The sequence below is a fragment of the Bombus vosnesenskii genome, unplaced genomic scaffold (genome assembly GCF_011952255.1).
Source record: "Bombus vosnesenskii isolate JDL3184/JDL3185 unplaced genomic scaffold, Bvos_JDL3184-5_v1.1 scf7180000013410, whole genome shotgun sequence".
NCBI lineage: Eukaryota > Metazoa > Arthropoda > Insecta > Hymenoptera > Apidae > Bombus > Bombus vosnesenskii.
The window spans coordinates 108,293-180,381 of NW_022883032.1; the positions used below are offsets into that span (position 1 = coordinate 108,293).

The 72,089-nt window shown below is 36.7% G+C and overlaps 1 long non-coding RNA gene across 1 annotated transcript; it reads right to left on the minus strand.

Moving 5' to 3' along the window:
* Positions 1 to 1,792: 1,792 nt before the first annotated feature.
* On the minus strand, positions 1,793 to 58,527 carry LOC117237926. Its single transcript, XR_004494082.1, has 3 exons — positions 58,403 to 58,527; positions 34,039 to 34,041; positions 1,793 to 2,009 (listed from the first exon to the last, which is right to left on the minus strand). It is a non-coding gene; the product is annotated as an uncharacterized LOC117237926 (long non-coding RNA).
* Between the last annotated feature and the right edge of the window lie 13,562 nt (positions 58,528 to 72,089).

Genomic DNA, 72,089 nt, shown 5'->3' on the forward strand with positions numbered 1-72,089 from the left:
CTTGTTATATTTATAAAAACATGAATTTGAACAAATATCTAATAATTATAGATTAGTCCGAAATCGGAAATTAATTTTATTACATTGGATATATCACAAGTTGCAAACCTTAGGATTACCATTCTTGAAAAGTCTGAAAAAAAATAAAGGTATTTCTTAATCTTATCAATAAAAAATTTGCTTACACTTATAGCTTGAAAGAACCATGATTTATTATTGAAATATCGGGATTAGGTAAAATATCCAACATATATGTAATCTTTCATCCATTCCGTCACATTAGAATTGGAAGAAGTGAACAATCATTGAACAAAGACGCTGATTAATACACTTCCCAAAATGAATTAATTAATTCCAATAGTAAAAGATGAAAATTTCCAAGAATTCCCAAAATCCAAGATCGAGCAAATTTCACGTGTGAGTGCCAGCTGCATCCGGTTATGCGAGCGAGTATCTGGCTCGATGGTCGGCGCGCATCGCGGCGAAGAATCACGAGCGTTGATCACGTAATAGCGTTGTCGACGAGCGTCGTTTCTCAAAAGCGGCGTAGGAACCGTTTCCTTCCCCCTGTTGTTTTTTTCGTCACGGTGGAAAGAATCGCCGACTCCAAAAATTTTCGACTGTGAACTGGTCGCTCGAGTGACTCCTTTGTTCGACGTGGTTATGCAAAGGAGCTAGCAAAGCAGCACGAAATAAGAAAGAGACGAAAGAAGCGTAATGCCCTGCCGATTTTCGAACCAGTCAACGTGCTTTCGTTCTTCGTTGAAACGAACGAAAAAAAAAGAAAGGAAGACAGGAAAGAAGCGTGGAAGAACGAAGAGGGAGGAGAAGAGGGAGAAAAGGGGGAGGAAAGGTGGAGGTAACGAGCGAGGCCTGAATGCATCGGGCGTTTGGAGGGCATAGCCGGAGCGCGTCACCGTGACACTTAAGCGGAACGCGAAACTGCGGCGAATAATTGCAGCACGTTCGAGGCAGTCGCGAGTGCAACAACACCGGGCACAACAGGCTACGTTAGCGGCATGCTTGTGTGGGCATAACCACGGCTGCACCCACTCGGGCTCAACCACTGCCGGCCAATTAACCCGAATGGTAACGAGCCGCGTCGAGGGCGTCGCCTCGCGCCTCTCTCGCTACGAAATCCGTTTCCTTGCCGAAATCGTGGCCAGACTTTTAACACTTTCTTACCGTGAAGAGGTGTTTTTGGCTACAAAAACGTGTGCTTCGTTATTGACGGACAAATTTTTTATATAAAAGTTTCTTATTCTTTCTGCGGAATTTTGACGCATTTTTCTGTACATTTGTGTTTGTTTAAAAATCGTGAAGCATTTCTATATTTTCTCAATATCCTTAATGTTCCTAGGAATTTTAGAATAGGAAAAAGATTGCATCGTGAATGATTGGAGGGTGATGATTAAGATTATTTTAGAAGTAAAACAAACTAACAATTTTCTTGACATTTACCTGAACAAATGAAATTTTATATCACAAAAATGATCGTTCTATTATCAGAAAGTTTCATTACTAGAAAATTTTTATCTTCCTATTAATTAATATCTATTAGGTCGTCCGAAAAGTTTCTTTTGTTTTATAAGGAAATAATGGATGCATAACATTTTCCGTTTTATATTATTTTATCGAATTACGTATGATCCATTTTGTTCTACCAAGATAAAGATTACAACGTTCGACTGATTAGGTTTCATGTTTGTATAAAGATGCGTTGTTGTAAAAGAGATGTCTATAAAAGAAAGACACTTTCCGGACAACCTAATATATGGAAGATACTGTACTTAGTGTACTCTATCTACTGTATTTTCGTGAGCCTCTGTATAGAATAAATAGTATTGTGTCTGCAGGTGCGTACAACTGGAAGAGAATGCAACTATCAACTCGTACGTTGACTTGTGTAACGTCGATTGTGATCTGGTTCCTTGCGTGTTGTCGACTGATTATTTAACGACTTAACGGGTTAACAGCGAGCCAGAAACGGGGCTCGATTCGCCTTCTGCCTCGTAAGTGACATATTAATTCGTGGGTCAATTGAAATATGATGGATCGATGCGATTACGGTCCCGTTAGGATAAACGGGAAAAAATTAATTGATCCTTTGGTTGATCATCGGAGTAATTGTATCGGAACCTCTTTTTCCTTTCGCGACAGTTTTGCAAGTTGCATGTACTTTGTTTTTTTAGTAACTCCGAAGCCTTGAATTGTGCGCATACAATTTAAATCGACTGGTAGAAGTTGTGATACGATAAATTGCAAGTTACATTAATACCTACCGTATTTGTTGGTTCGTATAAGAGGCGTGTTGTTTATACTTTAGTGTACCTCGAAAATACGTAAACGATTTCTTCCTAATAACAACTATATTTAATATCTATATATTTCATTATGCAACATATCTTTAACAAAAAATAGGTTGCTCTCTTTGTTTCTTAAATTCGATTCGGTCCTCTTCTCTGTGTGTTCTAATAACATCTGCTGCAATTAGTAATAATAATTGCGTAATTTTTATTTACGTTAACTTTTATTACATCACTTTTATATCATATATCGGTGTTAATTTCTTCCGACGTTAAGTATGCAAAATAAATTTACTTCGCTGATGGAATTGTTTTTAAAAATTACTATATCGTAGAGCATAAACAACTGTCCAAATATTAATGCGACGTGGAAATGAAAGTTTTATGACAATTCTTTGATAAAAATCTATTGTATAATTAAATGTTATTATCAAGAAGAGATTGTTTATTCATAATAAATGGTTCATATTTTCGCAGAGTAGCAACACCATATTTAAATCATCCCTTCTTATTTAAATTATCTTCCCTAGCAACAACTACAGAGATAATATCCTGTTCGAATATTATTGCGAGTAACTGTATTTCACAATTATTCTGATAACCGCTAAAGTAGTTATTTTGAAATGTCTAGAATTCGCACGATCGGTCGATAATCCTGCTTGAACAGTCATCAGTCGACGACGAGAATCGAAGTGACGGAACGATAACTAGCAGCGTGGTTCCTCGAAATCAGGGTACCGTGAATGGTTTCAGTTCCTAGCAAACATCTGCGATGCCGATTAGTATGAACATCGGAATCAGCAGGTCTCAAGTGTAATTGGCTTGTTGAGTTTCGCATATACATGTCAAAATAGACGAAACGTGTCAAAATTCTAGTTAATGACAAACCACACGGTGAGCTCGAAAGCGCGTCGTTGCGATAAATAATTTATTTAAGGATGTATTTCTGTTCGGAGGCCGCATACGCTAAGATATTAAAATAATAGTACACGTAGATTATGAAAGAAAAAGTAGTTTATTTCTGGCCAGATTTTACATTTATTGATTTACACCGATACTTTACCGATGGTATGAATCATGAGTAGATTTGAATATATAAAGCAATAAATGTTAGGCAGGCACATTACCGCAGGTAATAATTATTCGAACGACTTCCAAAGTCGAACATTTGCTTGAATAATTTAGATTTAAGGCACAATAATGCAATGGAAGCTGTGTTTATTATTCCACTAAACGATCATACTTGTGACTTAACAATAGCAACAAATTTCATTTCTGGAGTAGAAGTGAAGTAAAGCATTCAAAACAAAATGTACAACGTTTAAATGACTATGAGCTATGGATACTATACAATACTATTCATTTCGCCTGTTTGATACGTGTCCCTAAGTATGACAACAATATGACGAAAATAAATAAATATATGTAATCATATCCCTGTCGCGATAAAAGTAAACATTAATGTATACGTGCATGAATAAATAGATGTTTGTAGTCGTGTTTAAATTGCCAAGGTAAAACATCTGGTACCAGTCATCTCGAATGGGTTAGCAATTTTAGTGTTAGAGATTAATAAAGAATTCTTTTCTCCTTTTTTCAATTTCATTTCCAATTTCCAATTTTCATATTTCAAATAACCTTTTGCCCCGAATGTTCATCTTAAAAATGGCGCTTCCGCGCATGGAAATACCCTGCTTTAATAATGATATTTAGTCGATAAATATAATATTGCTCACATAATTCTCGCGTGGACTATGCCACGCGTATATCTATCACAACCACGATGCATCTCACGGATGACTGATTATTCGTCCTGACTTCTAGCTACCCATTAGCAACGCGTTTCACGCCTTTCGCATGGAAAAAACGACAGCCAGGCAACGCGATTCTGTAGTTAAGGTATCTCTTAATGACTACCGCTAATTGTCCAATGGACGACGCCCATAAACGCTATTTAATGGGAATTCGTTGCAGATATCCGCGACACTGATTAGTAGGTTTGATTTATCGTTGCTTCAAAGCGAAGGTGCGCTGCGATTACAGGTAAATCGTTGTGCAATCGCGGCGGCGGACTTATTCGCTGATAATTTATCGCGTGAAATATGATGTCGTGTTATATCAATGATATTTCGAGGAGATTTGTCGAAGGTAATTTGTGTTATTTGTTTTATAAGAAAAGATTGGAATATTCTTATTGGTTTTTTTGTAAAAGTTGGAATATTGTAATTGATTGAGTAAAAATGAAAACCAGAGAAGAGTAACTTTAAAATTCAATAAAATTAGAAATTTGTATAGGAGTACGTCATTTAAAAATTCTATAATCTGCTAACTAATACTGTATTATTTTGGTTTGAAGTTAAATATGTATGTAGGTATTTTTGCTAGTCTCTCGAATATTTCGAAAATATTGGTGTTGTCATCCCCCGTGGAATAATAATAAGACATCTTTTATTTATTTATGTATTTGTTTAAGATCATATCTACCTTGCCGTTATTAGTGTTAGTACCACAATGACCATATACATAATACACAATATGTATTAGATAATAGACATTACACTTACCTTAATACATAATAACTTAACAATATATAATACATACATTATGCATAATAACTTAACAATACTTATAACAATACAGCAACGTATTATGAGAAAACCCGATTTTTACGTAGTTTTTGATTATTAAGAGCTAAATGAATCTCACGTGGGGAATAAAATTTGTATAACACGTAATAATTAAGGATCAAAGGCGGGAATGAATGGATAGCCAATCATACCTTTGCTTTTTTACAGAACAGCCATATTTTATACAAGACCAGTGAAAAATTAAATTTAGTAATATAAATTACTAATTTCTGTATAAGCATTACTTTTCAACATGTTTGTTTCTTTTTCAGTATCACCGCAGAACCCACAGATACCCAAATGTCTGTTCACGAATCGCGGAACATTGTACAATCTTGGCAAAAACGTCCCATTTGAAGCAACATCGAGATTCGTTCCACTGGTTCACGCGTTCACGATCGAACGACTCGTAAACGTCTCAAATCGTCGATTTCACATTTGAGGAAGCATGAAGTTTCTTCGGTTGTCGGCGAAGGCGGAGGACGATGGCGGGTAACGGAGGAGTAAGAAATGAAATAGCGGAGAAAGAAAGGGGTCGTTCGCGGTTTTACGATCGAACGAGCTCGACTCCAGAAAATCTCTGATATAGAACTGTTTGCGAATGATGGGTAGAGCAAGAGTACCAAACCGCAATCTCCGGTTCCCACCGGTGGAGCCGGCGTTATTAATTACGAAATATTTAGCGTTAAATTTTGTGGAACGACCGCGGTGCCTTCTTTTTAACTCGTTGTCGTGACCTTAAGAATTTCAGGGTGAAATCAGTGACCACAAACGCTCGCTACAGACACGATTCTTCAGTGTTCTTTCTTTTTCAAGGTTTTTTCAACGATAGAGCTACGTAGTGCAATATGTACGTACATATGTATAAAGTATCAAATTATTGGGAAAATTCGTAGAAATTCAAGACAAATTTTAAGCTCTATTAAATTGTTTTTCGAGAAAGTTTGTATTTTTTCGGCAATGAATACCTTCAAGTAAATTTCCCTTGAATTTCTTCAAATCCTTAAAATATTCAATTTAATATTATATTAAATTCTTTTTTTAGGAACTTTTTACTCCCTTTAGCAATGAATATCAAGTAGATTTTGTTTGAATTTCTTCAAATCGTTAAGGTGTCTATTAGATTTCTCATAATTAAAAGAATTTTATGAAAATAAGCGATAGTGTGACTATGTTGCATCCAATGAATAGAGCTAACCCCAATCCAGTCGTGTCTTTTTCTTTCTTCTCGGAAGGCACTTGATGACGATTAGCGTGGGTGTTGCATGAAGTTATATTAATGACCACTAAAACGTGATAACCACGTGTATGCACACGTGACTCACGATATCGAGTTCATACTCGCATCAATTACAGTGTTCGAGACTTAGGGCTATGTTCTCGATTCTATAACAGCGATAAGAACGTATCATAGAGCCTGGACTACCTCTAATGAGAATTCGTTTCGAATTGCTTCGTTTCGTTTGTGAGTTTCCACAAAAACCGGGTACCCCCTTCCATTAAAAGTTGCAAACGATCCCGGTTTAATGAGATACCGAGACGTTAATAGCTGCTTTAATTGGGTTGTTAATTTTTGGAGATGAATTCATAGGGGAAAAATGCAAAAGGCTAATAGCGCCGAGTAGGAGGAGCCCCATGGATTAAATGGGCTATTTTCGGACCCTTTGGTCTTAACCTGCAGAGGAAAAAAGGAGAGAGAGAGAGAGAGGAAGAGAGACGTGGACCACTTTTTTTATCCAACCGAGCGATCGAATATCCCGCTGCGTCTGAACTAGGAAACCTCCTTTCTTTTCTTTCGTAGATCCTTAGGCTTCATTTTTGATTATTCGATATTTTAATGAGGTTGATAATGTTCCATAATGGTGATAGATTTTTTATCCTGGATTAGGAAATCTCCCTTCTCATTGTTTCGTATCAATATCTTCCTTATTATTCTCACTCCATTTTCGATTATTGGGAATTTTAATAAGTTCGATAATGTTCCTATAACGGTGATGAATTTTTTATCCCGATCTGGGAAACCTGCCTTTTCTCTTTTCGTAACTATATCCTCTTTATTTTTCATTTTCTGTTATTCAGTTATTTTAATAAATTGATAATATTCTGTAATTGTGATGAATTTTTTATTTTGAATAAATGAAAAATTCTTGTAGTATCTTAATGCGTAATGCGTAAAGGCTGGGAACTTTAAGAGACTCGAAGAGTGGAGACTTGATGCTTGACACACTCGTAATCGTCTCAAAACCAAATTTTTCTTCCCACATTTAAGACTCTCGTCATTTTTAACTACTATTAACGCCGCACCACATCCTTTTCAATCATTCCCACAAATTCACATAATATCGATCACTTTATCTATCTTACACGCGTGACAGATGCAATGATGGAGGGTCAATTTCGGCTCTAATCGCGCGGCAACGCCTCCCTCTTTACACAATTCTTCAAAAGCGTTTCTAGAAACGAGGAACCTGGTCATCCATTCATCATGGACCGCCCGTTTTCGGGCACCTCCATTGTCTTAGATTCTCGTAGTTTCCATTGTCTCGGCGTTCCGGTTACGCACGATCGGCTTTGGTTAAGATCGGCCTCGTTAAATAGCGTTTCAGCGCCGATTACCCGAGTCTTGTAACTTCTGTTCCGCCACCCCGACGAATCGTAAAAGGAGAAAGGGAAAAAAAGAAGCGTTAGTTTCACAGACGAAAGCGACCGACACACGGCTGCTTTTTCTCTCTATTGTCTTATTTTCACGCTTGATTACGCGGCCCACCTCGACTTACGAACGTTCTTTGTTTCGCGCGGATCGTGGAACAATGAGGCTTAATTAGAAAACGTCTTGACTCGTGAGATTTCTCGACCAACGGAGATCGGGATACGTGGCCGTTAATTGGGACAAGGTTCTTGGAAGTGTGATATTTCGCCAGATTTTCGTCCTGTGGTCTGTAGGTACTGTGGGTGGTATGGTATCAAGTGCATGGATTGCTAATCGTAAGTAGACTGCGGATGTTTATGCACTTTTGAGAGATTTAAGGGTGCGAAGATTTGACATCGTTCAACTCCAAATTAGTAGAAGCGACTGTCATTTATTTTACTAAAACATACGCAAGATATTAAATATCAAAGTCGAGAATCAAATATGTTAACATCAGACTTTCTTTTCTCTTACATAACTACTTTATTTTTGTTTATCTTTTTTTTGTTTTTCTCTTTTTTTCTATCCTCGTGACCTCCAATCTAATTATAGATAGAGCAACCGCTAATGCTACTCACCTGATAATTGTGCTTCGATCTCGTTTATTATTAATCATAGCAATGGGTTTTCACCTGTTATCTTAATAATTGATCATAAATTAAATTGATACTTCGAGCTCCTTTTTCAAACGACTACAATTTGAAAAATTACTATGTCCAGATTTTTATCGTCGCACAAACTTTTAAATGAATTTAGAACAGAATTATTTCTAGGAAATTGTCTCTTTAACCTCTCATATAGATACATCACCTCTTCTCCGTCTCTTCAACGATTTAATTCTCGTCACACATAACAATTCAATCAAAAGTGAATTAAATCCCGTCCGAGATAAAAACGAGAGCTCTCTGAAGGAGCTTAGCACACAGAGAAAGCGACGCGCCAGTGCGAATAAAGAAGCCTGCAGGCCATCGGAACCGAAGCTGGACGCATCGATCATTCCTTTCGCATCGAAGGAAAGAAAAAACAGCCTAGAGAGAACAGGCGAATAATTAAATTTCGTCGAGAAGTTTGGGCGAGAAGGGGATGATGGAGGGGGAGGGATAAATTTATGCGACCTCCCCCAGGACGTGCCACCCTCATTAACGATATTCATTGGCGGTTCCGTGCCGATAATTCAGCCATTCATCAAGCCGATCTAACGACCCGTTCGGTTCTTGCGCCAGGCGAAATCGATTAAAGTGATCGACTGCGGGCGTCTCCTCTGTATAGAAAATGAAAGAGAAGAGAGATCCGCAGGGGTGACCGCGTTCGATTTCGTGAGCGTGCGCCTACCAACTAATTCTCGAGACAATGCATCACCATGTTCGGACAGAACACCTCATCAGAGAGCTTCGTGTTAATGAGCGCCATGGAGAAATATAATCTTACTTTTTTTGTCGGATCGCGAGCGACTCCTCGAGAACGGATTTTTAAGTTCCGCTTTATCGAACCTGTCCAAGGGATGCAGGAGAAAGATTCTTTTTCTTTTGGAATTTGTTCCTTCCTTTTCCATTTTTTCCAAATGTTCGTTCAAGATTTCGAAAAGAGCGAGAGAAACGATTGATTTATATTTTAGTATTTTTGTCCTATTAGGATATGATTGGGATAGTCATTCCGTTAGTTCGGTATCGATAAAAACCGATGTGACGTTTTTCTCGTGAAAATATCCACGTATTGGTTAAGAGTTTGAAAAAATAACTAAGAGGGTACGAAAAGTGTGATAGAACTGTTCGAAAGAAATACAGTGGCTACAAAAAGTATGTGCATGTGCCATTATTTTTCAATGATGTATTCTTTCATCGTCTTCTATATTTCACTACGAAAGTACTATTAATGATACGAAATTTAATAGATTTACCTGGGTCTAGTTGGTATTAAATGAAATAATAAATACAATGGCGTGCAAATAATTTTTGCGGCCACTGTATTTTGAGTTCACATGGTTAAGTCTCCTTTTTAATTTTTTCGGAAAGATATGCTTTCGGAGATGCACATAAGACTATCCACTGTTCGATCGAGATCAACTAGTTGATACTTGATCGTCACGCTATGTACGTCGTATATTCTATTCTTCCATGTTCTCTAACATTTTATATTATAAATACACTTTTATATTCGAATAGTGGATGTGTATGAATAAAACCAAGCTATAAAAAGAAACAACTCAGCAAGAATTTCAAAACGTAAGACAATACACAATTATTTATTATAGCGTTGTAAGTACATGGTTGAATGTGTTCAACCTTCATGCATGGATTTAGATGCAAGTGACCAAAGAAATCCTTGAAATTTCCATTTACAACCATAATGTTCGCATCTAAAAAGTCTTGTTATTTTAACCACTGTAATAAGTCCACTATTAAAGTTGATCCACTCAAAAAGTTGATGGATCCAAAAAATTCCATCAACTGTTGGTATCACCAAAATGCCAAACAGCATCGTCCGAAAAACTTGATGCACAACCGCTTCCCTATCAACATTTACGGTTCAAAGCTTAGCTTAACGACCGTCCAAAAGAACGAGCTCCCTTTTCTCTCTCCCCAGGGGCAGATAAGGATGTTGGTCAAGGCACCAGGCGATCGATCAAACCGACGCGACAGGACGCGCGGAGATTATACTCGTTAGATTCGTCAGTTTCGGTGGCATTTTTCTCGCCGGTTTCACGAAGAATCGACGGTTCGTCTCTATCGACCCTATACATCCGGTTTTCGAACAGGCAGGTGAATCGCAGTTAGTGGTGGTTGCACACGTTCTTCAAAAAGAAAAGGGGGTTTATGGTGCTCAGCACGGGTTTTCGAGTTGCACGAGTGGCCAGAGCTATCTCAACGGGGGGGCGGCTGGCACCCCGTCGCGTTGGTCCCTTCCTAAATCGCTTTGATTATACCCCGAGATCCTCTGTTTTAAAAGTCTCGGATAATTAGCAGCCTCTGGCCGGGCCTGGCTATTTAATTGCTCTATTTAATTTGACCGTTGATCCTGGGGCAACGATTGGCGCCTCTATCCTAACTATACACCTTATAAAAGCAACCTTGGCTCGCTGTAATTTAATTAAGGCCCGGATGCAAATGAATATTATAATTGGACGATATTTTACGAGCGATAGCCCACCCGGTCCGTAATTATCGAACGGGACTCGATCTTCGTTTCGCGCGATACCCGTTTCCTTCGACCCGTTGGTCGATTTCTCCCCACGATTTGTAATAATATTTGGCCGCGCGCTCATGATTAATGCGATATGTACCGCAGCTTGAAATTAATGCCAGCGTCGCGAGGAACGTCGATGATCGCGGCGACGGTAACGAATTGAAATTCGTCACGCGAAGTCCCGTGACTTCTCGCAGCGGGGTGGTCGAAAGGGGAACACTGTGAGCTCTCCACGCGCCTTCAGGAGTCCTGTGCAAGAATTTATATCCCAAACGCGACGACCCGAGAGACACACCCTCGAATTTCCATTTCTAGGACCACGAGCCTCGTTTTCGTAAAGCTGCAGGATGTTCGTTCTTAGCTTGTCCCAGAGAAAAATTGAACCGACCACAGGATTGATCATGAATTTTGTTTCGTGAATTGAAAAAATGAATTTGTGGGGCCAGCGTGTACCTTCTTTTTGACAAATGACGAAGAGCTCGATCATTTTTCTCGGAGCCCGAAGGTATCGGTATTTTGACGTAGATGTGAGGTGGATTTGGAGAATCTCGAGGGAGGACTTATCCGTTGCATAAGTAATTAAGTAGGATTTGATTATTCCTTCGAATTAGATGTTATTCTGTAAACTTTCGTGTTTCGTGTTCGATCGAAGTTGAATATTTCTTGCAATAGTATGTAGGAATTTTGTTTTTCATTTTTAGAGACTGACAACGCTCCTGACAGAAGATAAAGAAAAATAATTCAAATAACTTACAGGATTATGAAGAACGTGTTTCTTATTTCGAGGCAAAACTGTATATGATCACAATTATACAATCTCCAATTATATCATTCTGCGAACATATTTGCAATCTTGTAAAAATACCTGTGAATATCATAAGCTTCTAAATTTTAATTGAAAAATATCTTATTCTTATTTAATTTTATGTAAGTATTCCTCTGAATTTCTTTCGGACTACCATCGGTGTTTAAAGAAAAGATTCCGCTGTCACGTAAAATGGAATGTTGTTGAATTCTAACATAGGCCCATACATCCTTCCTCGTTATGCGATTCTAACGTAGCGGTTGTGTGCCTAAAAAGGCGTGCCTAAACAATGAAGTTTATGGGCTAAGGCCTGCGGGAGCGGTCATTAAAACAATCGACAGTCGCGCTTACAAGGGATGCAAATGTTGGCGCGAGCACAATGGCGTTTCGGGAGAGGCTGTGGCAGTAAATACCAGTATAATTGCCAGTCTCAAAAGTTAAGGCAGTTTTAAGAGGCCCCGCGGCCCTGTTTTCGCGTTCCCTTATATGCGTGCTGCAACGCAGACACGTGTGCAGCCTTAGAATTTTTGAACGAAGGCGCAGTCGGAGTCCTTTCATTTTGTTACAACTAAAACATTTATAGTGCTATACCTTCTCTTTTAATACTAATATCATCGTTAAGAGTGCGATTAATAGATCTTTTAGAAAATAAATTAATACTTGTTATTAGTCTTTCTATGGATTCCTCTGCTTCTTGAAGTTTCTACACGTTTTAGATCTTTTAAATGTTTCAGGATTTCTAAAGATCGTCGGATTTTTCAAAATTGTTTCACATTTTTTAAGTTTCTTAAATTATTTAGAATTTTAGATTTTTTAGATTGTTGGGTTCCTTAGATTTTTTTTAGATCTTAGTTGTTTCAGATTTTACTAGATTATTTTTTATAAACTCATTTTTTGATTGTTTCTCAATGTTTTCAAGATGTTCCAAGAAGAACTATTTTTTCAAGCTTTATTTTAAGTTTCTAAGAGTTGTACGTATTTAACGAGATCGTTGTTTTTCTCAATATAGCGTCTTATCATAGCTATGCTTCTTTAAAAATCAATTTGCCGCCAATAATTTGCCAAAACCAATATATCAAATTATACCAGCGGATCTTACCAAGCTAAGAAAGTCACCTCCCTTAAGAATATTTATTTCTTTTCTCATTCTTGTCTGGCTGAAACGTACCGATCGCTATGGTAAGTTTGCATTTGTAAGAAAACGATGACGGCATGTGTTGCACGGAGTCGTGCCGACGATGGGTTGGTAGAGAAACGAGAAAAAAAGTGCAGTCACGAATCCAAAGCAAATTATGCGACGCTCATGCGCAACGCCACGCCCGCCAAATGGCCAATTCGTGTTTGCAGATTGCCTCTATCTCGGCACCCTGTCGTGGTCCAAGATTGCAGTTTCCTCTTTCCTTTAAAACGGCCGAACAGAAACGAGAGCGGGTCGCCATTGTGACGCGTGCACGCTCGATAAGCATTCCACTTGCAAAAATTATACCGAATTTCGATGAATTCATTGCTTTTATATCGTTTTTATAAATATCGTTTGTCAGAGAAAACAGTGCAGCACTTTTAGCTCGATCGATAATTAACACGCGATTCTTTTCAAATATCGAAGAGTCACGTCTGTTCGAATAATAAATGAATATTCGATGAGATACTTTCATATTTTAAATCAGATAACTAAAAATCGCTGTCACGAATGTATTATTACTTTATTCTTAATTTAATTGAGAAGCTTTTAGAATTTTAGCATTTTATTTTAGCTGTATTCAAGTCCCATGTCGAATTTTTTGTTCTTTGATAGGTTTGAAAAGATATTTATGGTTTATTATACCTTTCTTGTTTTCAGTGAAGAGATAATGTTTCTAAAGATAGATTCTTCAATGTTGAATTTCTTAGAGAAGATCATCCGATTGTAAGAAAAGACGAAGGTTTACGAGGATCTATCATCGATGCATGCGAAAGCAAGTGCATCGAGCACGTTTTAAGTCGTCAATCATTTAGTGCTCATTAAAGTGAATTATCTTACGACACAAGACTCGATATTTTCTATAGTTTATGGATTTCAACATCGTACCATCTCAAAACTTCGGATCCATTATTCTCTAGAAATATCTATTCTCCAAAAATAACCGTTATAATGCGTAAAATGGGATCAAGACAATATAATAGAGAAATCAAGATTTTTAGTCTCTTTCTATCATAACAAACCGAAGAACAATTCAGAACAAACAATCTTGAAAATAATCATTATTTTATCGGTATATAAGAATAGTTTTACAAAATAATTTAAATACGCTATATGAACATTGTTTCTTTTACGTATGCCGGACTTAAAAGAAGGGTATTACGATAGAGGGTGATTTTTCTGAATGTTGAACTCCAAACTCTCGTTTGAAAAAGTTTTCGACAAGTTTGATTTAGTAATCGCTTGCGAGACGTAGAAATCTATTATAAAATAAAGTGAATTAGTATGTATGTGTATATATATGAAGTACCTGCGATTGTTTACATATTTCGCGGCGTTAATTATTCAGGAACGCGGAGCATTCGTCCGTGAGACGTCCGTATGGTTGCTCCACGAATCATAACACGCAATAAATTTTAGCGTCGTTTCGTTCGTATTTGCCACTTTTTCACGTTTGTTGCGTCCAGTGACCGTCATATTGGACTGGCGAGTGTAAATTTTCGAACATGCTAATGCTCGTGACTTCTACTGTCTTTTCTCTCACAAATCAGTCGTTTTTTTTTTCTTTTTCTATCGTAAAATTTGTACTATAAGATACGTTTACACGTTATTTTTTGATGGTTCGGTTTCTCGACGGGAGACCACGTATCGAGAGTTTCATCGGGATGGACGCGATCGTATTCGAAGAAGACATGGCGCCGATTTAACGTCAGTTAAGATTAAGTCGAGTAGGTACCACTGAAGGTGCGCCGCATTAAGTATTCTCCGGTTGAAGTGGTTCGCCTTCTCCGCTGTGCCTCTGTAATCTGCATCGACGCGACGCGCGACGCCTCAATGTACAGCACGAGCCAAATGTGGAGCGAACGATGCAAGTAGGTACTTACATCCTCGATATTCCATTTCAGATTGTTCCGCGGTATTGATATCATTCGTGATTGTAACAATTCTTTATACTTCGTAGTTTTGTAACATGTGCTACAATTTTCTACAGAGCAAGCCTTTTTATTATTATTATTTTATTTAATTGGATGAACCAAACACTATAATAGCTATATTTGATAACTATTTATATACATAAATAAAATTACAAAGAATCCTTAATGGACTTTTTAAATTGGGAATAATCTTTACTATGGTATGATTTTAATGCTGGAATTATTAAATTTCTCAAGATTATGACTTACTTAATCCTTACATAATCCTTACTTTTACAATCATTAGAAATTATATTAATATTTACTTTACATTATATTAATATTTCACACGATTATACACAAGCTAGAAAAAATATTTGTACATATCCTTACTTTCTAAAAAAGCGTTTTTTTATCAGGTTTACGTTCCATTTTCATAATATGAAATTTTTATAATCGCATAATAGCATTACTAGATAATACAAAATTTAATGTACTTAGACCTAGTTAATTAGTATATAAGCGCTATGGTAAGTACAATGGTATACAAATATTTTTTGTGACAACTGTATGTATTGTCTTTATTATTTACTATTATCATACTACTTTAACTACAAATAGATATGTACATATATATTAATACTTGATAATTCTGATGTAAAGTGTATAAGTTTGTTAGGTTGCATTGAACAAAAATATCCTAATTGTTAGTAATTCTGTAATGCTACGGAATATGAAACACGATATAATTTCATATATTAAACAATTCACAAGAGCACGTGAGTACGAGAAAATACGAATAGGTATACGATGGCGGGTTTCCTGGAAATACTTCGCGACATAAACACGTCAAGATTTCTGAGAATCCAAGTAGCTTACAAATTTCTGCGCGGAATTTGTTAAATACGATCATCGTGCTAAAGTTGTTTCTGTATTCCATTTAGTACGCTCTCCTTTTTGAAATTTTTTATTCTATGCTTCGCCTCACGGGTGTGCCGATTCTAATGAATTCTAATTATTAAATTAAAATGGAATTCTTTTTTGCTTTGTTCATTTTTTTAATGTCTCATCGAGTTATTAACTATTAAAGACTAGAAATAGAATCTTATTTACGTATATTTATAACTTGTTAAAATTTCATTCCTATGTTTCATTCCTAAATTTCAAAACTATGACAATTATAATGGTAAAATTTGAAATCAAGCCGAAAATGTACACAGAAAGTACGAGGCACTAATTGCGAAAATACACATAGTGAAAAGTTAATGTACGGCATGAATAGTAGTTTTAAATGTACAATTAGCGCTAAAAGTTGTCTATTCAAATATCGTGGATTATTAACAAAGTGAAAATTGACTGTTCAAATATTTTAATGGTCCTTGCGAACTATATGCTTCCAATAAATATCCTGTAACTTTTACATACATTTTCAGATTCGTTTTAAACTTTATTAATATAGTCACGATAGCCGTCTCATAACAGCGCTAATGAGATATGAAATTGTTTTATGTAATACATATATATGCACTCCTTTCCACGACTCACCGGATATTTACCTACTTCCGACAAAGTGATTGTTAGAAACACATATAATCAGAGACGTCATATAAAACAGTTCTAGACAGTGATCCAAGTTCCATTTTAACTCTTTAAAAGATTGTCCAACATCAAAATGACTCAATTTTTCGAATATTTCAGTCCTCGTTCAAATTTGTTGTAATATATAATAATAATATTTACCATATGGTTGATTTGGTTGGTTTTTACGCTTATTTTGTATTTTATCGCCACCGAACGTAGTCGAAATCGCTCGCAACAGGCGCGAGCGAAGAAAGCGCCGATTAATCCACGGAGAAGCGATCTCCTTGTCATTTTGTCCATTCTGCCCTAGAAATTATACGACGGCGTTCTCGATGTTTCACGCTTGTCCTTTTTAATCGAACGCCGCCGAGTGGCCTTTGCTCGGCCACAATTTTTCTGAAAAGCAGCGACTTTCAGAGGCGTGGCGCCTCCAACCTGTCGCAAGATATTTCATTTACTGTCACGCGTCTGTGCGGGCCACGCGAAATCGCCTCCCTCGTTGATATATCACGGCTAGATCTCAACTCTTACACCACGGCTCGATACGCCACTTTATATGGCCACGCGCGAGGTAACGCGCGGATTCTTGAGTTCCTTATGGCCACAGTTCTGATTCCAATGGATACACGCAAAGTGGGTAGTGTGAATCGATAGATTTGTAGGTGTTCTACGTTGAAATTTCAATATTTTCTATAACCAGATTGGCGAGTGTGTAGTAAGTCTAGTTTTAGACAGTGGGTGTTTCCTATTTCAATGTATCGATTTAACACGGCTAAGTTCGTTAACATAATAAAAATAAGATAAATTTTGTGGATAAAAAGATGTGTAACAATGCAAAAAGCTTAGATAACTAGACTGCAGATTCTAGTTTTGTAATTTTTATGCGTGTATGTGTCTTTTTTAAGATTCAATAAAATATAACTTATCAAAAATTGGATATTTCATATGCCGTAACATAGCTCGCGACGAGAAAATATTTAAATCCCCGAAATTTTACACAGGTACTCGGAATATATTCCGAAATAAATACATTAACAGACTCTTAGCTAGAATAACAGGCAACAGAGAAATTTCCTTGGACTTCGTAATCTTTTTCGAACATTCTGTGTACCAAATTCTATCACAAACTATCACGCAAATATCATACTTCTTGGTATCATAATTTAGAATAAATTCCTACTAACAAAATTAGGGCTAACAATAAAAAAATATATAAATTAATAAGCAAAACGTTTATTCTCATGACGCGAATATCGGCACAAACCTTTTACACGCTATACAGCACGAGAACCACCATGACAACCCCTTAATTCAATGCAGAATCTCGCGAACACCTAGAACGACCAATAAATTTCCGATTATCAGGTTCTTTTCAAATCTCCCTTTCCTCATCCGTTCTCGGTATTCGCAGTCCTTCTCTCTCTCTCTCTCTCTCTCTCTCTCTCTCTCTCTCGACGAGTTGGAAGCAGCAAGAGTATGCGCGAACGACATGACAGGCACGCACGTGCTTTCAGTCAGGGAAGTCAGTCGTGGCGCGTTTGCTTTGAAAAGTGGGATATGCAAAGTATGCGTCAAGTACCATGGGATACTTCACGGTAAAAATTTCGCCGATTCGCTTTCTTCCTTTGTACAACGTTATGGCGTCCCAACGATAAATCGCTCTTATTTCTCGTTGTTTTTCTTTTGCTTTTATGGAAACGCGGACTCGCTTTTAGACACGCGAAAACGAAGCATCGCTACGTGAAAATATTCGCGGTCCAATGGCTAGGTATTTTTAAAAGCATTCCCGCGAGTTTATCACGGCATTGTTGCCCGGCATGCGAGAATGTAGTGGCTGATATATATTTACAGATTCGTAGCGTTTGCCAGCTCGAGTCACTTTGCGGTGCAGGTTCTGATCATATTAAGCTTCTTCTTCTTTCTTAGCGAATTACGAGTTTTCTGTCTCATTCGTTTCGTACACTTTTACAATGCTTTTCGAAAAACTATTATTTCTGATAGATTTTTCCAGATACATTCTCTAGTTATCATTAGGAAATTTAAAAGTGCAAAAATAGATAGAATGTGCATAATATGTAGAACTTAACGCCTCTTGTAACATTTAGTAGGTAGAACTGCTGACGTTCTATTTCTTTATGATCTTTATAAAAATATAAATCTGCATAAATCCACAGTCACATTATTGTGGCACTCTTCAAGTATCATATTGAATCGATAGAATAAACCAAGTGTCTTTTTTTGCTGATTTTAATAAAGAAGTAAATAAATCAAAATGTCTTCCCCTGTTAAATATTAAAATTTGCAATCCCGCATCATTGTTTAATCCTATACAATGTTAAATACGAGATCCCGCAGGGATTGCGGGACTACGTATCGCAACGACACGTGCCAAGGTCCATTTCTTTCGATATCCACAGGTTAGAAGACGAAGAATCGCGGATGTACATTTTTGTACGACGAATTTTATGAGTTAGGGCGAATGTCATGATTGTGGATTTTGGGATTCGCAGAATCGAGCGTGTAGCGTGTAACCGATGACCTGACATCATGACGCTTCGACATTATGGTGATCCTTGGTTTAAGCAAAAGAAGAAATTTTGTTACACGCTACTTGTAGCTATTTCTCTTATATACATATAGTCATATACATGTACATATATAAATATATTTTATATTTGTAAATCTATATGTATATTTCTTTTATCATTATTATGACGTTGACATAATACATGTTTCAATTAGAATTTGTTTTCTAAAAAAAAAGCTGTTATAGGTTGAATTTATATTTAGGTTGTGTTTTTGCGCAGTCGATTTTGATCTCTATGGTTCAAGATAATTATCTGAGTAAATACAATTTGTTTCCTTATTAAGTGTATATAGATCTAACAACCAAATCCTTAATCCGACACAAATGTCGCGGGATTAAAAATAACGCGAAATTGCAACTCCTATTCATATAGATAAATTTCAGCATTTTGAAGCTCTTGTCATATTTGTCTTTAATAACACGCGACTGAATTGTTGTAGGCGGCTGAAGAAAATTCTTTCGTTCTACTTTCATTTCAGTTTCTACGAGTCTGGAGATATTAGCTCTTTTTTATGTGTGGGAATTGGATTATTAGGTATATAGGACATAGGAGAATTTCTTCTGTTTGTTTCTCTGATTTTGAGGATATTAATTTCACGTTTTTACGTTAACACATGACGCGGAATTGTTATATATTCGCCCGAAGAAAACGTTTCTTTCAAACGTTTAAATAATTCTAGTCTTGATTCAATTCTCGTTTGGAACGTAATTGTTATTATATTCCAACATCTTGTTTATATTTCCTGTACATGATTATAACGAAAAGATTTGGTATTAATTCTAGATACCGAAAAATCGAATAAGATGTACAAATACATAAAACATCGATGTAGAATCGGGTTTCGAAACGTAAAAGGAAAAGTCTCTCGGTCTCTTTGATATTTCTAATCGATTATGTCCATCAAAAGAAGATTACCGTTTTAGGTTATGGTTATGGCACGATGAAGAACCTTGGCCTCCTCAAGAGGCACCGTGTGTTATCGGATGTAGTCCATTCTCTTGTACTTTCTTCAACGAAGGAAGTGGGGCCACTGGGTAGGTGAACCAGCAACCTTATCAGAGACTGGTTGCTGCCAATATTGATTATACCGCGTACAGGGGCCGAGCTCGAGGACGCAGATAGCCGCGACAAATTGCACACCTTCGCGTTCGCCGATAGTCAATCGCTGTTTATTACCATTTGGCGCCGGTGCCACTGGTTACATCATTCAGTCTTCTTTTTCCACGGTATAATCCAAGTTCCTACTTTTTAAAATAGCACTGCTTAGAAAATTCAGGGAAATATGAAACTCGAATAAATTTCTTTTTCAATGCAAATTTTATATATTAAGATGTTGGTTCTTCATTGATACTCTGAGAAATGAAAGTGGTAGATTATTTGAAGATATTTCTAGTTTTGTATATTGTTATGTAGTGTATGCGTACATATGAATAGCAGTATGTATATAGTTTTCATATATTCATGGATATATTTAAAAATATATCTGAATCCTGAATGTTTAATTGGCACATAATCCAGATTTTACTATCTTGAATTTATTCGTTTGAAGCGTTTAGGTTTTTATACTTATTTATTAATTTATTTTTAAACCGTTAATCATAACTTGTTGCAGAAAATTTAATTGCTTTTACATGGACAAATTTATTTGAAAAAGTATTGTAAACTAACTTCTTTTTAGATTCTTAGTTTTTATTTAACACTTTTTGATTCCAAACTTTTAATCACTAGTATATGTTTCCTTTTATCAATATTTGTTTATTCGGTGAAGGCAAAAGACAAAAGTATACATATATTCAAAAGCATCATACATATATCGATCATGTCTATAAATTGAAATATAGACAAAAGTAATAGTCTGTCTAACTTAATTTTTTAAATTTATTTCAGCATTTAATAATATCGTATACTTCTGCAATGAAATTGAGAAATTGATAAAAAACTTATCATTTTAGCTTTTGAGAGGCTCATATACTATCCATTAACCTTGCTATATCCACGTCAGTGATCTCTACTGGAATAAAGACAACAATTTCCTTTCCTACGCCACAAACTACTGAAACTACCAATTAATTAAAACCTCTATATCCCTTCATCCAGCTTTATTGCCAAAACACTAGCTGTCTAATCCATTTCCTTCTTTTCATGGAGCGATATTTAGTTTCATAAGACACTGAAAATCTCTAGGTAGGAAATCGTGGTCGATCCAAACGATGTAACGTTAGAACGTATTTGAAAAGGCTCGGGAGCAATCATGTTCGAGATAATTGCCCGTGAAGCCTCATCATTGAAAATCCGAAGCTGCCTTCGATGTGTTGGAGACTCTATCGCGGTCTACGTATACTCCGGCGAACTCTGAATGAGATTGTCTTGAATATCGATTAATCCGGTTCGCGAGCAACGAACAACCGCTACCGGATGAAGGGAAAGATAAATGACCCCAGGTTATGCTATGCGGCCATTATTATTTCGTGAACATTCTTGGCTTAGACTTTCACTCAACCGGGATTTCAAATTTATGTAGCAGCCATTTTTGAGTTTTCTACCGCGACTGGTATCGCCACCACTTGAGCTAATTATGTAATTTAGACCGACTGTTAATTTATAGGAACGGCAGCTGTTGATAAGATTAGTGGCATTAGGAGGTTGAACTTGTTGAACTGCATTAGAGAACTGGAATAAGTCTTGGAATCCCGTAAAGATCATTTTTCTGTCCTCTCTCGGACAATTGTAATTACGTTTGGAGCTCGTTTACGATTGGAAATTGTTTGATGTTTGGATAATTCTACATGGAATTTATGAGTCATCTTGTTTTTAGCGTCTTCTTTAATTCCATACTTGATTGTGATTAATATGGTTTATTAAATTTCGAATTAGTCTTTAGAGATAATTGTTTCGTCTTTATCGCATTACCTACAGTGAGAAACTACAACTATGCGGACCGCGTGAATCATATGGTAAAAAAATAGTGAAAAAAGACTTTTTTGGAAGAAATGTTACATTCAATAACACTTGAACAACCTTATCGCCATTCTATCCAAGAATAAAATAATTTCAAACGAAAGGAATCGAAAAGAATTATTGCAACAGTCGATCTGTTAAGTTCAAATATATGTATTTCTGTCTTGCATTGTGAAGATATTTAATATACTTAATATTTCGTGATCTATAGATAAAATTCGTTTGAAAAAGCATCGTATTACTATACTCCAATTTTTTTACTCAGTTTCTTTAACCAAATTAATTTAAGCTTAAGAAAGAATTTCTCTTTTCAAAGACCGCTATGTAACTTCACAATTAAATAGAAACCCCGAATAAGGTTCTCAAACGCACTTTGGGAAGAAGCAGTTTTTAAATTACACTGTTCCATAAGTTTCAAACATCTAACGCGCTTCTTCCGTGCAACATTACATCGCCTTCTGGTGAAATATCTGCAATTACAACATAAATGTATTAAAACGATCGACAGGAACTGTGGAATCATACTTTACGGTTAATTCAACTTTGACGAAAATAAATAATCATGTTTCATTGCCAAAACACAAAGTCTCACGATCGCGAGACACAGAACGATTCCACGTGAAGTTTCGTGGGTTCACGTTGTTTAGGCTACGTCGCGTCGGTAGGATTAACGAACTCGTTGGTTGTCGGGCCAAGGCAAGGAACGTTCGGTGAAATATTTCTAAACAGGCGCGGGCGGAACCAGAACGCTGGACAGAGAGAAAAAGAGCGAGAAACCGGAGCCAAAGCACGCGTATAATAATAGCTAATAAAGTGGACGTAAAAGGGGTCTCTGCTAGGGCAGGTGGCCCTTGAAGCCTCCATGGGGGCACACTCCGGTTACCTCTGCGTGGCCAAAAACCGAACTGCCGCATCGCCTCCGGGCCCACGCGAGTAAAAGTTCTCCTATCTCTCTTTTCCTTTACGGTTGTCGAGTTGCCTTTGTCTGGCCGCAACCGAGCGACAAAAAAATAACGCACTGGTCGGAGAAAGGACCGTGTTCCGGAGGATCTTGGAGACGTTAAACGAGCCCTTTAAAAACGTTTTTTAGCTTTTGGTTCTTCTGTCTTTGGGACTCTGTCTTGAGAGAATTGCTTGGGAAAGAAATCGTTTCTGGGATGGAAGTGAAAATTGAGAAGAGATAGGGTTGATCATGTTCATTATTGTAAGTTGACATGGAAGATGATTTTGATGGGTAAACGGGTTATTAGATACATATACGTAGAAGTTGGGTTTCATAATCATAAAGAACGTTTTAAAGGAAGAACAGAATTTAATAGTTCATATATTTCTCTTCATATTTCGAGGTTTTGTTTCGGAATCGTTTACAGATTTCAAAGGGATATGAGATATAAAAGATAGGTTTTGTAATTATAGAGAGTGTTTTGAAGGGAACGTAGAATTTATTAGTTTGTGTATTTGTCGTTGAGTTTGGATATTATTAAGAAATTATTCCCAGATTTCTTTATTAATTATTATTATTCAAAAAAATTATTATAAGAATTCAGTGAAATTCTTGCATGCATGTTCTATATATATTATATATATATATATACACGATATTTAAGATACATAGAATATGCATGCAAGAAAGGCTTATAGAAGTGTTTGAAACAATATCAAATTAATCTAAACTATCTCTCGTTTTCTCATCGTCCCATACACCTCACAAAATAATTCAATCTAACATTCTAATACAATAAAACCACTGTCTAAACACCTCCCAAATAATTCTCTATTATATTTCACTTCCATTATCCACATTTTCCATCATCAACACCATCGAACAAACCATATCCACCTAGAATTAATAGGAAGCGATTATTCTAACCTATTCCCACGCGATCTCCTAATGTTCGCGTCGATAAACTTTCACCCTTGTCATGAAACGAAGGCGCGCTGATCGGTATCAGAAAAGCGTGAAACTCGTCTAAGAAGCGGCGTGGCGCGGCGGGGCCACATTAAAGAGGAAAGTCTGATTGCGTCCCTCGTGCGTGCATCGCGCGAAGAAAATGATCTCATCTCAGAATTCGCCACGGACCGCGAGCCCGATGTGTGTGAGCGTGTGTGTTAAGATATAACAGAACTGGTAGAAGCAAGGCAACCGCTTCGAAGACTTGTTGCGTTGCATTATTATGATATAAGACACGCGTGGCCTGCATTAACCATAAAACCACTGTACTGTTTCATCTGGCCGACTGACGCGGCTCCGAAAGCGTTTGTCAGAACGTATGATGCCACATTACCGTCAACGCGTGGCTAGCTTGATTTCCTCTTTGCTTTTCTCGCGCTGAGATGCAGCTGCCCCTCGACAATGGCAGAAACTTGCACGAATTTTACGTTTAATATCTGTATGATTCAGTTTAAGGAAATGCTTTGTCGTTTGTGGAAATACCAAGTGGAATATTTTGTATAATAGAGTTGTTGAGTAATATTTGCATTCATTGTGTTTTATAGCTTTAATGTTGTTTATAGGATGTGCATTTCCACGTATTCGTAGCAAATTGAAACATGCAAAGAACACACATATATATAACATAATAAAATATATAAAATATCCAAAGCAGAGTACTCGTCATAATTTTCAGCAATTATTTCCATCTACTAGATTTCATCGTATTTACTGATATTGATAAGAATATAAATTTGTATAAAGATCTATAGCTTTCTTATTTAAGTTGTAATGCAGGAAACTCGAGTATCATGATTTGAATGTTTGTAAATTATTTGAATGATTTTATGTTGGAAAATTTGATTCGAATTTCAATATCAAAATAAATGATTAGAGCTGAAAATGTACGGACTATAGCTACTATGAAACGTATGAAAATGTACTATGGTATAAGTCCTGAAATTGTAGAAAATTCATCATCTGCCTTCGTCCTACTTTTATTCACTTATCTTACTAAGAAATATTTATCGACCAGAACTCGGTACTAATTTTCTTTGAATGTTCTTTGCCGCGACATAACCCACGCGTGCTACGACGAAATATTTTATTTCGTTAAATTATTTCATGCAAATAAGACCACCCATCCTACGCGCACAGGCAACTTTTTCATTGAATATCGTTTCACTCGCGGTTAATCGTAAAGTCTCGAACAAGCAATCTTTTATAAAGTTCAAACTCTTATCGATTCACGGGGTATGCGTTCATATCAGTGACACACTCATTTAACATTTACCAACGCAACACTCCTGCACCGCCCCATTGAGCTTATGGCATCATAATCCTGTTTCGCGTTTGTCGTATTATTTTACTACCAATGAAAAGGAATTTATGCGGTCACGTTGATATGTTTCGGTTTTGCTCACGGATCTCAAAATCACTGTTAAATCAAATATTTTAAAATTATTTCGCAAACACCGATAAAAACAGAATAACTAGGGAGTGGATTTTTTTACAAAATTTTCATAATATTAAAAACAAATTTTTAAGTGACATGAATGCATCGAGAAATGATTTAAATGATTGTATCATGAATTATGGTACTTTTATCCATATAGCATACTTCGCAAGATGCTCTTATATCTTATGGAGCGTAATAAATTGTGATCGCTACTTACGGTCAATTCTAGACATGGGCATTTCGAGGAGATGAGAAAGCTTCATGCACACGAATGTTAATTAAGGCATGAATTTACAAAAAAGAAATGAAAGCAAATTGGCTCTTGAACAACGTCATCCCATGGTAACAACTAGTTTGATTTTGTAAACTGAAGGAGAACGCTAATCTAATCTAAACTAAACTAAAGGTACGACTTTTTCAGTATAACATTCTTTTATACGCAACGCCTGGATATTTACACTTGTCGTCTATAAATAGTGCTCAGCAAGTATATTAATTAGCAACTTGTATATTCTATTTCCAAACACTTTTAGTCCTGAATTACGCTCAAAAATCGATTCTACCATTTCTCCATTTTCAGCTCTTAAGTTCATACCGCCTTCAAGAATGTTACTCGGGTGTAACAAATACCGTCTCCAACAATTTTATTCGAATTCAATCCCTCGGAGGTTACTCAAAAAATCCAATTTCATCGCAATGAGACAAGTATAAAAAAAGAAGAAATTTATCCATCTGAGAATCGAGTCCGAAGAAACGCCTCGAGCTCGAAAGCGGCCAAAGCGGAAAAGGGGTGCTTTTCTGTGGCGGACGCGAGCACGGACTCTCCCTTGCGAGCGAGATAAATTCTCGTCGAGCAATTTCAGTAAAGATGGGATTTACTGGGCCAACGTTCGTCGTCGCCCCCATGGAGCGAAACCTTCAATTTCACGAGCGCCGTTTCGACATAGAACTCTCGACAGCGTATATACCGGAGGCGAGTTTGCGGTATCGAATCGACGACAAAGACGAAACACCTTCGTCAAAGAGAGAGAGAGTGATAGAAAGAGAGAGAGAGTGAGAAAGAGAATACGCTATATTATCGAGAAAGATAGAAGAAGATAGTCGACAGAACGAGAAACGAGGACGAATATTCTTGAACAGAATAACGAGAAAGAGAGAGAGAGAGAGAGAGAGGGACAGAGAGAGAGACAGAGACAGAAAGTGAAACTCTAGTAAGAGTAAAAAGAGAAGAGACACAGAAGGAGAAGAAGGGTAAGAAGGAGAGAACGAGGCAGAGTAATCGGCAAATGGAGATGGCCCCTAAGTTCTCTGCATCGGCATCGTCCTGCTCCCGCCCACGCAGCCAGACAGAATAAAACTACTCGGGGACGGTCGTAAGTACCGAGGAAGTACTGTTCGTGCTGCTCTCGAAGAGAAACGAGCGTGGACCGACTGGAAATCGGTTAGTGGAAAGGGAAAAGAAGAGAGAGAGAAAGGAGAGCCGTGACGATAGCCCTGGAGCGTCACGACGTCGTCCACGTGCAGCTACAACCGTACCGGGGGATGAAGAGGAAGGATGAAGAGGAAGGATGAAGAAAAGACGAAGCGGACGAACGACGCGTAACATCGTTTTACGGGCTCCACCGGTCCAGTTCGACCGCTAATGTTTTCGAACTTTCCGTGTGGGCGTGCCCCGGAGATCCAAGGACCCCGTGACACGGACATTATTTCACGTGGCCTACGACGATTACCACGGGGAAGAAACGATAGACATTTGCCTCGACGAATCCCACCGACCAAGGAAAATCGAGCAACGGAAGGGAATTAAATTAAACTGGTGGCGGAATTCCGTCGAATTGATCAATAGAGGCATCTTATCTAAGAGATGGGAAACGGAGTTTTGGCAGTGATGGATTGTCAAACACTTCGAATCGCATCGAGTATGTGCGTGTGATAAAAAATTCGAATCACTTCGAGTGGATTTCCTAAAATTCCTGGAAATCTTGGAAGTCGAGAAATCTTGAGTCTCGAAGGTCTCGAATGTCTTGAAACTTGAGAGCTTGGCTTGCAGATAGATTTTACAAGCATTTTGAACGCTTTAATCCAAATAGTATCATTGACATAAAATATTAGAGAAATTTGTAGTGAATTCGAGATATCCGAAATACATTTACGCGAGTGACTTTCAAGACTTCCAGGACTTACAATACTTACCTTTAAAACTTTTTCGAGGCTTTCAATATTTCTAAGACTTGTTGCAAGACTTTCAGGAGTCTTAAAAGGAGTGTTCTCATCGACAGACAATTATATGTTGACGGTCTTAAAGAACGTCGAATCGTTTGTGATTCAAATGAGCGTCACTAGTTTTGAGGTTTGGAATAGTTTCAAGGGTTGTAATGATGGTCTGATATAAATAGAGTAAAAAGCTTTGTTGAAAAGAGCAGATACATCGAACGATGACTCTTTGTGTATTAAGAGTCTTGTAATTCTGTAAAGTCTTGTATATTGGTCTTTTAAATACAGAAAATTAATTTCATCATTCACTTTCGAAATTACTAAACTTTATTGCAAAGTCTATTATTAGTAATTTTTTTATTATGTTTCGTCGAGACATTTGCCTAGAATTTGTGTCAATAATTTCTTCGAAAGCGTCATCATTAACAGACTGTAGATTGTGTGTCAGATCGTAACTTATTTCATAATTCGAGATTCCCTATAGAAACTTTAATTTATTGACGTTTTAAATTATATAACACGATAAAATCAAATCTTACTAAGAAATAGCTAAGAAATTGATAAATGAAAAATTTGAGAGATACCATATAGTACTTTATTCACTGTAGACTACTTGGAAAAGTTGCTCTAGATTAAATCCTTATTGCTTGGGCTACCCAATACGAATTCTCCGTAACGAATCACAATTTATCGAAACAAGCTATAAAATGCCAGCACTTCCCGCGTCTACCTGTTTGATTCCTCGCGCGGAATAGCCGTAAATCTGCGCTCGAGCGTTGCCAGCTGGTCGAAAAACAGTCGAACCGATGCAACAGCAACAAACACTGGCAAACAACCTGCCTGTGGGCCGTTCCAAGTTTCTCCGTTGATCGCCCACGCGCCGGTACTTAACGGCGGCAAAGGCGCTTATTAACGGTTATTACGTCGAGGGGATGTTGTTCGATTAAAAAGAAAGGCCAGCGAGAAGAGTGGAGAGTTGTTGAGGGTCGGTGAATCGGCAGCGATCGAATGCATCGTCGATCGCGTCCGCGCGAATTAACCGGCAATCGTTCAGCGAGATTTATTCGTTCGTAAATCATATCTGGAAATCGTGAGAAGAGGGAACGAGAGAGAGAGAGAGAGAGAGAGAGAAAGAGAGAGAAAGAGGGAGAGGAAGTGGGTCGATCACTGCGTAATCGATAAACGATCAATGAAACGTTTCCTCGACAGGGGATTTCTCAAACGATTTTCCATCCATCTATGATGGAAGACAAATTGGATATAGGTTAGAAATTTTTGTGTTAAAATTATTGATGATTAAAGAAAGTATGGAATGTGTTTCAAAGAGACCAAATGGATGATGTACGAAAAAAGTATCGTTGGTTTGTTAGAGGAGAAACTTATTGTTAGAAGAGAAAATATGCAGCCATTTTCATTGCTAAATATTTGTAACTGATAATTTTCCACTTTGAACTTTGTATTCCAAACCGATTTCCTTAAAAAATGTACTTTTTCGATAAAATTTCGGGTAAAATTTATTCAAATTGCTATAAAAGGTGTATATTGCCGTCTATAAACATCGGATCACCTATTGGGTATGTATTTATCGAAAAATTCTAACAAATTTTTAAATTTTGTTTGCTTTTATATTTTACATTACAAAGTACGAATAACGCGAATGAAATTCTCAATAAAATAACGCATTATAAGTATAATAATATACTTATACTTATACCTACTAATAAAAGTATATAATTAATAATGTCGCATTATAAGTGAATTATTGCCGCAGTGTAAGTGAAAGTACGAAAATATGAAAGATGTTCCATTTTCAATTTTATTGTTTTCAAAAAGAATTACGAATTGATCATTTTGACTATTTCAACTATTTCAAGATCTCGTCACCTTGACTCGATTTTATACACATTGGTATCTCGAAGACCTATATAGATATGTATAAATACTAGCCTATAAATAAGTCCTATATATGTATATATACATAAATTATCGAAGGCAGTCGTTACGGCGTCGTTTACGGGGCGATTTTTACACGCCTCTTCCATGCACCGGGATTATTTTGACGTGCTTTGGATAGTGGTGCCTCGTAATAGCCTCGAATGGGGACTTTTATTGCGTGAAGCTTCCTGCAGTTTTTTCGGATTTCCCTGGGCTTCCTTTAATGGTTCTGTTGCGCTTTGATGGCGTTATGATGTAAAGGCGAGGGAAATCGTTAAAGGGTTTGGAAATACTTGCTGGATGTTGAGAGCGTACATGTGTATTCTAAAAATAAATTTTTCCTAGGATCATCTCTTTCCTTTATACTAGTTTTTACCTCGTAACTTTTAGATTTCTTCGCCTTCTGTAAGCTTCCTCTTCTAAAACTTAGACTTTGATTGTTGGACGTTTTCGAAAGCGAATTTACTAAAATATTTGTGGCATCTGGGACACTAAAGATTTCATAGTTAAAGATTAATAGTTGAATTAAGGCCAAATTCTCCATTATATTACTATGATACCCATTGCATTATATTACGAGGAGTGTTTAGAACTGTCTTCTTTAACCTTCGATCCACTCATAATACACTCCAGTTCATAAATATTAGAACACCTGCTGATTTCATACCGAACGTCATAATTGATTTAGATTGCTTAAAAAATAATTAATCGATTCAAATTTTGAAGAGAAATTATGAAAACTACTCACGAGAATTGTACAGGTAATAATGAATTATCGATTTTATGTTAGCAGCTGTTCAATTTTTTTTCTCTTAACCTTATTGAAAAGGTTTCAAACGAATTAGATAGTCCAAAATTTAAATCTGACTAACAAAATTATATATACCGTGCGATCAAATAACAACATAGAAAACATGACAGAATATGTAATGTAACCAAAAATCTAATAACATGAACAAATCAAACTTGACTAAAATAGTATATTAATATAATAATCGAGAGATACAATGAATATAAACAAAAAAAAAACATTTAACGTTTACATATACAATAATTGACGAGGTTTGTATTACGATGTTGAACATAATATGATTTCTTTGAGTCTGAGGTTCCAAACAAATATATAGTAATTTCCTACTATATTATATATGACATTACACCTTATTTTTTTATATATGTCTTAATATTTATTAACGCACGCGTAAGTACAAGTATATCCACTTACGATTCTTGCTAAAAAAATTGCGTTCCATTTCCAAATATTCTTCCAAACACTCCGATCTCCTCCGTTCCCCAGTACATATCGAAAGTCAACGAGAAGGAAGCTGGTCGTACCGTGTTTCCCGCTCCATCCACTCTTTGTTTCCATAAATCACAGCGCGGCAGAGCTCTCCAAGAATGGGCAGGTGCTGGTGCACCCACTGTCACGCTTGGTGCACCCGTGGCCGCAACTCTTGCTTCGTTTCTTCGTCTTCTACCGCTTCTTCGCTTTTCTTTCTCTCCTTCCAAAATCGTTTCGTCCGTTGTTTCGCTACTTCTTCGCTTTTCATCCTTTTACACCTTCTTCGTTTCGTCCTCGCGCAACTTCTCCTCCTTTAAGTGCTTTTTTATGTGGCTTCACCGTTTTGTTACGATTTACCTCTCCTTTTTTTCCTTCTTCTTTTGTCGTGCAATTTTTCTCCTTCTCGCACGTGGTCCCCTTCTGGTTCTTCTTCGCTTTTCGTTTTACGTTTGGTTCGCTCTCTTTCTATCCTGTGTCGGACAGCTCGCGGCATCTTCGCTGAAACGCACCTTTGCTTTTAGGCCTCCGGCGTAATTATCGCGTCTTGCGGTTTGCTAGCGGTTTGCCCCGTTGGTGTCAAGCCTACAGGTGGTCCCCCCAGCATCGAGATCCACGGAACGGGTTCCTCTGTTTTATTCTGCCTCTTTGTCGACCCCCTCCCCTCGTTTACCTCGCCAGTGTTATTAAAGCGACTTCGAGCTTCCTCTTTGAGAAATGACGTGCTTTTTTGATCTCTTGGTTTTTAAATGCGAGATGGCAATTTGTTGGATTTGCCTTGGAGGAGATCTTATACTTTTTATCCGTGATTTTCAACCGATGTGCCGTAAGAATTTGTGAAATATGTGATATTTCACGATTAATAATATATTAACATTTTATTTATATATATTAATACTTTCTAATTGATTAATAAACGATTAATAATCAGCGAATCATTGACCTCTTTCTTGTTAGATTGATTGGAAATAAAAACAATAATGGCTGTTCGATGTGAATGTCCTATCTTGAATCAAATATAATATAATATATCTTTTAATTATAATAGCTATTAGGCTGCGAATTTTTATGCAGTTATGGGAAATTTATATTTCTCATTTAAATTTAAATTGTATGCACAATGCATGTGATATGCAAAAATATGTAAAATATCCAAAACAGAAAATAAGGAATTTATATTATATTTATTTATATATTTAAAATTAAGAATTAAAAATAGGGTGTTCATTATAGTATTTTCTAGATAAAACAAATTTGTGTTCCATGTCTTTAATAACGTTTATAAAAATATAAAAACGCATAAAATTCCGCAGTTAACTTATGTGTGCAATGAAATAAGAAAGGTTGAATGTCGCTGGTTTAGGTTGAAGATTATTTTTGAATTGTTCGGAAATAAAGTAATAAGTGGGATTTCTAGAGAAGTGCTATTTACTTAGAAAGAATTTTTTGAATGAAGGAAAGAAAGGAGGAGAAATATACGAACGGAAATTTATATTACCGCCAGAATCTATCAAATTCATGTTTGTAAATGCATAACCAGTCCGAACGAAAAACCTCTGCAAAAAATACCAACTTCATCAGTAAGGAAACATCACAATCACTACAATTAATCAAACAACGCTCATCAAAGATAGTCATCCTCAAATATCAGCCTCCTTTTCTCGAGCTATGTGATTTCGTATATCGTTACAATATCTCTGCGAGCTTTATTTCCACCAACCCACTAAAACGTATTCTTCCTTCCAACAAATCTGTTCCTCAAAATACATGGATTTTACACGATTGCACAATTAAAAGGATGAACGTTACCCTTATGAAGGAACGATTTTACGATCCAACTTTTAATACACGTTCACTTGAAACCGACGAGAATTACCCGTTTCCTCCTCCTCCTCCCCCTCCCCCTCCTCTCCCTCCTCCACCTCCTCCTCATTCTCGTTTCTGTCTGCCCCTCCCTGAATATAACCGTCGACCGGTTGCATTTTCTTCAAAACGGAGAAGCGTATGAACAGGTGGCATCGATTACTGCGGCATGCACTTCGAAACTTCCGCGACTTTTTCGGCCTCAGGCCATAATAAGGGCGTGCTCGTTCGGAGCTCGCGCGCGCGCGACCGACCGTGCAAACGTTAAATACAGGGTGTTTCTTAAACATGTTGGAAGCACCGTGGATACTGATGAATACGACAAAGGGGGGAAAAACTTGCCACGTACGTGCGGATCTTTGGTTTTGCTTTCGAGTTGCAACTCCTTTCCTGTAGTTTCAGGATGGAATGGCGGATGGGCCAGGGGTGGAAGATGGAATGTAACCAGTTCGTGGAGATTGATGGCAGGATATTTTTGGCTATAGACGATTATTTAGATTTTACTTTTCAGGGTTTAGCAAGTCGTGTAGTGGAGTGCAGAAGACTTAGATTATTTATGAAATGGAAATGATTTTGAATTAGCCATGTTAAGGGGAATGAAACAGATTTATAAGAAGCATTTCGCTTTTTCAAGAAACTGATCGATAATTGGGAAAAGTTGATAGAATTCGTACGCTATTAAAAAATATTAGAGTATACCGGCTATATAGATTATTAAATCAAAGAAGAAAGATAGAGTTTTGGACTTAAACTTACTATGAATTTCGAAATTAGTTTATGCTATCGTATTAAATATTTTGATATCGGATTACTAGTTAATATCCTCTCATGTCGATAGTTGAAATCATTCACAATAATTTTCATCGTTCCAACCTCCTACATATCCACAACTCAAACATCAAAGGCCTGTACAAATAATTCACCAAAACCTCCAACAAATTCTCCTCGGTCGCCGTCCATTCGTCTTCACATTTTCCCCTATCGTTTGTCACTGTGCTTCGGAACCATATCCACCATGGCGAGCCATATAGCGATGAAAATTCAGTAAATTCTGAACTGCGTTACCGCAATGATCCAAGGAGAGAGAAAGAGAAAAAATGAGGGGGAAGAGAGGGAGAGCATAGTCAGAGGCCGGATGACGTTGAGTTTGGAATAATTATCGTCCCCTTTTTAGATTAGCTTGACTATCTGAAATAGAGTACCCTCGGGAAAGAGAAACAGAGAGAGAAAGAGACGCCTAGTTTATTAGGATGAAAATCTATTCGGTTAAAAATTGTCCATACTAAAACACACGTACAATCACTCGCACATTGAAATTGCAAGAGAAAGAGGCACCGAATAGGTCAAACGAGGGTCGATCAAGGGGAGATAAGGGTCAGCTACAAAGAGTGAGTATTTTACTCGCGAGTCATCGGCTCCAACACGTTGTACTTTAACTTTTATGCCGAAATAAACGTTTTATAATGATGCGGCAGTATCTCTGGAACTCGTTTCGTCCATTAGGCGTTGTGGTGCACCTGTATCAGACCTGCTGCCGGACCCGTGGGGGTGTGTGACTTCTAATGAATAGAAAGTTTCGATCAAGGCAGAGGTTTTCTAGAGTTTCAGAGTGAATAGGGTCAAATATCAGTTACTCACATTTACATTCGAATACAGTATTGTTTGTCGCTTTGTGTAAGAAGCGATAATATAAATATCGTGCTGCTTATTAGATGAAAATATGAATCATTTATAGTAGCTTGAAAAAACTTAAGCAATTTCTTTTTTTCTATTAATAACATTTGATTGCGCAGTAAATTTTTAACAAAAAAGAGGTTGTTTCTTTTGTTTTTTAAGTTTGCCGCGACCTCTTTTTATGTATCTTATCGTATCATATGTAATCATAATAATATCTGCTACGATTGATTCTGATAACTGTGTAATTTCACGATAATTTCTATGATAAATTACAAGCAGTCTTTTTTATCAAAACTACGTTAGTATTCTTTTCTTTCCTTGACATGTTTTTCTTGGTGTATTATGAAAATAGTGGTGTAATTTCTTATTTATTTCAAAGAATTCATTGGCATAAAGACGAAACATCAACATTCAATAAGTGACAAGAAACCATTAAAAGGAATATAGGATACGCCATTCAATTAAACGGATACTAGCTTCATTTTCTGTTACAAACGTCCACAACTGTAATAAAAATTACACAACTTAATTTTTAATCATATGGATAAATTAAAAATTTAACGTATGACACTTAAAACAGCTAACATAGAATCCATGGCTATCTGCAACTTAGAACGTGCATCCATTTGCAAACCAAAGTAGTTTATCAGTGCCTCTTCTCCAAAATCCAGGATCTAAGAAACGGCATATCTCTAAAGACCCGCGCAATCATCGTATTATCGGGAACTCGTCAACGAAGAAAATTCTTTGTACGATGGAGTAGTACGTGTAAAGTATACTGTCCATAACGATGAGACCACGTGTCTCTCAATTCATTATCTGCTTCTGCGTAACTTTATGACGCTCGTGCTTGTCACGCGCAAAGACCTTCTATTCAATGTCTCGGAGTAAAAATTGAGCGCGCGAAAGATGGACAAAACAGAAAGAGACGGGAAAGAAAGAGAAGAATAATGAAAAAAGAAGAAGAAAAGAGCGGATCGAGGAATTTGCGAAGAAAGCCGGAATTTATCGTCGTCGGGATATTTAATGCCGGCCGGTATGAATATTCAGCCGGGTTTATTTTACGTGCTCGCCGCTTCCTTATGCCGCGTTCGTACACCGCGACCGAGGTTAAGGGTTAATGAAACTTGCTGAAAAAATGCAAATAAGTCGAGAGCGCCGTGGCCTCGTGGCGTACGTAGCGTACACGCGGCGGCGGCGGCGGCGGCAGCAGCGGCCGATAAAAATATCCGACCAACGCAAATTAGAGGTTCCGAAACAGCCAAGCGAATTTGACCACGCGAGCCTCTTACCTTACGCTTGAACGCACGTACACGCGAACCGAGTAATGAGCCGAGTTTGCTTCTATAAATCTATGTCATTTACAACGTGGTCGCTTTGTGCACATATGGAAGTTTTATCATTCAAAAAATTATTTAGTAATGTTATTTAGTTATTTAAAAAATGATCTCGTCATTATGATTGAGACGATGATTGAGATGGTATGAGACAAAGAACAGCAGTTTCGAAACTCAAAGTAGCAGATTGGGGTTAGGTTTATATACAAGAGCAATATAATATACAATTTTCTGGAAACAGATGCTACGAAGAAGTTTCGTTCTTCACGCATTCTTCTAAACGCAACGAAATAAATACCCGCAAAATTACCAGCAGGATCATCAAACGTCGATCGTATGATAGATTTGACCTGTCAATCGCTCCTAGGACAATTGACTGAGGAATTAATTATTTTCTCTTGATAAAATTTCCACGGTTGTTAGTGGAAAAGAAACCGACTTTCAACGATGATTTACGTACCTCGACTGTGTGACCTTTGCGCAGTCTAGTGACGAGCATGGCTTGTGTACACGTAAATAAGAATAAGGCGGCAGGTGTACGTAACACGGTAGTTCCACGTTGAGGAGACCATCTGGTGACGTACCGTTTTCGTGACTGAAAGTGGGACGTAAAAGGATGCTAATGAGTACCATGTTGCCTTCGTCGGTCGAATGAGGAATCACTTTCTGAGAAACAGGTACCTGGCCTGACTTGTGAGAACTTAAGATTGATCAAACGTACGGTGAACGTTTATTCGAAATAGCAATGGCGAGTGCCATTTTTCGAGATTGTCATTAAACAGTCAATTATGATGTTAGAAATTGTTTTATATTACGCGGCAATGTCGATGAAAGTTTCATTGGAAAAGTTTCTTTGGCTTGGTTTATAACTGGTTTTCATAAGAAAGCCTGATTGAAGTCCATTTTCTTATACTTTGGGATTATAGATGCAGAAAGTTAATTATAGCAGTAAAGTGGAATGGTCTGTGCAACGTTAATGTGATCAGTGATCGTAAACTCTTTACGTTACGATTTAATTCGTGCTCGTGCGTGGAATAGCAAGTGGCAAAGTTTTTTGTAACGATTATTCGGCTATCTTTGTTTGATCTACACAAGTACATCACTGGTCACATTATTTAAATGCTCTAAATTCTAGATTTATACCGCGCACAAAGTGATCGTTATAAACAGGGCGAATTGATAACAACCGTTACTACTATGTACGATTTCGAGTTTCAGTTTTATGCTGAAATCATCTTTCTTTCTTAAGCTATTAAGAACCTTTCTACTTGGTGGAACGAGAGCGAAATAAAGATATAAAAATTCAGAAGAAGAATCTGTGAGAAAAATTCGTAGATTGATTGCTACTTTTATTTAACAAAGTAATATCAAATTAATTATTTTGTTATTTAAGTATATAAACAGTGCAGAACAATACAGAAATCAAGAGACTTTTAGAAAATAGAGTTGATTAGCTTGGATTTTGGGCAGCTCGTTATACATTTATTCTCATCGAAGAATCTTCGAAGAATCCACAGTTGCCTAGATCATTCGATAAACCGAAACAAATCCACAAATCGTAAAACTACCTACCACCACCAAATACAAGCTTGTTAAGACATTTCTAATCACCTCTATCAGCCACTCAGGCTATTATCTATAACTCGGAAGCACCTTGTACCAGAAAATGCAAGTCGAAACTCTCGTTCCGCTATTTTTTCGATGAACCAACTGCCATTATGGCTGCGATAAAAAGCACCAAGATGCCTGAAAGCGTCGAAATGACGCCACTAAAGGCCACAATTCGCAGACGATTTCTCGGAATGTTTGATCGCGTCTCTTTGGATATTCTAATTAAACGCGGTCCTAATTAAAACTTGAAACCGGAGGAAACCGGTGAATCGTGCGTTCGAATCGGTTGATACTTACTAGCCGATTCGACGCTCCCCGGGAACATAACTGTTATTTTTACGGCGAGATAGTAAAAATACATTTCGGCAGATTACGGGAGAGCCGAAACTCGCGTTGAAATATATCTCCCGCTCGCTCTTAAATTATAGATTTAATGGATTTGCTGGATACTTTGCAAACATTCTGCTTAAATGCCTCCACGCTGACCGCCGCGCCGGGGGCTTGCAGCTGCGATCGTAAAACTGCCGACTATGCTCCGACATTTTTCAAATGCCTCCTCGGTCATCCAGTAGATCTCCGTGAGGCAACCGAACGTCTCGGGGAGATGCATCGCCCTTTTGCGAGAGGTTGATGAGGTTTCTACAGTTTTGATCGAGTTTGTACTCTTCTCTGTCTCAGCTATGGTTTTTTCCAAAAGTTTCACTATTTATATCGTTTGCTTTGGTTTAACAAATTTTCGTTTCCTCTCAAGCCGTTTTTAGACACAGCAGTTCACGAATATATTGGAACTCTCCTAGGAACATTCTTTTATCTTCTAATGAAAAAAATTTCTAATCGTGTGAAGGTAGCCAAGTGCTATTTAACAATACGAAATTTAATATACTTGGACCTAATTAATTAGTATGTAAATTCTGTAACAAATATAATGCTGTGTAAGTAGTTCTTATCACTGCATTATACAAAACATTTTGAAATCTTATTAACATCGTAACGAGACACGGCTATCGTAATCATATTGGCAAAATTTGTAATGAAAGTGAAAATGTATAGCTATAGAAATTAGAAGAGATACTTATTGAAACTATATAATTTGCAAAGAGTATCAACGTATTTGATCATCAATTACTCTTATCAATTATTCGTTACGTTAGTAAACAACAATTTAGTGAAATCATTTTTTACGCTAATTGTATGTTTTAGACTACTATTCATGCTGTATACTAATCTTTGCATATATAAATATATATCTGCAATAAACGTCTTGTAACTTCTACCGTTTTTTAAAAAATATAGAGAAACTTCGTTTACACATGTTATGCCATAACATGGCAGTAATAATAATTTTGTAGTTGGAGATTTCAAGATCACCTCCACTTTTTTAAATTGCTTGCTGTACTTTTTTATTTCTAGTAGAATGAAGCGTATTTAGATGATTTCAACGACCCGTAATTTAAGATCATTCGATAATAAATGCAAGAGTAAGCACCAAGTCTTACACCATAAAATATTCGAGTTGGTGTACGTTTGCATCAATGCAGCTTGGAAATTATTGGATTGCCATCGGAATGCACTTGTTATCGCTTGTAGATTGATTATGGAACACATGCTATAATATGGAGTCTTTGTTTCATATCTTTCGATATATAACATCAAATCCAAAATCTTTGTATTATGAAATTACAAATTTCAAAGTGGTACCAGTGAAAATTATTTTTTAATTTTATTTCTAGTAAAAATTAATGCTTTTGCTAAGTTAGACATTTCCTGCTCAATTCTAAATAACCATATATCTGTTGACAGAATTCAGTCTTCCGTGTAAAATACTCCATACCCAATGAATTTTAGACAAAAATAAGGTAAAAAGAAGGGTGATAAACAAATTCCATGATTATCAGTGAAGACACCAACCTTTTCATATCTCAAGAAACAAGCATTTTAGCTTCTGGGACTTTTGTTGCGAGATGTTTTTATTCCAAGCTACAGTTCTCTCCCTGACAAGAGAGTTGAATCGCCAAGTTCAGCTGGAGGATCACGATTTGTAGCGGTCTTACGATTTACGTTGCTAATAAAGTTCCCCGAAAATTTGCATAATACATCGCCAAACATGGTAGTCGTGACTTTCCCGCGGTTACTCTCTGATAGTAATGCAACGTGATTTACAGCCCGGTCGATGGCCGCAACGTGTGTATTACCTTACAAAGCCCGGAGACTCCTTGCTTCCATGTTTGGTGATGGGTAATGCATGTTAATTATCGTACATTGTTTTAATTCCTATGCGCTCGGCTTTATTATCGAGCGGCTTTTGATTTACGTTCAAGCGGCCCCTTTTTAACCGTAGACCTCGCTCGTCCCATTTCTACGAAATTATTGTTGTCCGTACTTGTTCGATGATACCTTACCACATAGATGCGTTTCGTGATATATGAAAGTATATGCGGCTATATAGAAATTAATAGAAAATTGCGATCGTCTAGATAAAGGAATCCTCTATGTCAGAATATTTATTTTCCTTTTTAATGATTCGACTGGGAAGTTTTATGCACATTTATGTATTTATAAGAACAAGTAAACAAATGGAATCTAAACAGAGATTTGTTTTACTAGTCAAATATTACAAAGAATATTATACTTTCGATATGTTATTTATTTTTCTATATTATATGCATTCTATACATTTCTGCACTTTTAAATTTCGTATAAATGTATAAAAATGCGCAGCCTATAATTATTGTTTGTCGCTTATAGCATCGTTATGAAGTACAAATTCAATCAAAAGATTGATAATTTTGGTATATTTTTAAAGTTATGGCTAAAGAACATTTCTCTAGTGTTAATTCTATGCTTTTTGCCACAAGTAGGATCAAGTAGGACCAATATTCATCCATTTTGAATTATTGCTTCTCATCATTATTTCTATTACTTCATATATCTTACTAATATTCATGTATCGGTAAGATAAATTCAGCAAAATATCCACAAATTTGAGCGACAGTGTAATTAAATAACGTAGGATGGAATATGATAATTAAACAGTGGATTCTTATTCATCTATCTATATACACACAATATATAAAAATATGTTGAACGTTCAGAGTATTGAATTGTTTATGATATTTGGGACGTGAAATAAATTTCTATTTAAGTTCCATTCCTTTATTTTTTATATAATGTATATGACGTTTCCTATGTATATATTTCATTCATATGCCTGATGATTTATTGCTCGGTATGTACATATCTTTATCCTATCTCCTCTTATAAGTATTAATACATAGCATATTATCCTATGGATAAATGTAAAATTGGCACGAAAAATCGAAAAATGGAAAGATTATAAATGTCTTTGATTAAAGAAGGTCTGATGATTGATAAGAAACATATGAAGAAGTAGAGTGTGTCGAAAGAGGTTAAAATATAAAAACAAAATGTTGATAGGAAGAGAGAATAAGTTGAAGAAAGAAGAGAGGGTACAAAAGTTCGGATTTTTGGTTCATCGAAGAGCAAGATAATGCGATGTAACGATAGTCCCGGGGTGCTTATGGGTACCGACTAGAATATCGAACGACCTTGATTCCGAAGGCAATATCGTGTCTCGAGGACAACTATGGTAGACCGTCCATTTCACGCTGTCCTCGCAAATTTTCGTAGGATGGGAGTCAAAATTCCGTGTAATAAGAAAATGTGCAGTGTTCTTGCTCGTTTTCTGAGTAAATTGAAGCAGATTAAATGTTGGTCAGTATATAGATTAATTGTGTATTTCATCGAACATTTGAAAATTTAAAGATTTAAAAATTTGCCTATTTATTAATAACTGCGTATCACACACACGCGCGCAAACTCGTTTAGTAAAATAATAAATAGTACAATGCGTATCGTTTAAAAAGTCCATCGTCTAGCAGGATGTCTAAATTATAGTTGATTACACTGTATCTTTCAATATAGATATAGAAAGATTCAATAAATTTAACTATCGATTCTACCAACGTGCTTAAGCGATCGATTATTAATGTGCTCAACGTTCATTTGGTTAACCGCATAATATATTGTGATTGACTCGTGAAAGATCAATCGCCGTAATGACTTCATTGCGGTCGCGGCAACATCGATCGCAAGATTCCGACGCAAGTGGTTTGACTGTTAACGAACATCTAAACTACCATAATTGAGTATCTTAACTTTTATTCATTTCAATATCGAATATAGTTCTCTAATTTAAATAATTCAATTCCTGCAAATATATACACACCTTTAAAAAATCGAAGAAAAATATTAAATTCCCTAATTTAAATTAATTAACACTCCCGTACAAAACAAGCTCGTAAATGAAATTAGCTTTTATTTTTATTTCCAGATGAACTTCTTTAATTTCCGAGTTATCTATGACCTAAAACTCTCCGCCCCGATAAATTAAAAAGTACAAAAAAGTAATGATATTTAAAACGCCGTGTCTTAAATTTGCCTTATAATTCATTATTATTTATCACACCTTTTCCGTGACCTTATGGAACGAGGATCGAACATTAACTGTGTACTGGTGCAATGAAATTAAGAAACTAACAAAAAGTAGAGTTCTCTAAATCAACGAACTCTGAAATGACTACTACCGTTTCTCCTTTAAAAAAAATCCTTTTTTCCGGGCGCACCCTCCCTCATAATTTCCCCAGAAATTTCTCACGCTTCGGCACTCACGATGCACAAAACGCTGGTAAGATTGTTTAAGTTTAAAATCTCAGTCGAACTTTTGGAATCTGCGACGAGAGTGTCGGACTCCTTTGATATCGCATCCCAACACCGGGAGAAAATTAATTCGGCAAATTACGTCTGCGCGGATAAGCGCGCACGTCGTGGTCAGCTTCCACGATATTGCACGCGGCTTGGAGCCTTTAACGATACGGAACGAAGGTTGCGCGGCATAACCGTTGGTTATTCGAGTTCTCGAGTAACATTCCAAACATCCCACGAGCGGTCACGCGATATTCCCCAGGGTCCTGGAACATTCGTTCCTATATGGCGGCACATTATCCCGGAATCCGGCCAAACGGTTCGCCCTTTCCCACGAAGCGCCTTGTTCGTGGTGGATTTCGCGTGTTCACCACTGCCAGCCACTTATTAATTATTTCTCCCTCTCTAATTGCTGGCTTATAATTACGACCACGCAACCAAGTGATCGGCTAGAAGGTGTCTAATCATGATGCTCGTGGGAGAACCTAGAAGAGAGGCGCAAAGGTTATCGATAAACAGCGATAAACGCGCATAAATAGCTTGGAAATATGAAGATAGAGTATGGGGTTGTGGTAGGCTGTATGGTTACTATGAGGGAAATACAGTGGTTACAAAAACTGCTTGTACACTATTGCATTTATTATGCCATTTATACAAGGTCTGGTGGTGGCGACATGTGCTAGTGAACGTGAGGTGATTCCTTATGGAAAAATAAGAAAAAAATATAGGATAAAAGTTTTTCATATGATACATCGTTTTCGAGTTTGGAAATGTATTGAGCATGCTTGAACGTGGCTAATCTCGGACTGGACAGAAGCACACGGTCGATAAGAGCTTCATTGTACAAATGAGAATAAGTCGACAATGTAGAATAAAATTTGCTCACAAAACGCTTTGTTTTGGAAAGAAAAATAATTGATATCCTCGTAGGTCAAATCGATTTTTAGCCAAATATACTTAAACATTATCTTCTTAAACGGACAAATTTTATTTTATATCTTTTCCTTATTTTTTCATAAGCAATCATCTCATACCACGCTTAAACATGTTGTTCGACAAACTCTGTATACTATGTATTGTAATTAATCCAAACAACATAAGTTTCATATTTATTATTCAGGTTTATTAAGCTTAATATCATTTGGTAATGCTTCCATATCGCTACAAAAATTTAATACTATGAAAATGAAATGTGAAATCTGATAAGAAAAAACGCTTCTTTGAAAAATAAGGGTATGTATAATAGAAACACTCACTGTAGCCATTGTATATACATATGTATATAATGGTCGATGGTACGTGACTTTGATTGTGCAGTTGGAGGATTTTATGATGGAAGTTTTAATTTGGATCTTAAAAACAAGTGTACGGTTGAAACTCGGCTAGAATTTCGAGATCTTGGAATTGTTTAATTACAATTTGGTATCCTAATTATTTACGATTTAATGAAGCAGCTTCGAGCACATTGGTAATATATAGTTACGTCATTTCATTTGGCTTGTTTAATGTAAAATAAAAGGCAGAAAAAAGATAGATTTTCATAACTTTTAGTATCAAGAAATTTCGCTCTAAAAGAGTAAGTGGTAAGGTTTTTGGTTGATCGTTAAACAAATTCTCAGAGTGTGAGGAGATAATACAACGTTAAGACTATTTTTAAGAGCTTGAATAGACAATTTCGTGATTGGTAATGGTTAATTTGTTACTAATAATTGTAGCTTGACAGGTTTAAATTTGAAGCTCGTGTTTATATAACTTGTGCATATATCTTATAGTCTTCGGTATATTTATTATACATTAAAATTCGGACACGTTTTTTTACTAACATCGAAATGAAATAAAATAAATGTTTTCCAAATACGAATAATCGAATACATCGTACTGTATCAGTCAAGTATTGAAAAACATGTTTGTTTGAAGCGTATAAATATTTATGTAAATTTTATCGTAGCAAATACGTTCAATATATGACGTGCTAGACAAAATAGATTGCTTTGCAAAATTCACAGTCGAGCATGAAACAGATCACGGCTAAGCAAAAAAAGAAGGAAATGATAACGTCTTGGGGTAACGCGTTTCTCGAGCAGCATAATTTTCTGGTGCACTGGTTTTTTCCAACGATGGCCGAACCACCATAAATAAATGTTGTTTTTACGGCTGCCAAATTGGGCGTTTAAAATATATTCGGGTTTTACTGGCGGCAGGGTGCGTCAAAGTTCTTCTTTGTTTCTTTTCCACTGGCAAGTGCGTTACGAGCTTGGAGTAAGCAAAAAAAAAATTGTTATTCCACATAATGAGACGCCTGTACAACATCTAATATAATTCCATTGTTCCTAAACAAAAATTCTAATTTGGTAAAAATTTATTTATTAAAGTATTTTTATTTTACAGAACTTGCTCGTGTTATTTCCTCGTTTGAGCTTTTTTCAAACTTCTTTCGAGTCTAGTGAACTTTTTTAAATATCAAATTTATAAAAATTTTATAATCCATTAAACTTCAAAAAGTAAATTTAATATATCATAACATGTAAAAGAACGAAAATTTATCTGTATGTAGCATATAAAGATTCTACAATATTTAGAATTCACATGAAATTTTTTATTCATATTACGTTAATGTTATTTAAAATTTTGTATCTTTTTATTCGAAAATTGTAACAATAAAATATTTCAAGTAATTAATGCATAAATTCTCAGAAATGATAGAAAAATGTATATTTAGAGCAGCTCAGAATAAAAAATTGAAGATTATCGGGCCTGCCATTTCACCCTTTCGATGATGGTTTTTCCTTGAAAGCACACAAGGAAACAAGAGTACGAAACTCTGCCATTGGTCGAAGCACGGGTCCAGGGTGTTCCTCGCCGGAGGTACTAATTTTTTCGTGAAGATAATACAGCACCGTAACGCATCGGGCACGCAAAAGTACCGTGCACCATCACCATCATCAGCGAAAAGCACCCATGACGAGAACCGAACACAACGTTGTTCGTGGAAATAGAAATGCAGTCACGTATTTGTGCTTCGTGAAATTATTCTTTACGAACACGAACTACGTATAAACTAATTATTCCTTTATTTAAAAAATAATTTCTAATTTTTCTCTTCTTTTAGAAATATTGGCTTATTATAAGCGTGTTTGCTGTTTTTAGAATTAAACAATTTTACAGTGATTTAGTTAGAAACATTTTAATTATTTTTTAGGTATTTGCATTATTTGTTATTATTAGCATTTGAATATTTAATAGTTAATTTTCAATTTGGTTGTCATTTAGCTTAATTATATCTCTTTTTGTTCAATATAAATTGCGATTATATCGTATTGTCACGAATTTCATTAACCTTATGCTCGCTTTAAAAGATTCTATAGAATATTTTGCATTACAAATTCACTGGCCATTTTAATCGTAATGAGACACTTTTTTGCGCCGTAGGAACTTCATAGTAACACGCTTAAATGACGCACAATTTGGCAAACTAACGACAAGTTATTCCCACGCGACATACATATACTTATGAGTTGAAGAAAATTCGCGAGGATGATGAAACGATCGAATATTTTCTTTAATGCCATCACACTCGAATAATTCATTCCACAAGGACCACAATAATTCATTAACTATTCGGAATGAAGTGACGAAATTTATATCTGTTATAAATCAATATCTGTAGTGCTCATGAAAAAACTGAAATATTTACCATAGAAAACTGTCATATATATGTAATGAGAGACGACTCATAATTATATTGATAAATTTTGAAACCAACCTGAAAATATTATATATATACAGGTCACATCGTATTTATTGCAAAAATACACTTAATAAACAGTTAGTACACAGCATGAAACAGTCATTTTAAACATATAATAAGCGTTAAAATTGTGGTCTTACTGGATATCGAGGCTCATTAATATCACGAATAATTGACATACATTTACATATGTGTATATTCATGTATATACATGTCCGGACTGCTTTCCAATTTTACTACTGTAATCAATATAGTCGTGCCTCATTATAGTGCCAACGAAGTTTTTAAAAAGTTTCGTATACTGCACAGAAAATACTTGTAAGAACATTCTGTGGTAAGTGTTCAAATACTTTCGTGAGCCACCGTAGCCGAAGAATACGATTCAACGGTGCCGATTACGACGCCTGCATATCCGTGCGAGAGTACAGAGTAATTTTTCTCACGTGCTCGGTCGTGTAATACGAATTCCCAAGTCGGATAATGAGAGCTTCTTACGTACTTTGTAAGTATCGAGAAAAAAGAACCGTTGTCCACGATATGGACCTTCACTTTCGTTCGTGAACGATGCGGCTGTATGCTTCACTCGGCCAAGTATAATCAGGGCCTATTTCTTTTAATAGGTGCCTTAAGAAGGGACTTCCTACGTATATCGAACGAAAGCGGTACTATATATTTGACCTTCGCACGGTAATTGCATCAACAGCAGGAAAGAAATTGGATTTCGGAGAAACGAAAGTGGATCTGCTTCGGCGATGATTTTTAGTCGCGTTACACTTTACGATGCAAGAACTTTCGGTACTCATTTGTTGCACCTTATTTGACACCTTAATAGAAATGTAAATTATTGTTCGAAATGATTTCAGCATCTTTGAGTTAGGGAAGTTGCTGGAAGTTGTAAAATATCTGCGAGTGTTTGTGGATTAATTTAACAAATTGATTGTGAGTTAGTATGCCAGCGTTTTGGCAGACAGCAAGTACTAATATTGTGTTCAATTGGGATACAATAGTAATTTCTGCTTCTGTAGGTACATACTAATTTGTGAGAGAAAGAGTTTCAGTTACTATTTAATAACATGCAAAAAATAAGAAAATGGTGTATAGTTCATTTTGTAGAATATACTAATTATTAATTCCCATATTGATAATTGAAATTTCTATGATATATCACTCCCCGATAATATAAAATCCTAAAATACCAATTCAAAACACAAGTTCTAATAAACGACTAAAGTACGCTTTACAAACTTTTACAATACATTTTACAATATAAACATCCTATATATTAAAAGAGGGGAGAAATTATTCCTAAAACAAAATATCTTACATTGCTTCTTCGAGAAATACATTTCTATCTGGCGCCACGCGTACTTTTTCCACACGGATCCTCACTCAATCCAAAGAAAAAGCATTTACATATCAATTCAGACAGAAACTGAAAAGGAAATACAACGATCGAATCGTATATCAAGCTACCCATAATTGTTTCTCACTTCTGCTGATGTTCTTACATACCAATGTAAGTACATACTTACAATTCTTGCCAGTGCATAGCAAATATAAAAGAAAAATACAAACGTGCAAAGTGTTTTCACATTTCATGTATAGGAATGATAGCGCACGTTTTGATTAGAAATGAAAGGCGAGGGTGAATCGTTGTTGGGAGAGAGGTATCATCGATCCAGGCACGCTAATGACAGAGGGGTCTAGGTTTCCCTCTCGATGGTGGAAAGACCCTTGGAAGGAAAAAAGTATCGGCTCGTTGCACGGTACGTGGCGTGCGAGCAAATCTCGAACTGGTTGATGCGCCGGGAAAGGTAATCGGTTCGCTCCGGGCGAACGAGGCATCCGCTCGTCGAGCGAGCAGCACGCTCCGCCACGCTTCGACATCCCCACCCGCACTTAAAGCCACGTTTACACGCCACGATCGTGACTACCGATTGTTCGCCGAGTACAATGAGTCGATTAATCATTTGCCGCGGTTTATTGTTGAAAGAAAACCCTGGGGGGCGAGTATTGACTTATTTCTTTTTTACGATAGCTTATTCTATTTGCTTTGAAATTTTTCCTCGATGATAAGGGGAATGTAACTGGAGTTTACTTTCGTGGGTTGAAAAGGGAGAAAGGAGGTGTGGGTAGGTTTTGCATGGATTTTAGGTATTTTTAGAGCAAAGAGAGTGCTATTGAGATTGGAATGATTTATTGTTTCGTGTTTTGAAAGAGCTGTATGTTGCTAGTTATTGATCGATGGATGAAGAAAATATAGAGAGTTTTGATTTGTTAGAATTTTTCCTGAAACGAAGTCATCAATAATGTTATACGTGTATCTTATAATCTATTAATCATTTACCTCGAAATCTTTTAATCCTAAAAAATGTATAAATAATCAAATAAATATTCGTTTTTAAAGTTTTGTATGGAATTTAAGTATTTTTAGATTGAGAAGCTTTCACGGTTGTTAATCGTTGGTCATTAGGATGTTTACTGAAACGTAGTCACCACTAGTATTAAACATCTTACAAACTATTTTCTTTATGTGTTAAAAGAGTTACATTTTAGTAATAATGTTACATCAAAATGAACTAGAAATACACGACCCGACTTAATTTAAAAAATGAACCGTATCTAAAATTCTAAATTAAACAACAAATTTGTAACTCATCGAATTCAAAAATTCTCGTCGATTCTAAAATATAACGCATAACTCGCGCTGAATATAGAACATTCTAACCTGTTTCTATTGAGAACCGAATTAAAAATATAAAAACAGAAAAGTTCGTCAAGAATTTCAACTGTAAGATATGGCATTCTAAAACCAATTTTGAATAAGACAAGAGAAATGTTAAGAAGCAAATGAAAATCCAACACATGTAATTTGGAATATTCCTTAAATGGTACTGTGCACTGGAAAAGACAGTCATAGCGTCGCGTCGCGTCGTCGGGTTTTAGATGCAGTTTAATCGCGTCATCTTTTGTCTCCTGCGTGTTCAGCTTACCTTCCTACGATGCTCGCAGAGCCTCGGGGTGACCATTACCCTTGCGCTAATGCACGGTCTCTTGATTTTAGTACCGCTGTCACTTGGTAACTTTACGGTCCTTCGTTTCCATTCGACTTTACGCGGCGACGTTACGGTTCGCGTCGTTGTCTTACCGGTTCGTTAGCGACAGATACCACGTTACCTCTGGCTGCCTCGTTGCGTCGCGTCGCGTCTGGGCGAATTATCGTCCCGGAGCGTAAAAAAGACGAGACGATCGGAGCCGGTGGACACTTCTTATCCACGTGGACGTAAAGGGATTTGGCCAGTAGTTGGTCGAATAATTGGACGTATTTCAATTGGCGGTGAATTCGGTGCGCATGAGGTATCCACGGGGGTCCGGCGAATAAAAATCCAAATTCATGTCAGACGTCAGGTGCACGTGGAAGGACACGAGTTTCCAACTACTCCACGAGCTTTGTATACCTTTTGGACAAAGTACTTTACGCGTGGTAAAGTCGTCTTACGTGGATGATGACGACGTTTTACGTTACGAGATCTCCGAGCTTATGTGATTAATGTCGGTTGAGTCGAAAAATTAACCATTCAATACGCGAAAATTCTTGCATCGTAAAGAGTAACGCGAGTAAATCATCGAGGGCAAATTCACTTGCGTTTCTTTCTTTTTGTCCAGGTCTCCCATCAAGGATAAAATGGCAAATGCGTCATTCCATATATTATAAAATTGCAACTGACAAGAGATATCAACATTTATATAAAATTTTAAGACCTACTTGTTTTTAGCAATATTTCATAGTTTGTTTACCATTTGTCGATCGTGATTATAGAATTAATTATAAGGAACAAAGTTATTTTATTTCTTGAATCTACAGAATTTCCAGTCGATAAATTACCAACTTGATCTGTCGTTCAATTAAATTTCCAGTTACTACGTTCAATTACCAATAGTAAATTCAAATTGAAATGAAATACTCGCAGTGAAAGCAATTTTTCGAGTCAGAACTCTGTCATTTTATCCTCGAAGCGACTGAATCCCGCTGACTGAGCCGTCTGTCATGACTTTTCCCCGTTTCATCCGCAAATTGCACTGAAAATTACATCGTTTCGCCTCTATTGGCACACGTGTGGGAGAACCTGGGGCCAGAACGTGCGTGTCCACGGCGACCTGATCGTTACGACTTCACGCTGACTTTTGCACGCAGAACGCCGCTGCGCGGTGCACCGTATCTACACGAGCGTGTTCGTGCAAATGAAACGTGTGCGCGACGAACGAACGGAGGTCGACGAGCCACGCCGCCCCGAGCTGATCCAGTAAAATTGCGTAGGCAGATTACTCGAGTTGTTACCTGACCATTATCTGGCCAATGGAACACTCTGAGCAATCGACTGGTCGAGAATCATGCCAAACACTCTCTACGATTCGACTATAATTTTTTCTTCCTTTCTTTCGTCGCGTGATTTCAGCCAATTCCTTTTTTCTCCGTAATGCGCGATTTTTACGACTCCTTGGTTTCTGATTCTGCTTGTAGTTCTGCTGGGCTGTTTAGTTTTAAATAACAATATCAAGCGACGACGAGATTATTGAATATTATGGAACTTGGCTTTTTTTTGTCTTTTAGCTAATGATGGAATTATTGTCTCTTCCGTTTCGTACCAATTTTTTATTGTATTATGAAAAATTCTTTATTATTTCTGACGGCTTAAGGTGGCTTTCATCGGATATTAGTTATCGTGATGCGCTTCAAGTGTCATTTTGAATCACTAGAGTAAATCAAAGTAGTTTCTCGTGATTTTAATTATAATTAAGTAAATCAAAATCTTTTTTATGATCATAATTGAAAATCAAACATAGGTTGGCGCATATATCATATGCCATACATATCATCTGATTATATTTCATGTCGATATTTTCGTGTAATCTTCAGATTGACAACCATTTCTTATTTTTCGAAAAACGTTTCAGTTATTCAAAACACCTATATGAATTTCCCAGAAACTAAACTAATCAACTCCGCTTTCTCTTAATTTCTCAATTTCATTACATAAGACACGTACGATTTTAACGTTTAAATCTTAAAAAACCAATTACTTATCTTCATGAGTTCATTTTTTAAAAGAATATTACGTTGACAATAGGGAATTTCGAGGTAAATTTAGAAAAAAGGATTTGCAACATCATCTATTCAATTTTCAAAGAAAAGGAGAAAAGGTCGTCTTTTCTTCTCGTTACAACTTCTCCGAATTCCCTGCATAGAAACTTGAAATCCCACAAGTCGAAGCTGGTCAGTTTTTGGCAAACCTTCTGGTTGCGATCCGTGCATCTGGAAGTAGAGGGCACAAAGTATGAGCGACGAGCTTTCTCTCGACAGGTGGTCGAACGTTAGCTCCAACGCTTCTGTGGTTCGATCGTGGGCAAACTCACGGGGGGGCGCCGGCGAAATTTTTATCCATTGTCATCTCTGGCGAGCGTCTATGTGTCTGCGTGGGCCGAGATGGAAAAAGGTGGCGGTCGAAAGGCGAAAGCGTGCTGACGCCGGGCACGCGCCTCACGCTGCGAAATAACGGTACCTGCCCTTGTTCCAGGATTTCATCTCAGACCTAACGGCCGACCAGCAGCCAGAAAGCTTGCGACTTTTTACCCGTTCGTTTGTAACGCGCACGCAGGTGTCGCGCGTGCTGTTAAAATTCCGCGAAAACGACGATGCCACTTTTTTTCGCCCGCAGATAGCGGTACTTTTATCGGTGACGCGTGAAACATGCTTCATTTTAATTCTATGATTCAATTTATCTTTAGTAGCATCTTTCAAACAGATCTTTGGAGAAATTTATGTTTGTGCTGAATTCGGAGAAATATTGTTACAGTGGATGCGAAAGATACCTATTTGTAGACTACTGTATTTGTTATAGAATTTCTATATAACTACAAGAAGTTAATACACACTGTGAAAAGTGTAGAGCCTGTTTCAAAAACGCTTCATTGGAGAGTAGGAATACGTGCAAATACTATTTACGTATGTAAGAAATTACGAATAAATTGATATATTAATGTGAATATTGGAATTTATAATTTAGGTAAAGTAAAAATATCTTAAGCTAGTTAATTGCAATTAATTACAAGTAATTTATAATATATACAAAGGAATACTTTAATTTAATGTTAGAACTGAAGATAAAGAACGTAAGATGTGACGGAATTTCGATGGAGAAAGATTGGCAAGAGGTGATTCTTTAAATGATAAATTTTAGAAAGACAGATTATAAGAAGAAATTTCCTTTGGAATTAAAAAATCAATTATACCGTATGTTGGATAATTTGCTGATATACTTTTCATACGTGTAATACTATGTGTACTACTAACATCATGCGAGGAGGCTTCTACAATTGTATTCAATTAATAATTTCGACATTTCGATAGATAAGAACATTTTACATAGATTTATCTTGTTAAATGAACCATAATTATCCATAATTTCGAGTATCTAGATTTATTATTACCGTTTTATGCTCCTGCCGATACCTTTATTAGAATTTTACGAGTATTAGATTTGTTCTGTGTAGATCATTAAATTATATTAAGTTCAGAAAGTGATTCTCAACCGCACTTCGTCAACAGAGGATAAATTCCTCTGTAATCCTCGACAAATAAAAACGATTCATCTGATAATCACTTTCACGCTGTGTATTGGAAACCATATGCCAGTATATATACTTCAAAATAAAGTAAGTAACATTGAATTTTATTTTCCTTTACGGACCTTTTTTGCCTGCGATATGTAATTTATACTGAACCTTCAATTTTCGAAACGCATATAGCTGTAATTCCCACGGCTTATTAAACATTTTTCGAAATTTCGAAAACGTCCTTAATCCTCTTGAATTAAAACTGTAAAGGTGATAAAAATAACAATTAAAAGTTTCCGAATTACTTTCACAATTCCTCGGTTCTCATTTTAATTCCAAAGGAAGATTTGCTGAGTTCTATAACAATATAAAAATATAATATATAAAATATAAAAATAACAATATAAAATAGTATAAAGGAATTCAAAATTTGCAAATTCCCCTTACACCATCCTATGTAATTCCCATTCCAACTTTAAACGAAAGCTCGCTTTGTTTTTCAACCAAAATAGGAATGGCAACACTCTGAAACGTAAAAGATAGGGTTGGAAATCGGAGGGAAAATTGGGAATCGTTGTTAGACCGTACTCGAGGTGAAACTCTCGTGATGAGAGCCTCCCGACATACGGTGGTCGAGGTGGAATCCACAGGGAACGCCTCTTCGTAATAGATTGTCATCCGCAGGTGGATGTGGCGGTGTTCCCCCAGAGACAGTAAAAAGGAGCGCGTCGTTTAAACGACGGGGCGAGGTCCTCGATGAGTTTCAAGTAATCTCGGGCAGGCTCCAGTAAATTGGGGCACGCGTGTAAACGTTAAATCGTCTGGGGGATGGGATGAAGAACGTGTGTGGCATGATGCAAAAAGCAGCATCGTGTCATCGAAGGGGTAGTTATTGATACCTTGATATTTATTAAAAATGACTCGAAAAAATTGTTAATAAACTGCGAATAATATCATAACGAAATATTACGATATTCAGAGAATGGATAAATTGTTATCGTTTCTTTTCAATGGCTATTTCGTATTTCGTGTTAGTTAAAAATCACTTTCTTTCAGTATCAATTTATTCAAAATATCAAGTAAAAATGTAAACAACACGAAACATTTGGAAAATTCTCTAAATGTAGGATTTAGAAAAATGGTTAAAAAATGAAACTGGCTAGATTGTCACACCAACTCGTTTTTGTATTCTTCCAAATGCATCGATGAAGAATTTTAAAATATGCTTCTGTGAAGTACTGAACTTATTAAATCAATTAAATATTTATCGGAGTCTGCTCACTCTGAAAAAATAAGAAGCAGAATCTTGACCTATATATTCCTTACGTACTAATTGAAGTAAATAATCTCCGACTTTTTACCTTTTCAAACGTTTGAATATTTTTCTGGACCTCGGTACCGAATCTCTGTGCGGTCCTGGGTGCCGATTTACGTCCTTCCTTTTTGACAGAAATTCACGGTAAGGCAATTATGTTCGCCAACAGCGTACAAAGCGGGACATTTAAGAAAACGTAAATGAATGATAACGGATCGATCGAGGCCGTTGAACTTACATAATCGTTACCAATTATGTGTTTTATTAACAACTCGATATACTCACAAATTTTGCATATGGCATGGTTCACGGGCGTGTCTCGTTGCGTAACATCGTTAAACCAGAGAACGAACGCGGCATGCGGCTTTAAAGATGCTTTTGCAACGCCGGCATCCGAAAAATTCTGACCATCAAGATCACGAACCGCTCGAGATAAAATTCCCTCGTATCGTTGGATCTTTTTCGCGTTTCGTGACTTGCCTTTCGATTAGTATACGCGGGAAACCAAAGAACCAAACGAAGTCGGAAATTTTCGAGCTATGAAATAAGAGAAAGATGAAAGACCTCTTGCATGTCGTTGTTAGTGTTGTTACGAGGTTCGTTTAATTCATTTCCTGTCGATGGAATACCTTTATCGGCTCTTTCGATGCGAGACCAGTCAAACTTAACGGGGACTTTATCGTCCCATTAATTTCCATCCGTACATAAAGAATCCTTATTTCGAATTCGCCGGTCAGTGAAGACGCGGAAGATGCGCTGTTAAATCCTGCCCCGTTGATAAAAGGCTTTGCTGGAAACCAAGTGGAAGCTTTTCATTTTAATTGGCTATTTTACATAAGCCCATCGACGATGTATCATTCCGCATAATTAAACAAGGCAATCGCCGAATTACGATCGGTCCGGGAGCTGCGCAAGTTTGATTTAAGGCACGTCGGTTTAATTGCGGTCAGCTATTTCGTCAGATTGCTCTGATCTCTTGGGAGTCCTTTGAAGGCTCCGTGATTCTTGTTTCTTCGTGCAAAGTCGTAAATTTTTGAGATTCTACTATGCTTTGGTCTTGCTATTGTCTATATTCTTTGCTAATCTTGTTATACAGAGTGATTCGCAATTTAACACAATTGGAGTTAGCGAGACTCTATGGCTCGAAATAGGATAAAAATAAAAAATAAAATTGCGTTGGAGGATTCGTTTTTGAGAAAATCGAGTTTGGAAGTTTGTGAAGTATACGTGAATTTGACCAATTTCCGGTTAGACATTTGACAAGCGATTATTTTACATGAGAAAATACAGTTGAAAATTACAGTTGAAAATGAAAAATAAAATTTTGTCGCTCAAGGCTTCGGTTTAGAGAAAATGGAATTTTAATGTGTCACGCGTACTATACAAATTTTCAAATTTAATGTTTTCGAAAGTGAGACTTCGGAAGAAAAATGTTGTTCTACATTTTCGGCTCATTTTCATTCTATCGATTATCTACTCCTGTCTAGCTAGGATTTAAGCAAATTTACGTATACTTTACGAACTTTCAAACTTGATTTTCTCAAAGGCCAAATGCAATTTTGCTATTTTTTATTTTTGTCTTACTTTGACCCATAGATACTCCCTGACTCTATTTATATGCCATGAATTACGGACCGCTCTGTATATTCTTTGCTACTGTGTCTATACTTGGTTTTTTAACCTGAAATGGAATCACATGATCAGAATACGAGTTTATCCTGAGATCAAAGTGGTTCTTCAAGATATGAAATTAATTCAGGAATTTTATATCAAGTTCTTTATATTAGGAATGTAATATGTTTCTAAATAACATTTCAGTTAAATCATGCCTCATAATTATGTAGAAGGATGCTACAGTCTATTTTAACAAGATATTCTAGAATAAGATTTGTAAATTGTATATGTATATCTCTTAATAAGCGATTGTCTCTTCATCGATTAAATTTCATATTCTAACATAAATTTTACCTAAGCAACATATTTTATTTTCAAAGTATTCGTTAGAGTTTTGCTTTTTTCTGGCGAAGGTCCTCTGAAAATCCATTAACTTTTACATATTACTTATTTATCTACATTTTTTGATAATTTAATGTAGATTTTTGATAAAATTAAAGAAATTATTTATTTTATGTACCATTTGTTTTTTTATCCTAACATGGATATAGCTATATATAAAAGATACAGATCAAGATAGTAACGAATTAAATATTTATCCAAATTAAAAATTCTTAAGACTACATCGACATTTCTAAACCCAAATGCCCGAAAATCATACCGCCGACCGAAGGCTATCGAATTACGTAACGATCGTGACATTCTACCGAAAGAATTCGTCAAATCCCATTCTCCGACTGTCGACTTCCATTCCTCGGATTTCACCGGCTAATTACGGGGTTAATCGCTGCGAATTTCGAACGTTGGCTTTTCGGTCGAGCGGGATACCGTGTGTTTTTCAAAATCGTGGCATACCTCGAATGCTAGAAGAGTCGGAACTGTTCGGCCCAGTGATCCTGACCGGCACAATTACCCAAGGACGAAAGGAACCGGCAGGTGATCTCTTGGCTGAGAAACGTATTAGCAGATATTCCGACGTTCTTTTGGTCTGTTGGTGAGACGGGCAAAAAGCGTGGCCTAGTAGATGCCTAGGAAGACCTCGATGTCGGTCGACGCCTCCGCCATTTGTGGCAGGTGAAGCGAAATGTATCGCGGAACGCCGCCGGAAGAAAAAGGCTTCGGCTGTTGTTCGCTCGATTGGGACGAACGATCGAATACGATGCGAATCACGGCTCCTCAAATGGATGGGTTAGATTGGTGTCTTTGTTCCTAGGAGGCTCGATGGACACGCAAGGATAGAACGTGGAGAAGGAAGTTCGTGATGATTCGGGTAGGATGTGTGGCGTGATAGTCGAGGAGAAGAGCAGCTATATGTAGAGACAGTTGTACATAGAAATATCGTATATGTATATCCTTTTCTTTACTTTCTTGTTCTAAGATCAAGTTTACGATTGTTCATGATTAAATTAAGGGCAGAATGTTTTTAAATTTAAGAGGAAGAATATAATAGATTTAGATAATGTAATACATATTGGGGGAACATTGTGCATATTCTTCTTAGATTTTTTTACAATGATTATTGGTGTTCGTGTATATTATAGTTTTTGAACAAAATCATCCATGAAAAAATGAAAAAAAAAGAACAAAACGTTCGATGAAAAAATCATGAATTTCCATTTTCGCATTATCATTCATATAATTAATTATATAGTGTTTCTCCGTGTAAAAACAGTGGCATCGTCAAATATAAATCTCGCCAGCCGACAGAAATTTCCTAGTCAAATCGACTGAGAATGTTATCGCGATGGCAGGTGGATCATTAAACAATCTCAACGACTAGTCGAAGAGATCGTTGCGTGCTCGTTCGCGGCCGTGTTCGCAGATAGCGCGAGCAAGATATTCATTCGTTGGCTGTCTCGAAGATCTTCCTAGTCCCTCTGAACTACTACGAACAACAAACAAGAAAGAAAGACAGAGGCAGCGACTTTTTTTTTAATATTTCAGCCTCGCACCTGCCACCCGACCGACGAGTTCAGACCTCAAGGACTAGGAATAGTCGTGATTTTTTTGCGGCCACATCGGCTAATTCGTTTCGCAGGCTCGTAAGTGTCACTCGAAGCGAGCCTACGATTCGTTTAGTCTGTGCGATATCAACCGACCTCTTCCATAGGCGAAGAAAACGATCGTGAGGCTCGATCGTCTTTGGCGACTACCACTTTTTCTCCGCTACCGCATTTTCTCCAGGATCCTTTTGCCTTGTGCCGCGAACACGCGGCTGACATTTCATTCGATCGCGATCCGTAGAATCGTTTCGTGAAATATCCTTGTTCTGCCCTCCTGCTCGACAGACACCAATTTAGTCGTACGTCTTAATGGCTGTGTTATTTACCGATCTTCTATCCTCGAGATTCTCTTAATGAGCGACCTCGTCGTCGAGGTAGCGTACTCGTTTTATGGAGAATGTTCTGCTTTTCGTTTTGCGGTCGTTCATGAAGAGATTGAAGGTTACGGTAATTCGAAATGCACGCAGAATGACGAAATGTGATAGGAATGGGACAGATATAAAACACAGAAGTTTTTCTTTCATCACGCTTCGTAAGCTAATTGAGCTCTTCATACCCTAATTTAACTTTTTCTATTGTTCCAAGCTTTTACAAATTTAAAGAAATCTCGGAATACTTATCAATATTTAGACTACGGATTCTTATGCCTTTACACGAGATTTAAAAATGTAACAGGATACATATAGCGTGTAAATATATACAAAAAATTTAATAGTATATCAATCGTTGTAATATTCTTACTTGCTTCAACCTTTAATATTAGAGATTGAAACAAATCTGTGCTCGGGTTCCATTTTTAATTATGTTCGTAAAAAAACTAGTTTCGCATAAAATTATTAACCGTACACCCGTTCGTTAGCAAAACCTTTTTTTTTGATAAAGGTAAACGTTTGTAAGAAAGAAATTCAAGGGTACCAATTTACTTACGAAGAATTTGATTGTTTGGCGATAAAGAATAAAATCCAATGAAAATGTACTATATTTTCTATAACATATCTAATTCAAAATTTTGGAGATCGTTTTAAAATGTCCTATAAAACTTTCTTATTAAAAGCAAATATCACACGAATCTAATTTTACATACACAAGTAAAGAGAAACTTCTATATTCGAGAACAAAGAAAGCACACAAACATCTCGCAAGAAAATCCAGAATCTCCCAAAAGATCTACAAAGAGAAACTTTCAGCTCTCCCAAGAAACTCTCCCTAACCCGCTCGAGTTACAAATTTATTTTCATATTCTTTTACACGAGTTGCTCGTTGGAGCAGTGAACAAAGGATCGTAAGCGAGGGTTGTTTCCTGGTGAAGAAAACGATGGCGGTAAGTGAAAGACAATAGACTGATGCCTGGACTGTTACGTCGCCCGTTACGCAAAATCACGAGATGTTCCATGCTTCGAGGTCTATTCACAGCGACGAGAACAAAAATATGAGACAACGAAGAACGGCACGTGGGAACCGGATAGAGGCACGTGCCTCGGGTTTCGACAACTCCTGGTGAGCGGCGGACTATTTCCGCGTGACGAGGAAATTGTTCTCCGACCGCCCTGACGCCGCAGGAGGCGACTCGCAGAGGATTCGTCGCGCCCTCGCAGCGGGTGATGGACCTCGCGTGGTCTTACGCTCGTCTTTTCGGACTACGATTGACTACGAAGTTTAAAACGACTCGGAAATTCACCCGGTGATGATAATCTCTGCGAGTCACTGAGAAAAATGATCCACTGCCGATCAAGACTGCGGAGAATTTGGATCTAAGAGGAGTTTCAGTTTTTAGAGTTGAAAGAGGATTGATGAAGAATGGAATTTTGGTTTTTCCATTGATTTACTTATTTTCTTTGCGTTGCACATAAATAAACTAAGAATGTTTATGGATGCATATACTGAAATTTAGTGTACCAAATGCGCGTAATATGCAAAAATAGTATAGACACACATAGTTATTTACTAATTGAAGCGTTTTATTCTATATACGGATAATCAGATTCTATATACGTTTCATTCTTATACTGTCAACTTTTTGCTTGGCTCACTACATGTGAAATATTTAAAATATAGCATAACATTTAACACGCATATGTATAATATTTGACAAGATAACTGTCACGGTGGTCATCGGTGACCGGTGTTATTAAATTTTTGAGGATCGTTAAAATCAGATACATTTCATAATCATCACTAAACTAATCATTTAGATAACATCGTCACATAAAAAGTAGTCAAGTATAAGTAATATTTTTCGAAACTTAAATGCTGTGGTGCAGGTTTCAATTTACATATGGTTTTTTTTTTAATTTAATTTGTATTTTACAATTTATCTAACTGGGCATTTGGTAAATTTTTCTAATTTACATATTGTGGCCCTCGAGTAAGAAAAATATGTAAAATCCGCCTGACAGCTACGAGTTAATGAATGATATAAACTTTTACTTAAGACTTTATCCGATTGCCTTACTCGATTAGAAATTCTATTCCAGGTGCTCTATGTCATAAAATAAAATATCATTCAGCAAATCAAAGCAATTGCCAAACTGTTTTTAGATTTTTAATTTTTACGTGACAATTCGTTCTTTGGTGGTTTAATTACCGTTAACTTACAGCCCTTTAATCGTGTTTTTATAAATTTCATACTTTTTATTAAAAATTTTTTAATCAATTTTTTTCTTCCACTTCTTCTTAGCGAAGAAGTGAACTGGAATGCTCGCGAAACGTCGAATCGAACGTACTAATAAAAAACAAGATCGAAACGTAGAGAATCATACATATATCAATTATCAACTATTAAACATAATTACATATACATCTATAATTATATGACCACAATCAACAAAACATACTCATGAAATCGATTATAACACTTTCACTGAAATCTCCCTCTATTAAAACTACATGGTTCTCACCAGAAAAAGAGGAACACGAAAATAATTCCATTAATTAAGACACCAACAATTTCAACGTACTCGACCAAGTTAAATGACGAACAACTCGAGCGTAGACGTTTATAAATGACAAGTAAATTCAGGATCACAGACACGGATGCAGAGAGGAAGCGGTTGGTCGTTAACATGCTAGAATCGTCGATATACGGACGACCTAATCGATGAAGCCATACGAAGGCTAGAGAGTGGCCGTTTTGAAATGACCAATGATCGACGTTGAGTCGCGGGTTACTTTGCATTCCGTACATCATGCTAGCACTCCCTAGAACTTAGCGAGGGAATGCGTTCCATCGCGAGCGTCTATTAATCTTCGCGGGGTCGTCGAGCGACCATTAATATTAAGGTGGGGTCACCCGGCGTATCATCGTGAATTATCGTTCTTGGACCGTGTCACTCCAACCAACTATCTTTTATTGTCACGTCGGACGTTCCGGGGTGGAAGAACTGGAAACGAGATGATTTCGAGCTCGCCTTGCATTATTGTTTTCGTCGAGATGGGATTATGGAAATTCGAAGCGCGAATTATGGCTGATTTATGGCCTTTCGATAAGACGAGAGAGAATTCTTTTCACGAGAGATGAAAGGGATTGAGTAGAGCATAGACTGATTAGAGTCTAGGGAATTTAAAGAATTAGATGATTAATCTTTGATGTGGTACGTACAGTGCTTCTGAGTGGAATGATGTGATAAATTATCACTTTGTTAGATTACAGGGATTTGTGCAAATTCATATTTTTATAAGCGCAACTGAAGTAATGGAACGTAACCGAACATTTGTTTCATGTACAATATTAAATATTATAGCAAGTACTAAATATATATACATGTATGTGCACATATCGTATGTTATATATTTTTGCACATAGTATTTCGTGCATTTTTGTATCTTTAAATTTGCCTTAATAAGAATAATAAGAAGAAACGGAAAAAAGAATTTTTTGGAAAGTAAAGTGTTTAGCCGTAAAAATACTAAGAGGAAATGATTTCTTCCAAAGAGTGCTCTCTATTTTATGGCTTCTCTTTTATTGTTGTATTAGGCACTGAATTTGATAAAAATACCATTGAGAATTGTAAGTTTCATTTGATATAAATGTAAGTACTATCATGCTACCACGAAAACAAGGAGAAAAATAGAGGGAAGAAAGCATGAATTTTAAGAAAAATAGTTTTGAATGGCAGTTCAAATTTCTATAAGAATTTACAAAATTTAAAAGCATAAGAAGAAATTCCCTCGAATAACTCGCAGAATTAATTCGAACATAAGAATCGCATAAAATAAAAAAATTTTCCGATCGTTAGGAAACCAACCAAAAATATGCCCAAACAGGGCAATTACAAAAATGATTCATCCCCAGGGTCTCATCAATCTTTTCGTGTGTAAAACGCGATTCATTTCCAACGCGGGTTCTTCAGTAACAGGATTTTATACCCGTTTTACGATCTCGCGATTGAGCCGTACCTGGTCACGTTCCTTCAATTAATCTCTATTTTCATGCGTTCTCGCGAAATCAAGGCAAATGCGAGTACACTTACATACACACGCAAATACACGTACATATATTTGCAGAAAAAAAATCGCGTTGTACATGCGAATCAAATTCTACGATAATGAGCGCAATTACGAGTTAATCTGGTTGACTCGGTATCAAGCGATCGCGAACATTAACTGACGACTTTCGCTCGTGTTCAACCGGTTCTCTTTGATTTCGTCCGCATGATCGCTACTGAAAAATAAGCCGATGGAATATCATGAATCTTTAGGCGGATTTGGCGACTCACGAATGAAAGTTTCGCGTAATTTCGGATATTCGTGCCCTTAGGGATCGAGACCCGAGAAATCATCGAAGATAGTGACGTCGTCCGTTAATTTCTTTAACCGTTCTGAATTATTCTTTGAAACATTGCCAAATTTGGAAGATTCTCTTCTGTTTTCAATGGAAATTGAGGACGCGAGCATTTGATATCTCTCTCTGATAATTAATCGACGGTCCTGCTGAAAATTTTGCTTTCACCAATTTCGTTTATTATTATTATTTATTTATTCTTACATTGGACACGATTAAAATTAATTTGCATAAGTTAGTACAATCATTACATATTTATTCTCAATAATACCTTATGTTCATGTGTGTACTTGCATACATATTACAGTAGTTATTGCAATATTTATATAATTAATTATTACATAATTATTATAATAGTTTTACGATTGGGGTAGTGTCCCATAATACAATACTTTATCGAGTTCTTCATGGATAACGAAGAATAGAAATTTGTTAGTTTCTTCTGTTTCTCCTAAGTAGGTTTCGATATCAACGTTAGTCAATTTCGTTTGTTTGGTACTCGGTATACCGAGTTTATAAAGTATCCTAGATATTTCGTACACGAACTAGATTTTATTTCAATTGCTCCAGTTAGTAAGATACTTTGACGCTGTCACTTTTTGTTGGACTTTTTCTTGGACAAAAATAATATTGTTGAATTTTAGATTTCAAACTTTCACGATGATTATGAAATGACATATTTGTGATACTTTGGGATAAGTTTTCAAGTCTGCCCAGAAAGTGAATTAGAACGTGCAAAAAACGTCGCATCGGAGCAAAACGCAGCATATCAATAACCAGATTGAAACCGACTGAAAGAATCACAAGTATGCCAGTATTATCGAATATCGTGTAATCTAATATATTCATGGAAAACATGCACTAATGCACTACAAATCCGCACTAAAATATTTGAACAATGCAAAGATCGACTTGAAATGTTTGTACGTTATGTTTGAAATTTAACAAACTTAAAAGACGAGTATCTCGCAAACAAATTCTTTCAATTCATTTCATAAATTCGAAACAATCAATTTTCTTTCCAGTTATAAAGCACTGGAAATCAAATTAGCTTTATGTAGAAGTGAACGTAGAAAAGAATAACTAAAACGAGTGGCATGAGTAAACACAATATGCATAATTCAATTGACACACCCTTGACAGCAACTGTCGTCTTTCTACATTCCAAGAAATATCATGCCTTTCACGGACCACACTCCGACACTGATTATTCTCAAAAATTGAAATATTCAACTTAACTCGTGCCCTGATCGCAATTTCTGAATCATGCGCCATTCAAGGCCGATTCATCACGGTGTGGTGGCGAGTTCTCTCGAAATACGCCACTGAAGATTCAACGTCGCCGTTCTCTCTTTGATTCCCTCACCGAGTAGAAAGCGTAAAAAAAGAAAAATCTAGTAGGTGGCGAGCATGAAACGCGCCGCGGTAAAGAAATCTGCCGGACGAATATCGCGGGGACCATTTATCACCGGTCGCGTCATCCATCTCTCGCAGCTGGAAATCTCTATTTGCATCCGTGGCTTATCTGGCGTCAGACGGTGCCAGCGTCGTCGTCGTCGTCGTCGTCGACGACGACGACGACGACGACGACGACGATTACGGCCGAGCCTGTGTCGCAAACCTTGAGACGCTCGCATAACGAATCGCTCGGAAATTAACGGTGTCCCCTGGTACACGCTCCATCGAGCAGCCACACGCTCCATCGTTTAAACTTTGATTTAAGCGACTCTCTGTTCTGTTATGAATGGTCGTGTATAAGTTCGCATGGCAGTCTGCCTTTTGATCTATCGATTGGTATTTGATTGATCTTGCAGTACTGTTTGACAGGTAGAAAATGGTACCTGGTTCCCGCGACCGAGTGCGTAGAGAGAATTTCTTGATGCTTTTGCCAACGAATATATACAGGGTGTCTATTACTAATTGGTTAATTTGTAGTAAGATTTTATAAGAAGGACCTGAAATTATTTCGAACCTCGACTATTATCTCTTAAGGTCTCCCGATATATCTTAATTTTGTTGTATTATTTACTCGCAAAAATAACAAATTTCACGATCGATGGAAAATTCTCGTCCGCTCTGTAACAAATTCAACGTCACCTGCGGCTAAACGGCGCGCAAGGAAAAAAGGATATAGTCACCGATTGCATCAAAGTGACTCATTATCGTCAGCAATGTCAGCACTGTTTGCCATCGCGAACTTGCGTAATCTTTTCCGTCGGTAGCACGCTTTCGATTGCAGATTAATCGGTCGCACACGGTCGGGGATTAATTCTGGAATTAAGGGCGCAGCAGGGTGCGTACCACGGGCTTGGGATATAAATTATCGCCGAAATTGCGCCAGATGGTAATGGGCACGAAGCAGAAACGCAAACGCATGGTTTCGCCTCAGTTCGTCAACCGGCGCCGAATCAGTGGCTGGAAAATCATATTTCATCCGTGCCCAGTGCGAAATTTAAAAATGATCGACGCTCTGCTCTGGTGAAATTAAGCGGACGGAGAGTTCACTATGGTTTCGAGAAATTATGTGGCGTGGTCTCAAGCAAAAAAAAAGAGGTGGATTTCTGTCGTTTTTGCATCAATGTGTCTTCATTTTTGAGGGAGTCGAGTTTAATAGCTGCAATTTGCCGTGTGTGCTGTAATGTATGATATTTCCTTGATTCATGAAACTAACATTAGTCAAAAATTCTTGATGTGTTCCTCTGAGATCCAGTATGCTAACACGACGATCTGGATTCTTGTGATCGAAATAAGTGACGAAGGAATTCTTAGTAGGAACTTTATAAGTTTAACATTGAAAGTATATAGGAGTGTTCCTGGAATATTAAATTTAAATAATTCGACAATTGGTTGGAATATTAAATTTAAATAATTCGACAACACTCGACAGGTTGATTGAAAATTCCAAACATTATTGCGAGATCCGTAATGTCTTTACTCGAGAGTGAACATGTTCAATGCATTAAAATATTTTCATAGCTGTACCAAACTTTTAGCATTTATTTATTCGTCTTACAAAAGATATATTCTATGTTTTATACTGCTTGTATTGTACATCCTCAAGTTCAATCATATCGCTTATAGAAAATTATAATATGTAGATATTTCTCGGCATAAGCAAGCGTTATAAAGAATGTATAATAAAACCACTCAATGAATATTAACTTGTTTTCTACGAATCGTTTGATTTATTTGAATCTAAAATTTGATTTCATAATGATCGACTCCTACATAGCTCTTAAAATCTCTGACTAACAAGAATCATGCGGGATTTCTATCCTCTTAATGGGAGCCGTATTTTAGTTAATTGCATCCCGGGACTTAATTGCTACAATCAGACATGATTACCTTGTTGATTACACCTGATCTGACTTAACGGTCACCGAGCACGGGTTAACTGACTGGTTAATCCCTTTGAACGATTCAAAGTTAGCGGAGCTTCCGGTTTTTGTGACCCTCCTGCGACCAATCACCGTGAAAATTCTCGTTTTTCATCATCGCTGACGTATGGTCGGCCTAATCTCGTGAAATTCTCTGAGAACTTCGAGGAGATCCTGTTATAGACGACATGTGTCTCTGAAAGGCAGAAGTCGAAGAAAAACCGCAGACTAACTGTCGGTCGGCAATTAGACGCATTCTTTTCGCTAAGATCATTGGCGATAAAAACCTACCAGACTGTTTCGTTACGTCTGCTGATACACATAGAACGTAGAATTATGTCGGATTAGTTTTCACTATGCAAGAAGTACTAGCAGTAGTAAGTCTCACTTAATTTCAGAAAAGATACATGTAATAGAAGATGTAGAAATTGGATTTTTTTTGTTGGAAATATTCCAGAGTAATCTGTTGAGAATCTTAATTATAAATTTTGTCCTTTCGTCCATAAGTCAGCGGACACCTCCCAGGTTTAATAAAGAAGAGAAATATGACAATATTTTACGTTGCGCTTTGTTCTGACATTTCGAGAATAGTCAGGTCACTTCTTCGTGGAAAAGAAACCCGGGGAATCAGAATATTTCTTTAGAGAAATTACTTCCTAATCTAAATAAAACAGAGAAATATGATCCGATTGAAAATTGCCCAAAGAACGTAGCACGGTTGAAACAGTAAATATCTTTCTGCTTATTAAAATTGAAACGCAAAATTCGGAAACATTTATAATAGAATTAAGATTTTAAATACATAGATACATATTTAGTTTTATCTACGTATTGTATTAAAATATGGCACCCTACATTTTTACTACAATTAAAAACAACAACATAAAAAGAACAAAGTATATAAGGTTCTTTCAATGGTATTTCAAAAAATCAATGGCAGAAAGCTTTAATTTTTCAATGAGAGATTAGAAATTCGATAAGAAGGTAATTGTAAGAGAACGTAGTATCGAATCGGACCAGAAAGATTTCATTTCACAAGTGTGCATTCGACGGCGAGCTGCCATCGCGGCGGCAGATAAAATATCTGGAAGGCTATCGATATCTCGCAATTGGGATCTTAATGCTATCAACGCCAACGGTGCAGCGGCGGCGCTATCAATTACGTTATGGAACGTTGATGAATTTACGTGGAAAGTGTGGGCATTCATCTGGCCGTGTAATTCCAGCTGGACCGAGATATCAAACGGGTCATCATCATCGTCTTGCACGATAAATGATTTAGACGGTCTTAGAATCTTAGCCATGCGGTGTACCGCTGCTTCGCTCGTTCGCCTTTGACGATTTATCAACATCGAACTGGCTAAACGCGTAGTTTCCGATCTTGATATTGCATCACTCGAGATTTCTACTCTTTGTGTAGTGAAACCTTTCGAGATACGTTAAGACCAAAGAGATAACTCTGAACTCTTGGCAATACCGTTTGTTTGTATATCGAAGCCTTTTATCTGCTCTTTGCAAAATGTCTGCACTTTTGTTCGTTTCTTTTTTCTCCACATTTTTTTTGCACTTGGGATGATTATTGGAGACGAATACGTATTGTTGGAATGTTGCAACTATACTGTGTTGATAGGAAAATGCTTCCAAAGATGCTAGGAATATTCTGTTACCATGTGTTAGTATTCACTAATAGCTTTAGAGCAGTAGAGTAAGAAAATAGTAATAGAGTAAGATAGTATTTTTAGTCAAATCTTATAGATTAGAAGGTACAAGCTTAATAATAACAACATCCTGATAAAATTAAGAAATATTTAATAGTATCGATCTAATGTTATATGTATACATTCGCAGCTATAAGTATTGGAACGTAATATAATGTGAATATTTTTACAGCTTTCATTTTCTGGTTATTTTATCATGAATCTGTTGGTTCATTCATATTCTACGTGCCTTTTGATTTGATAATGTGAAGTAAAATCTGAATTTTCCAATACATATAACAGGTATTTTTATATTTATGGTCGGCAGTGTATGTAGATATTTAAGAGAAATTGTTTTCTTAAATTAAGAATATATTACATCCATTTAAGTCCCACAAATTCTACCGCATTACAAGTCTTATCTTACCATTTATTTTCTTGCAGCATGCTACAATGCAGCTCACAGAAAATGAGTTGAAAATAATTACACAATAATCGAGTGTTTCGTACAAATCGAAAATTCACCGTTACCTCACACCAAAAGTAACATGTACATCTACCCAACCCTGAATCGACAGGAGAACAGGCAAAAGCCCAGCTGCTCTCGTTACAACAACCGTATCCTCGAATAATTGCCAACACGTTTTTATCTGGACATGACCGCGCTAATTTGATAGTGGCCAAAAGATTCGAGCAAAGATTCACACGGGCAAATATTCGTCCCTCCTGGGAGAGCCAGTTCAACGAAAGCCTATCTCTCTTTCGTTAATTACGCGCACGGATCTGCAGCTTGTCCAGATAAAATCCATCGAATAGGAACGAGTTTTCGTGCTACGATTTGGACGGAAGGAGCCGTATCCGTATAGTATCCGTACGTAAGCGTAGGTTTAGTGTTGCTGTGCAAAAAGAAACGTGCGTGGAAAGAAGGGGTTAAGTTAATTATTTTAGGCTCAATTTCAATTACTCACAACAGCAGATTGGCCGTTAAAACGCGGTCCACAGGTCGAAAAGTGATCTTGGTGCTTATTAACTCTAGGAAAATATTTCGACGCGCTCTATTTTCCTCTCTTTTTCCCGGTATACGTATATCTACGTTTTATGTTCTGATTTACAGAATTCAAATTTACGAATGAGTTGTATAGATCACACTAGTCGTAGTCAATGGATTGCGGATTTTTATGTATTTATGAAAAATTTAAAGATGCAAGAATGCACAAAATGCGCGTAATATGAAAAAATATAAGAAATATCGAAAGTGAAGTACCTGCTATAACATTTAATAGGCGAAATAAATAAATATAGGTTCCATATCTCTAGTTATGTTAATAAAGATGTGAAATTGCATAAAAATCCGTAGTCTAATGCTAATCATTCAAAATCATGTTATAGACAATCATAGTCGTTTTTAACACGACAGAGTAACTTTACAATTGTATCGTTGATATTCTAAATTATTTGAAACTAGAATACTTGTATATGTGCACTTATATAGATACCTAACTATGACAAACACAATTACCATAAAAATCCTCAAATAATATTATATAAACATAAGAACCACAAAAAGCTAATATTAAATTGCACCACTCGTCGAGACTATTTAGGAAACTTGATAAATTACAGTCAAAGAGCTTAAATACTTTCTTCCTTCGCATTAAACATCAATTACATGACGACTAAGCAATGCATCAGCAATGGATGCTGTGTTCCTAATTAATAATTCAAACATCGCTCGTGATTTCATCGCGATAAATACCATTGGAGCCGTTTCAAGCTCAACTATCAGATTGATTTCTGCCTGCGAGAATGTTTCATGCATGTAGGTAGAAGTCCGGATAGTAATCTGAAAAGTCGAATAGAAACGAAGGACGACCGCCCCCGTGACGAGATTATCCTATCATGAGATCGACGATCATTATTCAGGGGTTCAATTAAAGACTCGCTAGACCTCTAATTCGGCCGGCGCCGTGAGATTATCCCGATATCTCTCGTATCGATTCCTTCCAGGTGGGCCTGTTGCTCTATAGTCTATAGCGTGGCGTGTGCAGGGGCGGATCGATAGCAAACCTATCTAATCGGTGTGTATTTGAATTACATGCTCGTTATTAGATTACAGATATTTATGCAAATTCATATTTTTATGAATATAATTAAGAAGATTAATCACGTAGGTAGAAAATTATCTTATCTACTATACGTACAGGTATTATTTTATATATTCATATATTTCTGTGTATTATGCGTTATGTATATATATAATCATAAAAATGAAACCTAGATTGGAAATTCTTTTCCTGCTAAATATTACAGACAGCACTATGCTTTGTATATTTTAGATATTTCTGTATATTGCGTGCACTTTTTCCATTTTTGCATCTTCGAATTTCATATAAATGCATAAAAATCTGCAGTTAGTTTATTATGATTCGATTTAATTGCTGTACAATGGACCTGATTAATAGTGATACTAGGCCTGTGCAATGGTCATTGAAGGAGAAATATGATCGGTGATTAAGAGGATAATATATATATAGTCATAGTAGTATACAATATTAATGAAGATACAAAAATTATCGACAATTAGAAAAAAAAAGTAGCGAGAAAAATAAAAATGAAATATGGTATATGAAAAAATATGTAATAGAAGTTTTTAGTCGTATATTTTAGAAAATGTTGTAGAAACTGTCAAACATGCACCGTTGTAAAAGTATAAAATTTCTAGAAGTTACACATTGGTTATTTTGGCCATTCTGAAAGCTCTAGTTCTACTGTTCTAATCCAGATAAAATTTGAACTGGACACTGGTTCGTGTCTAATATTAAAAGAATCTCTTCTTGCAGTGAAAGAAATATGTTTTGATTTGAATAATGAGTGTTAAAAATCTGATGCACATAACTATTCTACGTGCGTTTAAATAGTCGTAGGCACAATTTTACGTAGTCAAACAATAAGTTGTGTCTCCTTCAGTTATTTATTAATTATTTAGTTATTTAATGTTTATTATTTATTATATTATTAATGACTTACTTATAATAACTTTAAATAATTATACAAAATAGGACACACTTCACTGATTTCAATAATCTTGAAATATGTTATCCTAGTTAACATTCTCAATAACTTTTTCCTATATGTGTAACCGCTGCTCGGCCTTTGTTCCCCGCATATTCACGAAAAACGTTCATTAAATTTAGTTTCCATTACGCTTCATTCTGGCTTATAGATGGCTTCATTTTTGTATAACCCAATCTAAACTTAATTTATTAATGCCTATCATCTTTAATCTAGATAAGAAAAAGATAAATGAATGGGTTATAGATGAGATTCATTGAAAATTATTTCAGGCTAGCATTGCCAGCCGCCTAGTGGCAGCCGAATACTACTCTAGCTACTATTTCAACCCATGACCCACTCATTTTTCTTTTTTAGTTACACAATATTAAAAGTGATTGTATCTCTCATCAATGAGTTAAGTTGTGATCGAACTATATAAGAATGCGCCCGCCTATTCCACAATATCCCGGAGACTAAAGCCGAGCGGCGATAACATGTTATAGAAAAAAGTTGTTCAGAACGTTGTTCAAAGTCATAGAAATCGTTGAGATGTGCTCTTCTCTGTATAATTAGCTACCTTCAACGTCCCACAATAGTTATCTGTTAATAACTTCAACATTGAACATTGAACTATTAGATTGGCAACTACGTGATTGCGGATTTTGTCAATACCACCAAATCAAAATCCGCAATCACTTAGTTGCCTACCCAATAGAACCATATTTTTATACTATATGAGAGAGCCATTGTTTGACAAATAGTCACGACCAATTTCACTCCATCTACCGCTAAAATTTAAATAAATTTTCTACCATCAATTGCATTCATCGGTTTCTCTCGAAAAGCCTATTCCAAAACGCAACATTCCAATATAACCGAAAACCGAACACATTGGTTGATAGCAAAGTACACGTAGTACACATCCCCAAGACATTGTCGATCACAGTGTAGCGATGTCGAAAAATATTAGCTGTCGGGCACAGTGGGTCAATCCGCCCCTGACAGCGCATCAGCGCGCGCGAAGGCAAAAGAGCGTGGGCGCAGCTCGTTGTATCGATCTCAGATTCTTCGACGAGCATTTCAGAGCATGATACACTGGGTGGTCCATCGAGGGCATATAACAATGAATCATATCTCAAGGAAAAGGATTTCGGTGTGACATGGTACCGGCTGCACGCTCGCTCTCTCGTCTGTTCTCTCTTTTTCTTCCTATCTCTGTCTCTTCGTGCACGGCCACGCGAAGAAAGAACGAGCACAACCGGAACCACGATCTCTCCCTGCGATCCTTTTATGAGTGCGGGATAAACGAGGCGGATAAGCGCGTGGATCGAGATAACAAAGTGGGTGAACAGCGAAACAAAGGGTTTGAAATTCGCGCGATTTCGTTCGCTCAAGGCCTCCGCGTTCGTGGAGAGACAATGAGTTTGATGGAAACTCTTTTTCTTAGGAATTTTTCGTTCGATAAGAACAGGCTCACGAAAGCATTCGGAGACTTTAGCTAAAAGACACTTTTTATGAATATACAGGGTATGTCACGTAATTGAGAATGGAGTTACTAGATGAGTTCTAGGGATTTGATGAGAGACAGAAAACGAACTGTTGAGGGAAAAGTTGAACGATATGGTAACGTCTATTTTCTTACAGCTTCACTCTTTTCATAAGTGCAACAAAAAATACAAATGCATTTTTTTTTTATGGAATTGTAATCTTCTTCATCAATTCGTTAAAAGAATCAACAATTAATAAAAAGTATGACATGATGTAGTATTATATAGTGTTTCCTTCTTCATCAATGCTAAACACCACTAACGAGAGCGTTCTCTTTCTGGCAAAATATTCCCATCTTCTGAGCGTCTTTACGCATGATTCTGAGTAATGCTAGGTGTAAACAGTGTCGTCGGTTTTTCTTCGAGTTGCCTGATTTTCTATAGCGAAAAAATGTTTCAAGGAACTAAAAATAAATCCAAAATTTCAATATTTAAAAATTCTGTACGCAAAATAACACACACGCTTGCTCGAATGACGGTGC